Consider the following 72,089-nt stretch of genomic DNA (forward strand, 5'->3'; position numbering starts at 1 on the left):
GTTATACGTTTACCTATAGGGCTAGTGTTAGTGTTTGGTTTAGGGTTAGGGTCAGGCTTAGACCTAGGGTTAGTTTTAAGGTCAGAATAAGGGTCAGGGCTAGGCTTAGGGTTTGGCTTAGGGTTAGACATAGAATGAGGCCTAGGGATAGGACTAGTAATAGAGTTAGGGTTTGGGGTAGGCTAAGGATTAGGGTTAGGACTAGGGTAGCATTAGGGTGAGGGTTGGCATAGGGTACGGGATAGGGTTAGAGCTAGGGTTAAGGTTAGGGTTAGTGTTAGCATTAGGGTTAAAGCTAGGGTTAGGGTTCACATTAAGGCTAAAATTGGTGTTAGGTTTAGGACTATTGTTAATGTAAGACCTGGCATTATGATTAGGGCTAGTTTTAGGATTAGGGTAAGGGCTAGGTTTACTGTTCGGGTTAGGTTTAGCATTAGGTTGATGTTTAGATCTAAGGTTAGTTTTAGGATCAGAGTTAGGGTCATTATTAGTTGTACAGTGAGGTTTAGGACTTAAATTAGGGCTAGGGTAAGGGCTAGGCATAGTGTTAGGGTTTGGTTTAGGTTAAGGTTTAGGATTAGAGCTGTAGCTCAGTTTTGCTTGAATGCTATGTCTATGGTGAGGGATAGTTTTCAAATTAGCATTAGGATTAGGGCTAGTGTTAGGGTGAGGTTTAGGTTTTAGGTTAGGTTTAGGCTTAGAGTGAGGGTTAGATATAGGTTTATGGCTAGGGCTAAGTTTGGGACTAGGGTTAGGGCTAGGCTTTGGATCATGGTAAGGGGAAAATTTAGAACTAGGGCTAGACCTAGGGCAAGAGTTAGAGTTAGTCTTAGGGTTAGGGGTATGATTAGATTTAGGTTTAGGGCTAAATTAGGTCTAGGATTAGAGCTAGGTTTAGTATTAGGGCGAGGCCTTGGTTTAGGGCTAGGTTTAGAATTAGGTTTAAGGTTCGTTATAATATTATACCTAGGTTAAGGTCTAGGGTGAAGGTTCACTTTAGGGTTAGGCCTAGTGACAGGGTTAGGGTTCAGATTAAGGATAGTTTTAGGGCCAGGATAAGGGCTTTATTTTTTTAGCATAAGGGCTAACATAAGGCCTAGGGCTAATGTTAGGTCTAGGGTTATGGTTAGGGATAGTTTCAGGGTTAGTTTTATGGCTATGTATAGTGTAATGGTTATGTTGAGGGTTAGGTTCACTTTTGGAGATAGGGGTATTATTAGGGTCAGGGTAATGGTTAGGGTTTGTTTAGATTAAGTTTTAGGGTTAGGGCTCAAATTAGGTTAGGATTATGTTTATGGTTATGATAATGGATATGGTTAGGTTTAGGGTTCAGTTTAGGTTTATGGTAATGAATAGGGTTAGGGTTATGGATAGAGTTATGGTTATCCTAGGATTAGTATTAGGGTTAGGGTTAAGGTAATTGATAGGATTAGAGCTAGAGTTAGGGCTAGGGTTATGATTAGGATTAAGGCTAGGGTTAGGATTAGGTTTAGAGCTAGGTTAGGGTTAAATTTAGTGTTAGGGTTAGGGTTAGGTCTAGGTTTTAGATTAGGTTAGGGTTAGGGTAGGGCTATGGCTATTATAAGAACTAGGGTTACGATTAGGGCTTGTTTTAGGGTTAGGGTTAGGGCTAGGTCTAGTGTTAGGGTTAGGTTATGATTAGAGTGATGATTTGAAATAGGGTTAGTGTTAGGGTCAGAGTCAAGGTCAGTGTAAGTTTTAGGGTTAGGGATAAATAAGGCTAGAGTTATGGGTAGGTTTAGGGTTAGGTTTTGTGTAAGGGTTGCTGCAGTCAGGCTGCAGCAAAATAACCAGCTGGTGACAAGCAACTTGTGTAGATTGATACTGCAGGAGTGGGAGCCTTTTATTGTAGGACAGGAGGGGTATATATATATTCCACACAGCTTATCTTAATTAACATAAACTAGATACAGAAGTCAACCAATAAGGAATCTCCAAACTTAATGGCTCACTGGCGTTACTTCACAAACCACTCCCTCTGGCAAAATGCCAGGCACCATCTTGACTTTTTTACAGACCCTAACATTTCCCCCCTTTTGTTTAATTTAAATAACGACCATAGTGGTTTTTACACAAACACCAAAATAATCTGCTACAAGCAGAAGGGGAGGGTTTAATTTAAATTGGGTATACAGCTGTTGAGGATTGTTTTAATATGTGAACAAATAAGGAGGTTAACAGATCTGTTTGTTTACATTCACCTTTCCTTTTCATTATATTTAATAATTCTGTTCAGGATAATATAAATTGTTCAGAAAATTGTTTTCTTAGTACCTGTTGGAATGTTACATAATTTTTTTTGCATCATTGTCAGAATTCCTATCTTCATCCAAGTGCTGGTGAAGACAAAGATGAAACCAAACTACAGCTTCTTCAATAGCTATCACAGTACACTGTATAAACTGATGCATCAATGAATAATAACTCAACAAGTAATGCTCAATCAAGGAGTCAATTTACTTTGGGAGGAAATGGACATATTGATAGATTCCTCCACTTTGAACTGCTTGCAGAATTTGCCTGGACTATGTATCACTTGTATACATTGTGAACTTATCACTTGTATATGTTGTGAACTATCTGTTGGTACAGCGAATTGTGGTAGTGCTGGCGTATCTTTGCTAATGGTGTCACCGGTGGTACAATTTTTCCAAAGGAGCCATCAATTGGTTTGGTGTCGTGGCATTTCTGTATCCTCCTCCCTTCTGCTAGTGATGGTCTAAAATTTGAGGGCCAACAGAGGTGAGGCAAAGAACCTCACCCCCCCCCACTGGTTCAAAGGCCAAATTTGGGGGCCAACAGAGGTGAGGCAAAGAACCTCACCCCCCCCACTGGTGCATAGGCCTATCCACAAGTATGGCTGTATGCTGGACCGGTAGTCAGTGACGGGTATGATCCAATTGCAGTGGTACCAACCTAAGACAGGAGGCTGACGCCTAGAGGTCATCTCATCCGATGATGGGTAAGGACCATATGTTGTATTGGACAACCTAACAGGCACAGTCCCTAAGCCACATTGCTTGTTGCTTAATTAAACAAAAGGGGGGAGATGCTGAGAGCCATAGCCAAGTAGGAATGACGCATGGCATTTTTGGTTGAAAGGTGATGCCAGCAAGCCATTGAGATGATATGATTATGTTAAGATCTGCATTCAATTGGATATTAGACCCCTGATGTATGCCTCGGCCTGCTACTTTGGAGCTCTAGCGGGACTCCCTGAGAGTTCCCATTGGTTGGGGAAGTGCAGTAGGAGGGATTTCCAGAGGAGGGATTTGCCTGATGGAGTAGTGGGCCACGTGGCGTGGTTCAGCATTTTTACCCGAGAGCGTATGTGGAGTGTGCTGGTGGAGTTCAGATACAAAGTTTGTTCCTGCTTGAGTGGCTCGTGATTTTGTGCCCAGCCAGACTGCGGCAAGGGTTAGGGCAAGAATTAGGGCTAGGTCTAATGTCAGGTCTGAGATTACAGTTAGGTTAGTGTTAGGGTTAGGGCTAGGGCTCAGTTTTGTTTTAGAGCTACAGCTAGGTTTAGAACTAGTTTTAGGATTAGCAATAGTGTTAGGGCTAGTGGTAGGGTGAGGCTCAGGCTTAGGGTTAGGGTTATATTTAGAGTTATGATTAGATCTAGGGCTAGGACTTGGGCTAGGTTTAGGGTTTAGTTTAGGGCTAGTGTTAGGGTTATGGTAACACAGTTAGTACTAGAAATAGGTCTAGGGCGAGAGTTAGAGTTCGTCTTAGGGGTAGGGTTAGAGTTAGGGTTATGATTAGCATTAAATTAGGGCTAGGATTAGAGCTAGGGTTAGGGATAGGGTTAGCGTTAGTGTTAGTGTTGGATTAGGGTTAAGGTTAGTGTTAGGGGAAGGGATGTGGTTATACCTAGGTTCAGAACTAGGGCGCCGGTTGAAATTAGGGATTGGGCTAAGGTTAGGTTCAGGTTAGGATTAAGGCTAGGTTTAGGGCTCCAATGAGTGCTTGGGTTTGTGTTACGTTTAGGGCGAGAATTAGGTCTATGGATAATGTCAGTTAGGGTTCCGCTTAGGGATAGTGTTAAGGTTAGGTTTATGGCTAGGTCCATTGTAAGGGTTAGGTTTCGGGAAAGGGTCCAGGTTAAAGCTAGGTGTATTGTTAGGGTACTTGTCTTGTTTAGGGTTTGGTTTAGGTTATGGATTAGGTTTAGGGCTTGATTTAGCATTAGGGTTAGGGATTGGGTTAGAGTAATTAATAAGGTTAGGTTTAGTGTTCCGGTTAGTTTTAGGAAATGGATAGATTTAGTGTTAGAGATAGGTTTAGAGTTAGGCCTAGGGTTAGCATTTGGATTAGGCTTATGCTTAGGGTAATAGATAGGTTTAGGGCTAGGGTTATGGTTAGGATCAGGGCTAAGGTTAGGTTTAGGGTTAAGCCTAGGGTTAGTGTTAATGCTAGGTTTAGGGTAAGCATTAGGGTTTGAGCTATGTTTAGGGCTAGTGCAATGGTTAGGGTTAGTGTGACATCTAGTTTTAGGGTTAGGGTTAAGTTTAGAGCTAGGTTTAGCATTAGGGTTAGGGTTTTGTTTAGGGTAATGGATAGAGTTAGAACCAGGTTTGGCCTTGGTTATGGTTAGTATTAGGACTAGGATTAGGGTTGGGGTTAGGTCTAGATTAATTTTTTGGCAAAGGTTAGTGTTTGAGCTAGGGTTAAGTCAAGGGTTCGGGTTAGGGTTAGGTCTAGGGTTAGGGTTAGGGTTACACTTAGAGCTAGGTTTTGTGTGAGGTTCAGGGCTAACATTAGGGATATATGTAATGTAAGACCTAGAGTTAGGGTTATGGCTAGATTTTGGGTTAGTATAAAATTTAGAGCTTGGATTTGTGTTACAGAAAGGGACAGTGTTTGGGTTAGGGTTATGGCCAGAATTAGGACTAGGTTTAGATCCAGAGGTAGAAGTTGTGTTTGGGTTAGGTTAAGGGTTATTGTGAAGGCTAAGGCTAGGTTTTTCTTTAGGTCTAGAGCTAAAGTTAAGGCTAAATTTTGAATTAGGTTTAGATCTAGGGATAATGGTAGGGTTAGGTTTAGGTATAAGGTTACCAGTAGGGCTAGTGTTAGTGTTTGGTTTAGGGTTATGGTCAGGTTTAGACCTCTGGTTTGTGTGATGGTCAGAATAATGGTCATGGTTAGGTTTAGGGTTTTGGTAAGGGTTAGAGCTAGAATTAGATCTAGGGTTAGGACTATTTATAGGGTTAATATTTGTTTAGCCTAAGAATTAGGAATAGGTCTAGGGTTACCATTAAGTTTAGGGTTTTGCTTAGGGTAATGGATAGGGTTAGACATAGGTTTAGGGCTAGGGTTATGGTTTTGGTTAGGGTTAAAGCTAGTTTTAGCTACACTCAGATTAGGGCTAGTTTTTGTGTGAGGTTTAAGACTAGGGTTAGGGCAATGACAAATATAAGAACTAGGGTTACAATTAGGATTAGTTTTATGGTTAGGTTAGGGGTAGGTCAGTGTTAGGGTTAGGTTTAAAGTTAGATTGATATTTATAGCTAGAGATAGTGTTAGGATACGAGTCAGGTCAGTGTTAGTTTTATGGTTAGTTTTAGGACTCGAATTTAGGGCTAGGGTTACTGTTAGGGTTAGGTTTAATTTAGGGTGCTCTTTAGAGCTAGGATGAGTGTTAGGATATGAGTCAGGTTCCGGGTTATATTTAAGGTTAGGATTAGGACTTGAATTAGGGCTAGGGTTAGTTCTAGGTGTAGTGCTAGTGTTTGGTTTAAGTTAAGGTTTAGCGTTAGGCCTGTTGCTCAGTTTTGTTTTAGTGCTATTGTTAAGGTTAGGACTAGTTTTATGATTAGCTTTAGGGTCAGGGCTAGGATGATGGTTTGGGTTTTGATTAAGGCTGGGTTTAACACTAGGATTAGGGATAGGTTTTGTGTTAGGTTTAGTGCAAGAATTAGGGTTATGGCTAATGTCAGGTCTAGGTTTACAGTTAGGGAGAGTCTTAGGGTTAGGTTTATGGCTAGGTCAACTTTAAGTGTTGCATTTAGAGAAAAGGTCAGGTTTAGAGCTAGGCATATTATTAGGGTCATGGTCAGGCTTTGGGTTTGGGTTAGGATAAGGTTTAGGTTTAGGGCTCAAATTAGCATTAATGTTAGAGTTAGGGTTAGGGTAATGGATATGGTTAGGATTAGGATTCAGTTTAGGTTTAGAGTAATAGATATGGTTTTGGTTTGTGATAAGTTTAGGGTTAGGCCTAGAGTTAGCATTAGTGTTATGGTATCATTAGGGTAATTTATAGGGTTAGACCTAGGGTTAGGGCTAGGGTTATGGTTAGGATTAGGGCTTGAATTAGGTTTAGGGTCAGGGTTAGAGCGAGCGAGGGTTAGAGTTAGGATTAGGTTTTGGAAATGGTTCAGGGTTAGATCTAGGGTTAGTGCTAGGGTAAGGTTAGTGCTAGGGTTATGGTCATAGTTAGTGTTAGGGTTAGGGCTATGGTTATCATTAGGGTGTAGGTAATAGATTTCGATGTCAGGTTAGAGTTAAGGATAAGTTTAGGTTAGAAACCTAACCCTAATGCTAATTTGAGGCCTAACCCTAAACCTTATCCTAAACCAAACCCTAAACTGGAGTCTGACCTTAATAATACACTTAGCTCTAAACCTGACCTTTACTCTAAACCTAACCTTCCACTAGACCTAACAGTAAACCTAAAGTTTACACTATTCCTAACCATAACCTTAGACCTGACATTAGCCCTAGCCCTAATCCTAGCTCTAACCCCAACATAAACCCTAGCCCTCATCCTAGCCCTAATCCTAGCCTTAATCCTAACCTGAACACTCACCCTTTTCCTATACCTAATTTTAACCCTCTCCCTAGCCCTGAACCTAGCCATAACCTCACCCTTTCACTTAAAACTCACCATAACCCTAACACTAACATTAACCCTAATTCTAGCCCTAAAAATGTGTCTAACCCTAAACCTAAACCTAGTGCTAATCTAGCCCTAATTTAGCCTGAACCCTAAGCAAATCCCTAACTCTAGCCCTAAGAATACCTCTAACTCTCAACCTAGCCCTATTTTTATTTCTAAACCTGTCCATTACTGTAACCCTAACACTAGCCCTAACCTTAGCCCTAACCTTAAATCAAACCATAATTCTAAATTTAACCCTAACCTTAAGCCTAAACCTCACCCTACCACTAGCTGAACACTATCACTAATCATAAAACTAACCCTAACCCTAGCCCTAGCCTTAAAACAAAACCAAGCCATTACCCTAAACCTAAACCTAACCTAAATCAAACCCTAACCCTACAACTAGCCATAACCCTAGCTCAAATTTATGTCCTAGAACTAAAACTAACCCTTACAATGACTCATATCCAAACACTAACCTTAGATTATATATATATATATATATATATATATATATATATATATATATATATCCCCCTAACCATAAAGAAAATGCTAACACCATTCCTAGCCCAAAACCTAACCCTAAAACTAACCCTAATAATAACCCTAGCTCTTACATTAGCTATAGTCCTAACCCTAGCCCTAACCCAAAAACAAAAATAGCCCTAATCTGAGCCCTAAAACAAGATTTAACCCTAACCCTAAATCTAGCTCTAAACCTAGCTGTAACCCTATCCCTTATCCTAAGCCAAACCCTATCCATAATGCTAACCCTAGTCCTAATAGTAATCCTTAGCCTAAATCAAACACTAACCCTATTACTAGTCCAAACCCTAGCCCTCATTCTATCTCTAAACCTAACCCAAAACCTAACCCTAATCTTCACCCTTATTCTGACCATGACACTAATTATAGGTCTACACCAGACCCTAAACCTAAACTAAACCCAGAAACTAGCCCTGCCAGTAAATTTTACCTAAACCTAACCCTATCACTACCCCTAGACCTAAACCTAATCCTAAATCTACTGATAACTCTAGCCCTAGACCTAAACAAAAACTTAGTCCTAGCCCTAACAATAACACTTAACTTAAACCAAACAATAACACTACCTCTAGACCTAACACTACTCCTGATTCTGGTTTTCACCCTAACTCTAATCAGAACACTGACCCTGACACTAACACTAAACCTAGCTCTAAAACTGACTCTAAACCAAAATCTAAACCTAACACTAGACCTAGCCATAACCCTAACCCTAAAAATATCCCTAATTAGAACCCTAGATTTTATATTACCCATAGCACTAAAGCTAGACCTAAACCTAACACAAAACCTAGCCCTAATCCAAGGCCTAAACTTACCCTAAGCATAACCCTAACCCTAAACCTATCCCTAACCCTAAGCCTAACCCTCACCTTAGACCTAAGCATAGCTCAAAGCCTAACTTTTGGCCTAAACCTAACCCTAGGCTTATCCCTAATAATAACCCTAACCCTAGTTCTAACCCTAACCCTATACATTACCCTTATGATAACCCTAATCCTAATGCTAACCCTAGGCAGAACCCTAACCCTATAGAAAACCCTAAATCTCTCCATTACCCTAAACTTACCCTGAAACCGAAACCTAACCATATTCATTACCCTAAACCTAACTCTAACCCTAATGCTCATTTGAGCCTTATCCTTAAATCTTAACCTAATACAAACCGTTACCCTGACCCTGAACCTAAAAGTACACCTAGATCTAAAACTGACCCTTACCCTAAACTTAACACTTACAGTAGACTAAGACATAGACCTAATTACAAATCTACTCCTAAATGTAACACTATACCTGACATTATCCCTAGCCCTAATTCTAGTCCTAACCCTACAACAAACCCTAGCACTCATCCTAGCCCTAAAACCTAGCCTTAATCAAAACTGTAACCCTAAACCTAGTCCTAATCCTAATTATAACCCTCACACTACCTCTAAACCTAGCTATAATACATCCCTTACCCTAAACCCTAAACCTAGTCCTAGTGCTAGGAGTAAGCTGAACATTAACCCTAATTCTAAACCTTGCACTGATTTAGCTCTATCCCTAAAACTAACCATAACCCTAGGCCTAAGACTAACTCTAACTCTCGCCCTAGCCTTATCCCTAGTTCTATCCTTATCATTTACCATAACCCTAAACCTAGCCCTAACCCTTGCCCTATCATTAGATCTAGCCCTAACCCTAGATCGAACCCTAACTCCAAGTCTTAACATAACCCTCAGCCTAAACCTAACAAAAACACTAGCCCTGACCCCACCGCTAATCATATAACCTAGGACTAAAACAAAACTGAGCAATAGAGGATGAGGATATGACTCAAGTGGTTGCGCATTCACCTGGCATGTGTGGGGTGCTGGGTTTGATCCTCAGCAACAATAAAAATATAATTATAAAAAAGATGTTGTTTCCAGCAAAACTAAAAATATACAAATATTTAAAAATTCTCTCTCTCTCTCTCTCTCTCTCTCTCTCTCTCTCTCTAAAAAAAAAATGAGCAATATTCCTAACCTTAAACCTTAACATAATCCAAACCCTAACACTACACCTAGACCAAACCCAAGCCCTAATTCGAGTCCTCATAATAACTTTAATTTAACCCTGACCCTGAATCATATCCTAACACTCACCCTAGGTCTAAACACCATCCTAAACTTAAACCGAACCTTAACAGTAACCCTAGCCTTAAATTAAGTCATAACCCTAACCTTAAAACTAACCTTGATGCTGACTCATACCCTAACAGTCACACTAGCTCTAAAGAACACCCTAAACTTAAACTTAACCCTAACAGTAATCCTAGCCTTTATTTGAGACCTAACCCTAACCCTAAAACTAACACTGTCTCTGAATCATATCCTAATACTAACCTAGCTATAAATATCACCCTAACATTAAACCTAACCCTAATACTAGACTTACACCTACCCCTAACCCTAATTGTAACCCTAGTTCTTATATTATCCATTGCCATAATATTAGCCCTAACCCTAACCCCAAAATTAGCCCTAATCTGAGCTCTAAACCTAGATTTAACCCTCACCCTAACCTTAACTCTAGCCCTAACCCTAGCTCTTAGCCAACCCCTTACCCAAAGTGAAACCCTAACCCTAATGGTAACTCTAGACCTATCCCTAATCCTTAAGCTAACCAAAACCCTAACTATTAATAGTCATAACCCTATCCTCACTCTATCTCTAACACTATTCCAAACCCTAATGTTAACCCTGACCATTTTTTTCACCCTAACAGTAATCCTAGGTCTAAACCTGGCCCTAACCCTAGACCAAACCCTAACACTAACCCTAGACATAAACCAAATACTAAATCAAGCCTTAACTATAGCCCTAGACCTAAACAAAAGCTTATCCCTAGCCCTTAAAGTAACCCTTAACCTAACACAAACATTAACCCTACACCTAGACCTAAACCTAGTTCTAATTCTGGCTGTAACCTAATTCAAACTCTAACCCAAACACTGAACCTGCCTTTAAGAGTAAACCTACCTCTAAACCTGACCCTAACAAAAATCTCAACCTACCACTAGACCTAGCCAAAATCCCAACCCTAAAACTAGCCCTAATCATAACCCTAGCACTTACATTACCCACAGCCCTAACCCTAGGCCTAAACTAACACAAAACCTAGAGCTAATCCTAGGCCTAAGCATAACCCTAACCCTAACCTAACACTTGATTAGGCCTAACCATAGCTCAAAGCCTAACTCATCCTAAACATAAAACTACACCTATCCCTAAATATACCCCTAACACTAGCCCTAATCCTAAACTCAACTCTAGCCCTAAACTTAGCTCTAAACCTACCCATTACCCTAAAACTAACCCTAAATCTATTGATAAACCTAGGCCTAACCCTAACCCTAAACCTAACCAGAAAACTAACACTAGACCTAACCCTAAACCTCACACTCAACATAGACCTAACTCTAGCTCAAACCCTAACCCTTACCATAAACCTAAACATAACCATAGTCCTAAACCTAAACCTAAACCTCAATCTAACACTAACCATAAACCTGTGCCTACATCTAACCATATCCATTACTCTAACCCTAACCCTACCCATACTCTAATCTTATCCCTAGACCTAACTCTAAACCTAACCCTCGCCCTAGCCCTAACCCTAGGTCAAAACCTAACCCTTATGCTAAACATAACCCTAACACTAACCCTAGTTCTAACCCTAACCCTAACCCTACTCAAAACCAATTCCTAACCATAACCCTAGCCCTAAACTTAGCTCTAACCCTATCCATTTTCCTAACCATTACCCTTACCCTAATGCTAACCCTAGGCCTAACACAAACACTATCGCTAAACCTAACCCTATCAATTACCATAAACCTAAAGTGAAACATAAATACAAAACTATCATTACACTAACCCTGCCTAATGCTAATTGAATCCCTAACTTTAAGCCTGAACCTATTCCAAACCCTAAACTAGACCTTCACCTTAATAATACCCCTAGCCCTAATCCTGACCCAAACCCTAAACCTAAACCTTACACTAGACATACCCATAATCCTAACCCTAAAACTATCTTTAAACATAATCCTAGACTTGAAATTAGCCATACTCCCAATCCTAGCTCTAACCCTAAAACAAACCCCAGCCCTGATCCTAGCCCTAAACCTAGCCTTAATCATAACCCTAATCCTAACCCTTATTTTAAACATCACCCTATCTCTAAAACTAGCATAACACCATCCCTTACCCTAAACTAAATCCTAAATCTAACCCTAATTCTATGCTTAAACTGAACATTAACCATAGACCTCATCCAAGCCCTAATTCATCCCTCTCCCTAACCCTAACCCTAACCCTAACTCTATTCATAAAACTAGCCCTAACCCTACCACTAGCAGTAAAACAAAAATGAGCAATAATCCCAACCCTAAACCTAACATAAACCAAACCCTAACACTACACCTAGACCTAACCATAGACTTAATTTGAGTCCTAAACATAATCTTAAAAGTATACCTGACACTGACTCATATGCTAAACTCACCCTAGCTTGAAACACCATCCTAAACTTAAACCTAAACTTAACAGTGACCGTAGCCCTTATTTGAGTCCTAAACCTAACCCTGACCCTGACTCATATCCTAAAACTAACCCTACCTCTAAATATCACCCTAAACTTAAACTTAACCCTAACACTAAAACTACACCTACCCCTACCCCTAAACCTAAAACTAACCCTAATTGTAACCCTAGTTCTTATATTAGTGATTGCCCTAACCCTAGTCCTAACTCTAACACAAAACTAGCCCTAATATGAACCCTAAACCTAAATTTAACCCTAACTTTAGCCCTAAACCTAGTTATAAACCTGTCCCTTACCCTAAGTGAAACCTTAATACTAATGGTTAACCTAGACCTATGCCTAATCCTTAGGCTAATCAAAATCCTAACCTTATTAGTAGTCTTGACCCTAGCCCTTATTCTAGCTCTAATCCTATCCCAAATTTGAATGCTAACCCTGACACTTATACTGAACCTAACACAAACCCTAGTTCTAAACCTGACCCTAACACTAGACTAAAACCTAACACTAGACCTTGACTCAAACCTAATCCTAAATGTAGCCTTATATCTAGCTTTAGAACTAAACAAAAACCTAGTCCTAGGCCTAACAAATCACTACCCTACCTCTAGATATAAACCTACTTCTATTCTGGCTGTAACCCTAACTTGAACTCTAACCCAAACACTGACTCTTCCTTTAAACGTAGACCTACTTCTAAACCTGACCCTAACTGAAAATCTAAACCTAACACTAGATCTTGGCATAACCCTAACCCTAAAACTATCCCTAATCATAATCCTAGCTCTTACATTACCCACAGTTTTAACCCTAGGCCTAAACCTAACTCAAAACCTAGATCTAATCCTAGGCCTTAACCTAGCCCTAAGCATAACCCTAACCCTAACCATAGCCCTAACGCAAACCTAACCCTCGCCTTAGTCCTAACTGTAGCTCAAAACCTAGCCCTTACTATAAAAATAAACCTAGAATTATCCCTGAATCTAACCCTAAATCTAGTCCTAATTCTAACATAACCCTAACCATAACCCTAGCTCTAAACCTACCCATTACCCTAACTCTAACCTTAAATGTAACCCTAGCCTCAACCCTAACCATAATCCTAAACCCTAAACAGAAAACTAACCCTAGACCTAACTCTAAGCTAATACTTGCTATAGCCCTAACCATAGATCAAACCCTAAGCCTTACCATAAACGTAAACATAACCATAGACCTAACCCTAACCCTAAACTTAAATCTAGCCCTGTCCCTAAACCTAAACCTACATCTAACCATATTTATTACACTAACCCTAACCCTAAACTTAATTATAACCATTCCCCTAACCCTAACTCTAACACTAAACCTACCATAATCCTATCCCTAAACATAACCCTGAACCTAACACTTGCTCTAACACTAATCATAGCTCAGAACCTAACTCTTACACTAAACATAACACTAACTCTAACCGTAGTTCTAAGCCATACCCTAACCATAACTCAAGACCTAATCCTAACCATGAGTCTAGCTATAAAGTTAACTCTAACTGTACCCATTACCCTAATCATAACTCATACCCTAATGCTAATTCTAGGCCTAACCCTATCTCAAGACCTAATCCTAACCATAACCCTAGCCCTAAACTTAACTCTAACTGTATCCATTACCCTAAACATAACCCTTTCACTAATGCTAACCCTAGGCCTAACCCTAAACCTATCACTAACCCTACCCTATCAATTACCCTAAACCTAACCTTCACTCTAAATCTAACCCTATCATTACCCTAACCGTAACCCTAAGGCTAATTTGAGCCCTAACCATAAATCAAACCTAAAAGAAACCCTAACAATGACCCTGACCCTTATAATTCACCTAGCTCTAACCTGACCCTTACCCTAAACCTAATCCTTACATTAGACCTAGCCAAAACCTAACCCTAAAACTATCTATACCCATAACCCTAGACCTGACATTAGCTCTAGATATTATCCTAGCCCTAACCTGAACACAAACCATAGCCCATATTAGCACTAAGCATAGCCTTAATCATAACCCTAACCTTAAAACTAGGCCTAACTTAAAACCAAACCTATCCCTAATCTTAGACATAACTAAGCCCTATCCCTAACCCTAACCCTAACCCTAGCCCTAAAACTAAGTCTAACTCTCTCCCTAGCCCTAAAACTAGTTCTTACCATATCCCTTTTGGAATTATAAACCTAGCTCTAATCCTAGGCCTAACCCTAGACATTTCCTTAGCCCTAGCCCTAACCTTGGATCTAACCTTAACTCTAAATCTAACTCTAATGCAAAGCCTAAGCCTAAATCTAACACTAACCCTAACCCTAAACCTAAACCTAATGCTACTCCTAAAACTAGCCCTAACTCTAGGCCTAGCCCTAATACAAAACCAAGCCATATTCCTAACCCTAACCCGTAACCAAAACCAAACCCTAACTCTGCACCTAGCTCTAAATCTAGCCCTAATTCTACTTTTAAGCAGAACCCTAAAATTAGCCATAACCCTGATTCTGACACAAACACTAACCCTAGTTTTAAACATCACCCTAAACATAACCCTAAACATAACACTAGACCTAGCCCTAACCCTAACCCTAACCCTAAAGCTAGCCCTAATTGTAACCCTAGTACTTACATTAGCCATAACCCTAACCCTAGTCCTAACTTAACCCAAAACCTAGCATAATTTGAGCCCTAAACCGAGCTTTAACCCTAACCCTAACCGTAACCCTAAATCTAGCACTAAGAATAACCATAACCTTAGCTCTAACCCTAGTTCTAACCCTATCCATTACCCTAACCATAATCCTAATGCTAATGCTAACCCTAGGCCTAAACATTACCATATCCCTAATCCTAACCCTATCCATTACTCTAAACCTAACTTGAAACCTAAACCTAACTATATCCTTTCCCTAATCCTAAACCTATGCTAATTCAAGCCCTAAATTTAAACCTTAACCTATGCAAAACACTAATCACCACCCTGACCCAAACAATACCATTAGCTCTAAACCTGACCGAAACTCTAATCCTAACCCTTACACTACATCTAAACTAACCCTAAACTATTTTTAACTGTAAAGCTGGACCTGAAATTAGCCCTAGCTCTTAACCTAGCCTTAATCCTAACCCGAAACATAACTCGAGTTTTACCCTAATTTTAACACTCGCCCTATCCCTAAACCTAGCTATAACCCAATCCCTTACCCTAAACCTAACAATAACCCTAAAACTAACCATAATCTTAAACCTAACCATAACCCTTGCCCTAACCCTGGGCCTAACCCTAACACTAAGCCTAGCACTAACCCTAATTTAGTCCTATCCTAACCCTAAACTTAGCCTTAAGACTAACTCTAACTCTTGCCCTAGCCCTAGCCCTAGTTCTATCCTTAGACCTAGCCCAACCCTGGATCTAAACCTAATTCTAAATTTAAACCTAACTCTAAATTTAACCATAACCATAATCCTAAACCAAACCCTAACACTAGCCCAAACAATAATGCTAATCCTAAAACTTACCTTAACCCTAGCCCTAGCCTTAAAACCAAGCCATATCCATAACCCTAACCCCTAACCTAAACCAAACCATAAACCTACACCTAGCCCTATCCCTAACTCTAAAAATAACTCTGACCCTGACCTGATCCTAACACTAATCCTAGCTCTAAACATCACCCTAACCTTAAATTAACCCTAACACAAGAATTTCCTTAACCCTAACCCTAAAACTAGCCCTAATTTTAACCCCAGTTCATACATTAGACATTGCCATAACACTAGCCCTAACCCTAACACAAATTCTACCCCTAATTCTAAACCTAACACTAGCTTAAACCCTAATCTTAACCCGAACTAGACATAACCCTAACCCTAAAACGAGCCCTATCCCTAGCTCTAACCTTATCCCTTACCCTAAGACAAACTCTAAACCAAATGCTAACCCTAGTCCTAACCCTAATCCAAAGCCTAACTTAAACACTAACAGTATCACTAGTCCTAACCCTAGCCCTCATTCTAGTTCTAAACCTAACCTTGACCCTTATTCTGATCCTAACAGTAACCCTAGGTCTAAACCTGACTCTAACCCTAAACCAAACCCTAACAATAGCCCTACCAGTAAGCCTATTCCTATACTGGACCATAACACTAGATCTAGATCCAAAACTAATCCTAAATATAGCTATAATTCTAGCCCTAGACCTAAACAAAACCCTAGCTCTAGCCCTAACAATAACCCTTAACCTAAATTAAACACTTACCCTACTCCTAGACCTAACACTAGTCCTAATTTTGGCTCTAACCCTAACCCTTATCCTATCCGGAACACTGACCCTGTCCCTAACATTAACCTATCTCTAAACCTGAACCTAACCCAAAACCTAGTCCTAATACTACATGTAGCCATAACCCTAACCCTAATACTAGCCCTAAACATAACCCTAGGGCTAACACTATTTTAACCCTAATCTTAACCCTAACAGTAGCCCTAACCCTAAATATAATCCCAACCCAAGCCCTAAACCTAATACAAAACCTAGCCATAATCCTAGGCCTAAACTTAGCCCTAAGCATAACCGTAACCCTAACCCTAGCCCTAACACTAACACTTGCCTTAGACCTAACCCTAGCTCAAAGCCAAAACCTTACCCTAAACAAAACCCTAGCCCTATACTAAACCATAACCCTAACCCTAGCTCTTATCCTAACCTTAATCCTAGCTCAAACTTTAGTTCTAACCCTGTCAATTACCCTAACCCTAAACCTAACCCTAATTATAACCCTATTCCTAACACTAAATCTAACCCTAAACATAAACGTATCCCAAGACCTAACCATAAACCTAAACCTCACCATAGCCCTAGCCCTAGCAGAAACATTAAGCCTTACACTAAACCTAATCCTAAGACTAGCCCTAAATCATAACCTAACCCTAACCCTAACCCTAAATCTAACATTATCCATTACCCTAAAATTAACCCTAATTGTAATGAATACTCTAGCCATAACCCAAACCCTAAACCAAAATTAGCCATAAACATATTCCTAGACCTGAACGTAAACCTAACCCTCACACTAGCCATTACCCTAGTTCAAAAATTTACCCTTACCCTAACCTAACCATAACCCTAGCCCTAAACCTAACACTTACCGTAAACCAAACCCTAGCCCTATCCCTAAACCTAACTCTAATTTTAGACTTAATCCAAACTATCACCTAGCCCTAACCCTAGCTCTAAATCTATCCATTATACTAAACATAACCCTAACCTAATGCTAACCTTAATCCTATTGCTAAACCTAACCCATCCATGACCCTAAAGCTTTACTGAAACCTAAACCTAACCCTATCCATTACCCTAACCCTAAGCCTAAACCTAACATTAATTAAAGCCCTAAACCTAAACTTTGACCAAAACCAAATGCTAAACCTGACGCTAACCCTAATAATACCCCTAACTCTAAATCTGACCCTTACCCGAAACATCACTCTGACACTAGACCTAGCAATTACCTAACCCTAAAACTATCCTTAATCATAACTCTAGACTTGACATTAGCCCTAGCCTAGTTCTAGCCTTTAACCTAAAAGAAACCCTAGCCCTAAACCTCACCTTAATCCTAACCTAAACACTATCCCTAGCCCTAATCCTAATTCTAACCCTCACCCTAGCCCTAAAGCTAGCTATAAACCCACCCATTCCTTTAAACTTAATCCTAACTCTAATGCTAATCCTAAACCTAGCCCTACCCCTAGGCCTATCCCTAACACTAACCTTAGCACCCTCATTCTAGCACTAATTTAGCTTTAACCCTAACACTAAGCCTAAGCATAGTCCTAAATCTATATCTAACTCTCATCCTAGCCATTTCCCTCGTTATAACCTTTTCATTATCGTAACACTCACCCTAGCCCTAACCCTAACCCTGGATCTAACCCTAACTCTAAATCTAACCCTAACCCTAAGCCTACACCTCACCCTAACACTAGCCCTAACTCTAACACTAATTCAAAATCTAGCCCTAACCCTATCCCTAGCCGTAAAAGAAAACCGAGCCATAGGCCTAACCCTAACACTAACGCATAAAAGTCAAGATGAGTGAAACCAGAAAACATAAACTGTTCCTGACAGCAAACCTTGAACTGAGAATGCCCAACCTGGGAAACATGGTAATGCTAGGTAAAAGATGAATCCTGACCAGTATCAAAGAAATTTGAACAAAACTAACTCTAACCCGAACATTAGTTCTAACCCTAGCCCTAACCCTAATCTGAAAACTAAGCCTTTCCTGTTTAGAGAGCTTGATCATAAAAGTCCTAAACTTGGGGTGCCTACTAGGGCAAGGTAAGAGATGAATCCTGCCCAGCATCAAAAATTCTGACCAATATTTGGGGAAGGTGTTTCAGTACATGCCTATTTACCATGTTTTCTCCTAATGTGCTCTTGGATAAATTGTTTTTTCATGCTTCAGCTTAAGATACTTTCACAAGAATAAAACAGAGCCTGCCGACAGCAAAGTGATTGAGTGTGTGAAGTTTCAGGCAGCTAGCACCAACCCTGTTTGATTGCCAGCTCCATTTCCATTCACACCTATAGGCCATAATGTAGTGAAAACTAAATATCCAAACTTTCCTAACAATGAACCATTGAACCTTGATGGCCCAAACTTGGGGAGCCTACTAAGGTTGGTCAAAGATGAATCCTGTACAGTATCAAAGTAAACGGACCAAAATACATTCAAAGCTCTTTCAGTACATGTGTAATTTGCTTGCTCCTAAAGCACTCAGAGATAAAGCTGTTTCTTTCTACTTCAGCTTAGGGATACTTCACAGGAAACAAACCAGAGAATATTCACTGAGAACTGACTGAGTGTGTGAAGTTTCAAGTGTAAGGGACCTGCGAAACGTTGGAGGAAGAGACCACCAAGAGACTGTCTCATGCAACAGCAAAAAGGGTTTGTTTGGAGACCAGCATGCTGGGGCTCAGAGCTCTCTAGAGCAAAGAGAGATAGAGCACTGGGAACAGCTTAAGCAGAACTTATATACTTTTCTTGGAGAGGGCAGGGAGGGAAGTTCATTGACGGGTCAAGGCGAGTGGGCAGTTTGCCTGCAACCAAGTGAAAGAGTGCATTCTGCAGTTTGGCAGTTGGGGACAGCACATTCTGGGAACAAGATTAGCAAACAGTTCTCAGGATTTCAACAGTGTTTTGTTAAGCATACAGAAAAACGGAGTGACAAGTACCTATTTTATTAACCATTCATTCCCCACTTCTTCTTCTGGCTACTTTTAATCATAAAAGTGATCATTGGGGGGTGTCACATTCTGTGTCTGCTAGTGGGGTATATTGTTGTCTGATTACCATAAGTTTGACTTGTCCAATTTGGGCTTGGAGAAAGGAAACTACACGGTTGAGCAAACAGGGTGCTAGAGTTAGCAACAATATAAGAATTATTAAAGGACCGGCCAGGGCTGATAAAAGCGTAGTTAACCAGGGGAACTGTGTGAACCAAGACTCATACCACCCTTTTTGGGCCTCTCTCTCTCTCTCTCTCTGACTCTCTTCAAGGCGTCTTCTTAGTTTGCTCATAGATTCTTTTACAACTCCAGTATGGTCGGCATAAAAACAACATTCTTCCCTCAATGCAGCACAAAGTCCCTCTTCTCTCATGAAGAGGAGGCCCAACCCTCGCCTGTTCTGTAAAACAACTTCAGAGAGAGAGGTTAAAGATTCCTGCAAAGCTTTGATGGATGTTTCTAATATCTTTAAGTTTTGGTCCATTGCTCTTTCTAATTGGGTCATTTGTTGTGTCCCATGGACCAGGGCAGTGGTCCCTGTCCCCACCCCTGCAGCAATTCCCATTCCTAATAAGATGGCTAAAGTGAGGGATACAGGTTCCCGGCAAAACTGGATTGTATGCACCCCTATTTGATCTTCAAATGAACCTGCATCATGATAGAACACTCTGGGAAACATCTGCACCATTACACAATAATTTACAGAGCTGTTAAATATCTGGGCTGAAATGCAGGGAGTTAACCCGGTGTCACATGCCCACAAAGTTCCATTTTCAGGAGTAAGGAAACCCTGTGTGATGCCAATATTTTTTATCTGGGTACATAAGTGTTGTTTACTTTTAGGTGGAGACCCTATACATAAGCCTGCCCCGGTTACTTCTGGGAGGGTTAAATTAGGATTTTCACCCCAATTACAGGAGGAACTCTGCGCTTTTACTGCATCAGTCCCATCAATTGCTATCCCTTCATAGTAAGGAGGAGCAGAGGAGAGACAGAGCCAACAAGACTGAGTGAGGTCTGGTTGTGTGAAATTCAGCACCGCAAAGGCTCCTTCAATTAGCCCCCAGGGGAAAGGGTTGACTTCACTCTGGATTGGGGAAGTAAATGAAGGTGAAACTTGAGGAGTATGGGAAAGTGAAAGGGCCCTTGTAGATTTAGGTTTGTGTTGTCTATGAGGCCCAATTCCTGGCTTGAGGGGATTGGGCCCTATGGCCAAGGGAATTTCTTTTCTCTCAAACCTGATAGTGAACCAAAGGCTAAAATCATATCCTGTGGTGTAAAATTGCATTCCATAGGTTTTTCCTGAAAGTCATACCCAGATATTTTGGTTTCTTCCTTTGGAGGTGAAGGTTATATTTAGGGGGTTGCATAGGCTATTTGTGTCACATGGAGTAGGGTCAACTAGTCCAGAAGTCCCCGCTTGGGGGCTCCGTTTAAATGGGAGACATTGTTTGGGATTTAACTTAGTATTATTTCTTCTTACCCGAATCAGACTATCAGGGGAGTTTGGGTTCCACCAGACAGCCCCTGTATGCTCACATCCCCATGACTTACAGAAGAAGTCGGCTTTTCCCCCACACAGCCGTGACTGTTTGCAGCTTCGATAGTCTGCCGGGCAAACATAATAATCCAGGCTAGCCAACCTACATCTGGCTTGCATGTCCCTACATCCATAATGTTTGTTTCCATTATCTATGGTACGGAAGGGATTTAATGGAATTTTAGTGGGATCTTTTTCATCAGGGATGTCCCAATAGGAAAGGCCTATAGCCAGATGACAAATGTCTGGGTGGAGAGATGGCCACCAGGTCCCTAAGGGGGCTGTATGCGAGATCGACCATACTTCCTGTCCAGTAGGATTTGTGATCAGCCATCGCTGCTGAACGGGAGGATGAGGGTTAGGACTACTGGTGATCATGGGGAGAATCCATAGCCGTATCCACATGGTGAATACACAATTTGAGAGGGTTACCAGTCTTTTCCAATTTCCAGCCAGAGTCTGGACAGGGCGCAGGCTTGAGATGAGAGGCATGGATCCAGGAAGTGATTCTGTCTACCTTTACCGCTGTAGGTGTTATAAGAAGCACCTGGTATGGTCCTTTCCAGCGGGGTTCTAGGGATGACACCTGATGTCGTCTTACGTAGACGAAGTTCCCCACTTGATATTGATGTGGAGTCCCTTCGTCTCCAGGTTGATAGGCAGTGGCCAGCTGTTTTCACAGGTATCGCTGGGTTCTTTCAAGAGCTTTAAGTCTGTCAAGCAAGGGGGTGTGAAAGGAATTGTTAGGTCTTAGAGTTGGGGTCAGGTCCCTTACTGGAGGAGGGGCACCATAGAGAATTTCATAGGGGGTGAGGTTACACAAAGAAACAGAGGGAGAATTTCTTGCACGAAACAGTGCATAAGGCAGGAGCTAGTCCAATCTTTTATGCCGGTCTCCAAGCTTAATTTCGTCAAGGTCTCTTTAATGTTTCTATTCATTCTTTCTATTTGTCCTGAGCTCTGGGGTCTATAAGCGCAATGTAACCTCCAATTAATCCCCAGGGTCCTGGCTAACCCCTGACTTACCTGGGCCACGAACGCCGGTCCATAATCAGACCCTATTACCTTAGGCAGGCCGTATCTTGGAAAAATATCTTCCAGGATCTTCTTGACCACCATTTGCGCCATTTCTCTTGTTGTGGGGAAGGCTTCAATCCATCCTGAAAATGCATCTAAAACGATTAGGAGATATTTAAGTCCATACCTTGCTGGCTTAATTTCAGTAAAGTCCACTTCCCAAAATTGTCCTGGTCTGGTCCCTCGAAGGCGCCTTCCTACAGGAAGCTTGGTGGGGTAAGCATTAACCAATTGACGGGCCCGACAGGCTTTTGTTACTCGTTCAGCTATTTCCTTTCGCTGTGAGCCGGTTAGTGGAAAACTCTGTTCTTGATCCTTTAGGAATGCCTGCAGTTTCTTTAAACCAAGGTGAGTGAGTTGATGTACATTTTTAACGTAGTGTAGGGCTTTCTGAAATTGCAAGCTGGGCTCAGTGTAGTCAAGGAGTTCAGTGTCAGTGTCCTTAAGTTGTCGGGGTGCTCTGATGTAGTTAAATCTCCTGACTCATATACCCCCCATGTGGAAAGCGTTAACATGGTTACTCCGTTTAGGGCTGCCAATTTAGCCTCTTCATCCGCCCTCCTGTTCCCGACCGCTACAGGATCGTTTCCTTTCTGGTGTCCTGGACAGTGCACTATAGCTAGTTCTTTAGGGCTTTGCACTGCTGAGAGGAGGCGGAGGATCTCATCTCTGTTTTTTATTTCTTTTCCTGCAGAGGTTAATAGTCCCCTTTGCTGGTAGATAGCCCAGTGTATATGAGCGGTAGCGAAGGCATAACGGCTATCTGTGTATATGGTGGACTTTTTGCCTGCCACTAGTTCTAATGTCTTTGTGAGGGCGATCAGCTCTGCCTTTTGAGCCGATGTTCCCTCCGGGAGGCTAGAGGACCAGATGACTTTAGTTCTGCTAACTATTGCTGCCCCAGCCCACTGCTTACCATCCTGGAGAAAGCTGCTGCCATCAGTGAACCATATGACCTCAGGATGGGGCAGTGGCTGATCCTTTAAATCCCGTCGAATACTGGTTTCTTCTGCCAGTATATGTTGACAGTCATGAGTGACGGGTTCTGATGATTGTTCAGGTAGTAGTGTAGCCGGGTTAAGTGGGGTGGGGGGTCCCAGTATTAGTCTGTCCTTGTCAAGCAACAGGCTCTGATAGTGTGTTATTCTAGAGTTTGATAGCCATCTGTCTGGTGACTGGCGGATGATGATCTCTAGGGCATGGGGGGCTATAATGGTTAGCTTCTGCCCCAGCGTTAACTTATCAGCATCCTTGATTAGTAGGGCCACCGCTGCTATAGCTTTTAGGCAATGGAGCCATCCACTAGCCACTGGGTCCAGCTTTTTAGATAAGTAGGCTATAGGCCTTCTCCAGGGTCTTAGAGTCTGAGTGAGCACTCCTCGTGCTATTCCTTTCTTTTCCTCAATGTAGAGAGTAAAGGCTTTTTCTACATCCAGGAGTGCTAAGGCCAGAGCAGATAGCAGTGCCCTTTGGATGTTATCAAAAGCTTGTTGGTGCTCAGGGTTCCATTGGGATTGGGCATTTCCCTTTAACAATGGGTATAAAGGAGCAGCTAAGGATACAAACCCAGGTATCCATAACCTGCAAAAGCCAGCAGTCCCAAGAAACTCTCTGAGTTGCCTCCTATTAGATGGGGGTGGTATCTGCACAACGGTTTGTTTTCTGGGCTCAGTGAGCCATTGTTTACTGCCCCTAAGGGAATAGCCCAGGAAGATTACTTCTTGCTGGAAAATTTGGGCCTTTTTGACAGAAGCTCTATACCCAAGTTGAGCAAGCTCAGATAGTAGTGCTTGGGTCCCAGACTCACAGTTTTCCTTGGTGTCTGCTGCCAGTAGCAGGTCATCCACATATTGGAGTAGGGTGACTTCAGGGTGCATGGTTCTGAAGTTGTTGAGATCTCTGTGGAGGGCTTCATCAAAGAGAGTGGGGGAGTTTTTGAACCCCTGTGGGAGTCTGGTGCAAGTTAGTTGACCAGACATTCCGGTTTCTGGGTCTACCCACTCGAAAGCAAACAGCAGCTGACTATCTTTATGCAGAGGCAAGCAAAAGAAAGCATTTTTTAAGTCCAGGACAGTATACCATTTTCGCTCAGGGTTCAGGGTGCTAAGCAGATTGTACGGATTAGGTACTGTGGGGTGAATGTCCTGCACTTTGTTGTTGATCTCTCTTAGGTATTGAATGGGGCAATAGTCCCCGGTTCCTGGCTTTTTTACTGGTAGCAGGGGAGTGTTCCAGGCTGATTGACAGGGCCTTAGGACCCCTAAGGCCAGATATTTCTGAATATGGGGCCTTATCCCATCTTTAGCTTCTTTGCTCAGAGGATATTGTTTAATATTAATTGGGGAGGCTGAGGTTTTTAACTCCACCATTATTGGAGGTTGTTTTATGGCTAGGCCTAACCCAGCAGTTTCTACCCAGGCATTTGGGTAATCTGTTATCCATTTCTGGGATAGCTTGCCTGTTTGATCAGTCATGGGGGGTGTGAAGAGTTGATGATCATCTTCTACTGACATAGTTAAAGCCATGACTATAGGAGTTTTTACTGAAGGATTTAGAAATTCCATTTGGGGGCCTTCAGGGTTAAAAGTTATTCTGGCCCAGAGCTTGGTGAGCAGATCTCTGCCCATCAATGGGGCCGGGCATTCTGGGATCACTAGGAAGGAGTGATGGACTTTTCCTTTTCCCAGGTCCATGGTCCTCTTAGTTGTCCAAGCCCGATATTTACTGCCATTAGTCCCTTGAACTAGAGATCTTTTAGTTGATAGAGGGCCCAATGGGTCCTTAAGGGCTGGGTATACTGCCCCTGTATCCACTTCAAAGTTTACTGGGGTCCCCTCCACATCAAAAGTTACCCTGAGCTCAGGGAGGGGATCTGAGCCCCGACTTTCCTAGTCATCCTCCAGAGTTAGAATGGCTGGCTGGCGTGGCTGTTTCTTCCTAGGGCACTATTTGGTCCAGTGTCCTTTTTCTCTACAGTAGGCACATTGATCTGAGGCCAGAGGTGGTGGCTTCTGGCGTGGGCCCAGGTATCCCTTTCTGTCTCCCTGTCTCTTAACTACTGGCCTATTTGTTGTTGTGACCAGGACCTTAGTCAATGCCTCAGTCTGTCTTTTGCTTCTTTTATCCTCCCTTTGCTCCCTTTCTTTCTCCCTCCTTTGTTCCTTCTCTTCCTCAGTTTCTCTCTTATAGTATACCTTCTTGTCTTCTCTGACTAAATCTCTCAGAGTCATATCTTGTAATCCATCTAAGCATTGTAACATTCTTTTAATATCCAGGGCAGCTTGCCCAATAAAGGCCATCGTGACAGATGCCTTTTGATCCTCTGCCTGAGGATCAAAAGGAGTATATCTCCTATATGCCTCCATAATTCTCTCCAGAAACATAGATGGAGATTCATTAGGCCCTTGAATAATCTCTCTTACCTTGGCCAAATTAGTTGGCCGTCTAGTGGCTGCTCGGAGACGAACTATTAGAGCCCGGTGATAAGTGGACAGATGCTCCCTACCTTCAAAGGTGTTGGGGTCCCAGTTTGGTCGGTTCAAGGGGAAGTTGGCTTCGATTATGTTGGGAAGTTGTGTCGGTCGCTTATCTGGTCCGAGGATATTTTTCTCTAGCTTCCAGGAGGATTCTCTCTCATTCCTCTGTCATGAAGAGAGTGCCTAAGAGTTGTTGGCAGTCATCCCAAGTAGGCTGGTGTGAAAACATCAATGACTCAATCAGACATGTGAGCCGGGTGGGGTCCTCAGAAAAAGGGGGATTGTTATTTTTCCAGTTATATAGATCTGAAGAGGAGAAAGGCCAATACTGGTAGGCTTGCATTTCTCCACCATGGCCATCCTCTATCATTGGCCCATAAAGACGGAGGGGAAGTATCTCGGGGGCTTCAGGGTTTTTAATCATTCGCTGCCAGCGAGTTCCTTTAGCCGGGCCAGCTTCCTCCAGGGGAGGAGGGGCTATGTGTGCCTCGGGGAAGTCATCTGGAGGGTGCTGGGCCGGCTTAACTTCCTCCAATGGTGGAGAGGCTGAGTCAGCAGCAGGAGATTCACTTAGAGGGTGTTGGGGGTTGGGGAACAAAGGCAGGGGATAAGGAAAGGGAGGAGAGTCCAGTAGAGTCAAATCTTGAGACTCAGGGAGAACAGAGGGTGGAGGAGGAGCAGAGGGTTTGAGAGATAGAATCGTGGGGGGAGGAGTAGGAGCGGGGACAGGGACAAGAAAAGGCTTCACCCATGGAGGAGATTCACAGAGGTCCTGCCAAGTTAAGATATATGGCTGTTGATCTGGATGGCTATGTGGCCCTGGCTGAAAAACAATATCTTTGACTTTTTGAATTAGTGGGGAGTAGAAAGATTCTTCTGGAGGCCATCCAACTCCAAAGGTGTGCCATTCTAAGGCACAGAGAGTCTGCCAAGTCCGGCATTTTACTGAAAAAGAAAGATTCTGAGCCCTTAAGTGGACTTCAGTCCAGTGATCAAGGGTCAGTTACTTGAAAATGAAAATGAAAGTTACTTGAACAAAGACAGGGACAATACAAACGTGACACAAACACAGACACACACAGTAAACGTGTAACACAAGTTCAGAGGCAAAGATTAAAAACTGACAGTGAATTCAACCTGAGAGAAAGAATTGCCGACAAGAACAGACGGGTTGGAAGGAGAATATACCAGATGAGGGCACTTCCATCCCAGATGAGGGCACTTCCGTCCCTCCCAGATGAGGGCACTTCTGTCCCTCCCAGAGTCCTTCAAGGCGTCCCTTGAAGAATGTGGCCTGTGGCTTCAGGACACGTCTGTCCACCACCGCCAGGGGGAGCTCATGCTCTCCGCTGGCAAACACACTTTGCCAACCCAAACTGAAAAACCAGAAAGGCTCTGAGAGCTCACGCTCTCCACTGAGCCAAAAACCAAGCTCTGAGCGATCGCAAAGGAAAAACAAGGAGAAGAAGGAGGAGATGAAGAAGAAGAAGAAGAAGAGGCACCTTACTTACCCCCCAAAGGAGTCTGTTGGGGTCTCCCTGTCCGGCGATGCGCACTTCCCGGGCAATGCACCAAATGTAAGGGACCAGCGAAATGTCGGAGGAAGAGACCACCAAGAGACTGTCTCATGCAACAGCAAAAAGGGTTTATTTGGAGACCAGCATGCTGGGGATCAGGGCTCACTAGAGCAAAGAGAGATAGAGCACTGGGAACAGCTTAAGCAGAGCTTATATAGTTTTCTTGGAGAGGGCAGGGAGGGAAGTTCATTGACGGGTCAGGGCGAGTGGGCAGTTTGCCTGCAACCAAGTGAGGGAGTGCATTCTGCAGTTTGGCAGTTGGGGACAGCACATTCTTGGAACAAGATTAGCAAACAGTTCTCAGGATTTCAACAGTGTTTTGTTAAGCATACAGAAAAACGGAATGACAAGTACCTATTTTATTAACCTTTTACAAGTAGCTAGCACAAACCCTGTTTGATTTCCAGCTTCATTTCCATTCACCCCTATAGGGCAAAAAGAAGAGAAACGAAAATTGAAACTGTTCCTGAGAGAAAACCCTTTTACGTAGGAGGCCCAAACATTTGGAGTATAGTCAAAATAGGAAAAAAGGTGAATCCTGCCCAGTATCATAGAAATTTAAAAAAAAAAAAAAAAAAAACTAACTCTAACCCTAACACCTGGTCTAAACCTAGTCCTAACACTAAGTCTAACACTAAACCTAATCTGTTTAGAGAAACTTTGATCATAGAAGTTTCAAAATTGGGGAGTCTAGTGGGGTAAGCTTAGAGATGAATCATGGGTAGTTTCAAAGATATCTGACAAAATAATTGGGTTAGCTATTTCTGTACATGCATATTTCCCTGTTTTCTCCTAAAGTGTTCTCAGATAAATCCATATTGCATGCTTCAGCTTATTAATCATTACACAAGGAACAAACCAGAGAGTGCCCACAGAGAACTGATTGAGTGTATGAAGTTTTAAGCAGTTAGCACCAACCTTGTTTGATTTCCAGCTCTATGTCCATTTACCCATGTAGATCAAAATGAAGTGAATCCATAAAATACAAATTGTTCCTGTCAGCAAAGAATTGAACTGAGAAGGCCGAAATCTGGGGAACATAGTAAGGCTAGGTAAAAATATATCCTGCCCAGCATCAAAGAAATTTGAACAAGACAAACTCTAACCCTAACACTAGACCTAACTGTAACCTAACCTGTTCAGAGTACCTTTGATCATAGAAGGAGGAGCCTAGTGGGGCAAGCTAACAGATGAACCCTGCCCAGTATGAAAGAAATCTGACCAAATGATTGGGGGAAGTAGTTCAGTATATGCATGTTTTCCTGTTGTCTCCTAAAATGCCCTCACATAGTGTTATTTTTGCATGCCTCATCTTTGGGATACATTCACAAGGATAAAACCAGAGTGTCCTCACAGAGAACTGATTGAGAGTGTGAAGTTTCAAGCAGCTACCAAAAACCCTGTTTGATTTCCAGCTCCATTTCCATTTATCCATATAGGTCAAAATGAAGTGAAATCTTTAAAAAAAATCTGAAATACTGACAGCAAACCAGTGAACCTAGAAGGCCCAAACCAGGATAAGATAGTAAGGCTAGGTAAAAGATAAATCCTGCCTAGTATCAAAGAAATTTGAACAAAACTACTGTAAACCTAACACTAGATCTATCCTTAATCCTAACCCTACAGCTCACCCTAGCCTGTTTAGAGAACCTTTGATCATAGAAGTCCCAAACTAATGGAGCCTAGTGGGGCAAGCTAACAGATGAATCCTTCACAATATCAAAGAAATCTGAGCAAATAATTGGGGGAAGTGTTTCAGTATATGCATATTTCCTTTATTTCTCCAAAAGTGCTCTGAAATAAAGTTGCTTTGCATGTTTCAGCTGAGGGCAACAAGGAACAAACCAGAGAGTGCCCACAGAGAATTGATTGTGTGCAGTTTCAAGCAGCTAGCACCAACCCTGTTTGATTTCATGCTCCATTTCTTTTCAACAAAATAGTTCAAAATTAAGTGAAACCTTAAAACACAAACTGTTCCTGACAGAAAACCATTGAACCAAGAAGGCCCAAACCAGGGAACATTGTGAGGCTAGGTAAAATATGAATCCTGCCCAGTATCAAAGATACATGATCCTAACCCTAACACTAGGTTTAAACCTAGCCCTTACCCTAAACATAAAACAAACCCTAATCTGTTTAAAGACCCTTTTATCATAGAAGTCCCAAAATAAGTGAGCCTAGTGGGGCAAGCTAACAGATGAATCTTGTGCACTATCAAAGAAATCTGACCAAATAATTTGGGGAGGTAGTTCATTACATGTATATTTCCCTGTTGTCTCAAACAGTACTTTCGGATAAATATGTTTCTGAATGCTTCAGCTTTGGAATAGAATTACAGTAACTTTAGGGTTAGAGTTAGGGTTAGGGCTAGGATTATCATTAGGGTTAGGGTTAGGTTTAGTGTAATGGATACGGTTAGATTTAGGTTTAGGGTTAGGGTTAGATTTAAGTTTAGGGTTAAGGTTAGGGCTATGGTTATGTTTAGGTTTAAGGTAAGGGTTAGGTTTTGAGCTAGGGTTAGGGTTATAGCAAGTGTTAGGTTTAGGGTTAGGTCTATGTTTAGTTTTCTGGTTAGGGTTAGGGTTATGGTTAGGGTTAAGGCTAGGGTTACCAATAGGTTTAGGGTTAGGTTTAGTGTATTTTGTAGATTTAGAATCGGGGTTAGGGCTAGGGTTAAGATTAGGATTAGGGCTAGGGTTAGGGTTAGATTTATGGATATTTCTAGGTTTATATTTATGGTAAGTGTTAGGCTTTGAACTAGGGTTGGGACTAAGCCTAGGGTTAAGTTAGGATTAGGGCTAGGGTTAGGGTTAGGGTTATGCTTAGTGCTAGGTTAAGGCCTAGGATTAGCTCTAGGTTTTGTGTTGGGTTTAGGCCTAGGGTTAGGGCTGTGGGTAATGTAAGAACTAGGTATATGAGTAGGGCTAGTTTTAGGGTTAGGGTTAAGGCTAGGTCTAGTGTTAGGTTTATATTTTCAGTTAGGGTCAGGTTTAGAGGTAGGGTTAATGTTAAAGGCTGGTCAGTGTTCAGGTTAGAGTTAGAGTTAGAGTTAGGGTTATAGCCAGAATTAGGACTAGGTTTAGGTCTAGGGGTAGGGGTAGTGTTTGGGTTAGGGTAAGGGTTATTGTTAGGGCTAGGACTAGGTTTTTGTTTTGGTCTAGGGCTAAGGCTAGATTTAGGATTAGATTTAGGTCTAAGGCTAGTGGTAGAGTTAGGTTTAGGAATAAGTTTATCGGTAGTGCCAGTGTTAGAGTTTGGTCTAGGGTTAGGGTCAGGTTTAGACCTAAGTTTAATGTTAGGATCAGAATAATGGTCAGGGTTAGCATTAGAATTTGGGATAGGATTAGAGCTAAAATGAGGGCTAGATTTAGAACTATTAATGGGGTTAGGATTTTGGTTAGCCTAAGGATTAGGGATAGGTCTAAGGCTACCATGAGGGTTAGGGTTTTGCTTAGGGTAAGGGATAAGGTTAGATCTAGGGTTAGGGATAGAGTTAGGGTTAGGGTTAAAGCTAGGTTTACAGCTTGGATTAGGGCTTGATTTGTTATAGGGTTAGGGCTAGGGTTAGGGCATTGTCTAATGTTAGAACTAGGGTTACAATTAGAGTTAGTTTTAGGGTTAGGGGTAGGGGTAGGTATAGTGTTAGGGTTAGGTTTAAGGTTAGGGTGATATTTAGAACTAGGGTTAGTGTTAGGATATGAGTCATGGTCAGGGTTAGGCTTAGGACTCGAATTAGCGATAGGGTTACTGATAGGCTTTTGTTTAAAGTTAGGATGGGGTCTAGAGCTAGGGTAAGCATTAGGATACGAGTCTGTGTCAGGGTTACTTTTAAGGTTAGGGTTAGGAGTCGAATTTAGGGCTAGGGTTAGGTCTAGATGTAGTGTTACTGTGTGTTAAGTTAATGTTTAGGGTTAAGGCTATTGCTTGGTTTTGTATTACTGCTAGGGTTAGGGTTAGTGCTAATTTTATGATTAGTGTTATGGTTAGGGCTAGTGTTAGTGTTAGGCTTAAGCTTAGGTTCAGGGTTAGATTTAGATTTAGGGTTATATCTATGTTTAGGGTTAGGACTGAGGATAGGGCAAGGGTTAGGGCTAGGGTCAAATTATAGTATGTAATAGGATTAGAACTAGGGATAGAGCTAGTGTGAGTTAGAGTTAGTCTTAGGGCTTGGGTTAGGGAAATGGATAAATTAGGGCTAGGATTAGGTCTATGGTTACTGTTCAGCTTAAATATAGAGTAGGGTCTGAGTTAGTATTAAGCTTAAGTAAAGAGAGAATGTTATAGCTAGGTTTAGAGGTAGGGTGATATTAAGAATTAGGTTGGAGCGTGGGTTACAGTTACTGTTATGATTAAGGCTAGGTTTAGTGCTGGGATGAGGGCTAATGTTTGTTTTAGGGTTAGGGCTAGGTTTTGGGGTACGGCTAATTTCAGGTCTCGAATTAGGTTTAAAGGTAATTTTATGTTTAGGATTATGGCTACGTCTAGTGTAAGGGTTATATTTAGGGATAGGGTCAGGATTAGGGCTAGGTGTATTTTTATGGACAAGGTCTGGGTTAAGGTTTGGAATAGGTTAAGGTCTAAAGTTGGGGATTGAACTAGTGTTAGGGTTAGGGTTAGAGTAATGATAGGGTTAATATTTGGGCCCAGGTTAGGTTTAGGGTTATGGATAAAAATAAGGTTAGAGATAGCTTTAGGTTCAGACCTAGGGTTAGCATTAGGGTTAGGGTTATGTTTATGGTAATGGAGAGGGTTAAACTAGGGTTGGGGCTAGGGTTATGGTTATGATTAGGGCTAGGGTTATGATTAGGGATTTGTTTAGGTTTAAAGCTCAGGATAGGGCTCAGATTATGGCTAGGATTCAGGTTAATTTAGTGCTATGGTTAAGGTTATGGCTAATGTAAGTACTAGAGTTACATTGGGGGCTAATTTTAGGATTAAGGTTAGGGCTAGGTTGAGTGTTAGGGTTAGGTTTAAGGTCAGGGTGATGATTAGAGCTGGGGTTAATATTAGTGTCAGAGTCAGGGTCAGAGTTAGTTTTAGGGTTCGGCTTAAAACTCTAATTAGGTCTAGGGTTAGGGGTAGGTGTATGGTTAGGGTTTCGTTTAATTTAAGGATTAGTGTTAGAGGTATGGCTCAGTTTTGTTTTAGGCTATGGCCAGGGTTAGGGCTAGTTTTAGGATTAGTTTTAGGCTTAGGGCTAGTGTATGGGTTAGGCTTAGGCTTCAGATTAGGGTTAGATTTAGAAATAGGTGTTGATCTATGGTTAGTGCTAGGGCTAAAGATAGGGCAAGGGTTAGGACAATGGTTAGGGCTAGGGTTATGTTTATGGTAAGGAATAGGGTTAGAACTAGTGATAGGGCTAGTGTGAGAGAGTTCGTCTTATGGCTAGGTTTAGGGTTATAGTTAGGGATAGGGCTAAATTAGGTCTAGGGTTGGTGTTAGGTTTAGGCCTAGGTTTAGGGTTAGAGTTAAGGTTACATTTAGTTTAAAGGAATGGGTTATAGCAAGATTGAGGGCTTGGCGAGGGTTAGTATTAGGGTTAGGGCCAGGGTTAGGGTTAAGGTTATGATAAAGGCTAGGGTTTAGGGCTAGGTTGAGGGCTAGTGTTTGTATTAGGTTAAGGGCTAATATTAGGTCTAGGTCTAATGTCAGGTCTAGGGTTACAATTAGGGATACATTTAGTGTTAGGTTTATGGCTTGGTCCAGTGTAAAGGTTATATTTAGGGTAAGGGTCAGTTTTAAAGCTAAGGATATTATTAGGGTCAGAATCAAGGTTAGTGTTTGGGTTAGGTTAGGGTTTAAGTTTAGGGCTCAAATTAGCATTAGATTTAGGGTTAGGGTAATGACAGGGTTAGGTTTAAGGTTTAGTTGTGGTTTAGTGTAATGGGTAAGGTTAGGGTTAGGCCTATGGTTAGCACAAGGGTTAGGGTTATCATTAGGGTATTGGATAGAGTTAGACCTAAGTTTAGGGCTAGGGTTATGTATAGAATTAGGGATTTTGTTTGGGTTAGTGTTAGGTTTAAGTTAAGGGTTAAAGCTAGGATAAGGACTCTGATTAAGGCTAGGTTTTGGGTTAGGTTAGGGCTAGGGTTAAGACTATGGCTAATGCACAAAGTAAGGTTATGACTAGCGCTAGTTATGAAGTTAGGGTTAAGGCTAGGTCTAGTGTTAGGGTTAGATTTATGGTTACAATGATTTTAGAGCTAGGTTTAGTGTTAGGCTCAGAGTCAGGGTCAGGGTTAGTTTTCAGGTTAGGACTAGAATTAGGGATACGGTTATGGATAGGGTTAGGGCTAGGTGTAAGGTTAGGGTTTGGTTTAGGTTAAGGGTAAAGATTAGGGCTATAACTTGGTTTTGTTTTAGGGCTAGGGCTAGGGTTAGGGTTAAGATTAGGTCTAGGTTTAGGGTAATGGTAAGGAAAAAGTTTAGTACTACCCTATAGGTCTAAGTTAAGAGTTATAGTTAGTCTTAGGGCTAGGGTTATGTTTAGTGTTAGGGATAGGGCTAAGTTAAGTCTGAGATTAGGGCAAGTGTTAATGTTAGAGTTAGGCCTAGGGTTAGGGCTAGGTTTAGTGTTAGGGTTTGGATTAGGGTTAGGTTTAGGGTAAGGGGTGAGTTTATACCTAGTTTTAGGGATAGGGTGAGAGTTAGAATTAGGGTTAGGGTTAGGGTTATGTTGAAGGCGAGGATTATGTCTAAGATGTGGGTTAAGGTTTGTGTTAGGGTTAGGACTAGGATTAGAGCTAGGGCTAATGTCAGGATTATGGTTAGAGTTAGGGATAGCATTAGGGTTAGGTTTATATCTAGGTCTATTTTAAGGGTTAGGTTTATGGTTAGTGTCAGGTTTAGACCTAGGGGTATTATTAGGGTCAGGGTTAGGGTTAAGGTTAGGTTATGGTTTATGTTTAGGGCTTGAATTAACATTAGGTTTAGTGATAGCTTAACAATAGTTTTAGATTTAGGGTTCAAGTTATCTGTAGGGTAATGGATAGGGTTTGGGATGGGCATAGGATTAGGGTTTGGTCTAGGGTTAACATAAGGGTTAGGGTTATCCTTGGGGTAATGAAAAGGGTTAGAGTTAAGGTTAGGGCTAGTGTTATGCTTAGGATTGGATATAAGGTTAGGTTTAGGCTTAGGGTTAGGGCTATGCTTAGCGTTAGGGTTAGCTTTAGAGTTAAAAATAGGGTAGGGATTAGATTAGAGCTAGGTTTGTCAATAGGTTAGGGCTATGGCTAAATTAAGAACTTGTTATGATTGCAGCTAGTTTTAGGGTTAATGTTAGGGCTAGGTATAGTTTCAGGGTTAGGGTGATGTTTAGAGCTAGGATTAATGTCAGGGTCAGTGTTCAGATTAGGATTATGGTTAGAATTAAAGCCAGAATTAGGACTAGGATTAGGTCTAGGGGAAGAGTTAGTGTTTGGCTTAGGCTAAGTGTTATTATTAGGGCAAGGTCTAGGTTTTTTCTTTAGGTCTAGGGCTAGAGTTATGGCTAGATTTAGGATTAGGTTTAGGTCTAGGGCTAGTGTTAGAGTTTGGTTTAGGGTTAGGTTCAGGTTTAGACCCACGATTAGTGTTAGGGTCAGAATAAGGTTCAGGGTTAGGGTTAGGGTTTGGGTTATGGTTAGAGCTAGAATGAGGGCTAGAGTTAGGAGTAGTAATATGATTAAGATTTGGGTTAGGTTAAGGATTAGTGTTAGAATTAGGATTATATTTAGTGTTAGGGTTTGGCTTACGGTAAGGGATAGAGTTAGAGCTAGGGTTAGGGCTATGGTTAGGGTGAAAGCTAGGTTTAGAGCTAAGATTAGGGCTAATTTCTGTGTTAGGATTAGGGCTAGGGTTAGAGTAACAGCTAATGTAAGAACTAGGGTTACAATTAGGGTTAATTTTAGGGTTATGGTTAGGAGTTAGACCTCTAGTGTTAGAATTAGGTTTAAGGCTTGGGTGATATTTAGAGCTAGTTTTAGTGTTAGGTTAGTAGTCAGGGCCAGGGTTAGTTTTAAGGTTAAGGTTAGGACTCAAATTATGGCTAGGGTTACTGTAAGTGTTTGGTTTAAGGTTAGGATGGTGTTTAGAGCTAGGGTGAGTGTTAGGATATGAGTCAGAGTCAGGGTTAGTATTCAGGCTAAGGTTGGACTCAAATTAGGGCTACGGTTAGGTCTAGGTGTAGTATTAAAATTTGGTTTAAGTTAAGGTTTAGTATTAGGGCTATTGCTTGGTTTTGATTTACTGCTAGGGTCAGGGTTAGGGCTAGTTTGACGAGTATCTTTAGTGTTAGGGCTAGTGTTTATGTTAGGCTTAGGCTTAGGGTTAGTGTTAGATTTAGAGTTAGGGATAGATCTAGGGTTACGGCTAGGGCAAGGTTTATGGCTAGGGTTAGAGCTAGGGTTAGGGTTACAGTAATGGATAGGGTTAGAACTAGGGATAGGGCTAGTGTGAAAGTTAGAGTTAGTCTTAGGGCTAGGGGTAGGGTTAGGGATAGGGTTAAATTAGGACTAGAATTAGGGCTAGGGTTATTGTTCAGCCTAGGCCTAGCATTAGGTTTAGGGTTAGGGTTAAGTTTAGGGTAAGGATTGGCATTATAGCTAGGTTTAGAGGTTGGGTGAGGGTTAGAATTAGGGTTAGGCCTATGGTTAGGGTTAGGGTTATGATTAAGGCTGGTTTTAGGGCTAGGATGAGGGCTAGGATTTGTTTTAGGGTAGGGCTAGGATTAGGGCAAGGACTAATATAATGTCTAGAGTTATTGTTAAAGATAGAATTAGGGTTAGGTTTATGGATACAGGTAGTGTAAGGGTTATGTTTAATTTTAGGTCAGGTTTAGAGCCTGGGGTATTATTAGGGTCAGGGCCTTGGTTAGGGTTTGGGATAGGCTATGGTTTAAATTTAGGGCTTGAATTAGCATTAAGGTTAGGGTTAGGGTAATGATAGGTGAGGTTTAGGGTTTAGGTTTGGTTGAGGGTAATGGATAGGGTTAGGATTAGGGATAGGGTTAGGTTTAGGCCTAAGGTTAGCATTAGTGTTAGGGTTACAGTTATGGCGATCAATAGGGTTAGAGCTGGGGTTAGGGCTAGGGTTATGGTTCTGATTAGGACTAGAGTTAGGGTTAGTGTTAGGGTTAAAGCTTGGGTTAGGTCTTGAATTAGGGCTAGGTTTTGTGTTAAGTTAGTACTAGGGTTAGGGTTATGGCTATTGTAAGTACCAGGGTTACATTTAAAGCTAAATTTAGGTTTAAGGTTGGGGCTAGGTCTAGTGTTAGGTTTAGGGTTAGGCTTAGGGTGATCTTTAGAAGTAGGGTTAGTGTTGTGGTTGGATTCAGCGTCAGGGTTAGTTTGGGGTTCAGCTTAAAACTCGAATTAGGGCTAAGTTTAGGGTTAGGCTTAGGGTTCGGTTTAAGTTAAGGGTTAGGTTTAGTGCTATATCTGGGATTTGTTTTAGGGCTAGGGCTAAGATTAGGGCTAGTTTTAGGATTAGCATTAAGGTTAGGCTAGTTTTAGGTTTAGGTTTAGGCTTAGGGTTAAAGTTAGATTTAGAGTTAGAGTTAGATCTAGGTTAGGGCTAGGGCTAAGGATAGGGCTAGGGTTAGGGCTAGGATTATTGTTCCAGTAAATTATAGGTTTAGAACTAGGGATGGGGCAAGAGTGAGAGTTAGAGTTAGTCTTAGGGCTAGGGTTAGGGCTAAGGTTAGGGTTAGGGTTAGGATTAAGGCTAGGTTTAGGGCTAGGATAAGCCTTGGGATTTGTGTTAGGGTTAGAGCTAGGATTAGGGCTAGTGCTAATGTCAGGTCTAAGGTTACAGTTGGGGATAGATTTAGAATGTTTTATGGATAGGTCTAGTGTAATGGTTAGATTTAGGGTTATAGTTTGTTTGAGGTTAAGGTTTAGGGTTAGGGCTCTAATTAGCTTTAGGGTCAGGGTTAGGGTAATGATAGGTTTTTGTTAAGGGTTTAGTTTAGGTTTAGAGTAATTGATAAGGTTAGGGTTAGCAATAGGTCTAGAGTTAGCATTAGGGTCAGGGTTATGGTTAGGATAATGGATATGGTTAGAGCTAAGCTTAGGGCTAGGTTTATGGTTAGAAATAAGTCTTGAGTTAGGGTTAGGGTTAGGGTTAGATCCAGGGTTAGGGATAGGTTTATGTTTAGTGAAAGAGTTGGGTTTTGAGCTTCGTTTAGGGCTAGGGCGAGGGTTAGGTTTAGGGTTAGGTCTAGGGATAAGATTACAGTATGGTTAGGGTTAGGGTTAGGATTAGGGCTATGGTCATCTTTAGGGGTAGTGTTAGGGTTAGGGTAATGGATACGATTAGATGTAGGTTTAGGTTTATGGTTAGAGTTAGACTGAGGTTTAGGCTTATGGTTAGGGCTATGGTTATGGTTAGGTTTATGATAAGCGATAGAGTTTGAGCTAGGGTTAGGTCTATGTTGAGGGTGAGGTTTAGGGTTAGGTCTAGGATTAGTTTTTTGGTTAGGTTTAGGTTTAGGGTTATCAATAGAGTTAGGGTTATGTTTAGGGTAATGGGTATCTTTAGAGCTAGGTTTAGTGCTAGAGTTAAGGTTAGGATTAGGGGCTAGGTTTAGAGTTAGATTTAGGGATAGGTGTAGGTTTATATTTAGGGTAAGGGTTAGGTTTTGAGCCAGGGTTAACACTAAGGCGAGGTTAGGGTATGGATTTGACTACAGTTTGTGTTAGGTTTACGCCTAAGGCTAGGTTAAGGCCTAGGATAAGATATAGGTTTTGTGTTAGGTTTAGGCCTAGGGTTAAGGCTATGGGTAATATAAGAGCTAGGGTTATGATTAGGGCTAGTATTAGGGTTAGAGTTATGGCTAGGTCTAGTGTTAGGTTTAGATGATGATTAGGCTCAGGATTAGAGATAGTTTATTGTTAAAGGCAAGGTCAGTGTTCAGGTTAAAGTTAGGGTTAGGGTGAAAGCCAGAATTAGGACAAGGTTAGGTTTAGGGGTAGAGTTAGTGTTTGTTTTAGGTTAAGGGTTATTGTTAGGGGTAGGATTAAGTTTTGTTTAGGTCTAGAGCTAGAGTTACTGCTAGATTTAGGATATGGTTTAGGTTTAGATCTAGTGTTAGGGTAAGGTTTAGGTATAAGGTTACTATAAGGCTTGTTTCAGGGTTCTGTTTAGGGTTAGGTTCAGGTTTAGACCTATAATTAGTGTTAGTGTCAGAATAAGGGTGAAGGATAGGGTTAGGTTTGGGGTTAGAATTAGAGCTAGAATGAGTGCTTGTGTTAGGACTAGAAATAGGGTTAGTCTAAGGATTAGGATTAGGACTCGGGTTAGCATTATGGATAGGGTTTGGCTTAGGGTAAGAAATATGGTTAGGGCTAGAGTTAGGGTTAGGTTTAGGACTAGGATAAGGGTTAGTGTTAAATCTAATGTTAGGGCTCAGATGAGGGCTATTTTGTGTTAGGGTTAAGGCTAGAGTTAGGGCTAAGGCCAATGTAAGAACTATGTTTATGAGTAGGGTTAGTTTTAGAGATGGGATTTGGGCTGGTCTAGTGTCAGCATTAGCTTTAGGGTTAGGGTGATATTTAGAGCTATGATTAGTTTTAGGCCTAGGACTTGAATTAGAGCTAGGGTTATTGCTAGTTGTAGGATTAGGGTTTGGTTTAGGTTAAGGTTTTTGTTAGAGCAATGGCTCGGTTTTGTTTTAGGGCTAGGACTAGGGTTAGGGCTAGGTTTAGGATTAGCAATGGTATTAGGGCTAGTGGTAGGATGAGGTTTAGGCTTAAGTTTAGGGTTAGATTTAGACTTATGGTTAGATCTAGGGTGAGGGCTATGGCTATGATGAGGGCTACTTTTAGGGCTAAGGTAACAGGGTTAGAAATAAAAATAGGGCTAGGGTGAGAGTGAGTTAGTCTTAGGACTAGGGTTAGGGGAAGGGTTAGGGTTAGGGCTAAATTAGGGCTAGGATTAGCATTAGAGTTAGTGTTAGTGTTAGGCCTATGGTTAAGGCTAGGGTTAGGGTTTGTGTAATTGTTAGGGTTAGGGTTAGTTTTAAGGGATGTGATGGGCTTATAGTTAGGTTCAGGGCTCGGTCGAGTGTTAAAATTAGGGATAGAGCCAGGGTGAGGCTTTGGATTAGGATTAAGGCTAGGTTTAGGGCTAGGATGAGGGCTAGGTTTGTGTTAGGGTAAGGACTACAATTAGGGCTAGGACTAATGTCAGGTCTAGGTTCATGGTTAGGGTTAGGTTTATGGCTAGGTCTAGTGTAAGTGTTGGATTTAGGGTAAGGGTCAGGTTTAGAGCTGGGTGTATTTTTAGGGTCAAATTGCAGGTTAGGGTTTACTTTAGGTTAAGGATTTGTGTTAGGGCTCAAATTAGCATTAGGGTTAGGGTTAGAGTAATGAATAGGATTAGTTTTGGGGTTCAGATTAGGTATAGAGTAATGTATAGGGTTAGTTTTAGGTTTAGTGCTAGGTTTAGGCCTAGGGTTAGCATTTGGGATAGGCTTATGTGTAGGGTAATGGATAGAGTTAGTGCTAGTGTTAGGGATTGGATTAAAGTTAGGATTAGGACTAGGGTTAGGGTTAGGCCTAGGGTTAGTGTTAGGGTTAGGTTTACATTAAGTGTTTATGGCTAGGGCTAGGGTGAGTTTTAGGGTTACAGTCAGGGCTATAGTTAGAATTAGGGTTAGAGTTAGGGATAGGGTTAGCATTAGGGTTAGGTTTATATTTAAGGATATTGAGGTAGGATTTGTGCTATGGTTACAGTTAAGATTAGGGCAAGGGTTAGGGTTAGGGTTAGGGTTACATTTAGGGTAAGAGTTTGAGCTAAGTTTAGGGCTAGGCAAGTGTGAGGGTTAGGGGTAGGGCTAAGGTTAGGATTAGGCTTATAGCTAGTTTTAGTGCTACATTTAGGGCTAGGTTTTGGGAGGAGGTTTATGGCTAGTGTTAGGACTATGGGTAATGTAAGAACTAGGATTATGGTAATGGCTGGTTTTCAGGTTAGGGTTATGGATAGGTCTAGTGTTACGGTATGTTTTTGGTTAGGATAAGGTTTAGAGCTAGGGTTTGTGTTAGGGTAAGGGTCAGTGTTCAGGTTACATTGGAATTACGGTTAGGAGCACAATGTTACTCGGGTTAGTTCTGGGGTATTTTTAGTCATTGCATTAGACTAATGATTATTGTTAGTGCTGGAGCTAGGTTTATGTTTAGGGCTATGGCTTGATTTATGGCTATATTTAGGATTAAGTTTAGGTCTAGGGTTAATGTCACGGTTAGGTTTAGGTATAGGTTTACCCATCGGGCTAGTGATAGTGTTTTGTTTAAGGTTAGGGTCAGGCTTAGACCTAGGGTTAGTGTTAGGATCAGAATAAGGGTCAGGTATAGGCTTAGGGTTTGGGTTAGGGTTAGAGATAGAATGAGGCCTAGGGTTAGGACTAGTAATAGAGTTAGGGTTTGGATTAGGCTAAGGATTAGGGTTAGGACTAGGGTAGTTAGGATGAGGGTTGGAATAGGGTAAGGGATAGGGTTAGAGCTAGGGCTAGGTTTAGGGTTAAAACTAGGGTTAGGACTCAGATTAAGGCTAGGTTTCGTGTTAGGGTTGGGGCTATTGCTAATGTAAGACCTGGCATTATGATTAGGGCTAGTTTTAGGATTAAGGTTAGTGCTAGGTTTAGTGTTCGGGTTAGGTTTAGGGTAAAGGTGATGTTTAGAGCTAAGGTTAGTTTTAGGTTCAGAGTCAGGGTCATTCTTAGTTGTACGGTTAGGTTTAGGACTCAAATTAGGGCTAGGGTAATGGCTAGGCAAAGTGTTAGGTTTTGGTTTAGGTTAAAGTTTAGGATTAGATTAGAGCTGTAGCTCAGTTTTGCTTGAATGCTATGGCTATGGTGAGGGATAGTTTTCAAATTAGCATTAGGATTAGGGCTAGTGTTAGGGTGAGGTTTAGGTTTTAGGTTAGGGTTAGACTTAGAGTGAGGGTTACATCTCGGTATAGGGCTAGGGCTAATTTTGGGGCTAGGGTTAGGGCAAGGCTTTGGGTCATGGTAAGGGATAATCTTAGAACTAGGGCTAGGCCTAGGGCAAGAGTTAGAGTTAGTCTTAGGGCTAGGGATATGATTAGATTTAGGGTTAGGGATATATTAGGTCTAGGATTAGAGCTAGGTTTAGTATTAGGGATAGGCCTTGGTTTAGGGCTAGGGTTAGAATTCGGGTTAGGGTATGGTATAATATTATAGGTAGGTTAAGGGCTAGGGTGAGGCTTCACTTTAGGGTTAGGCCAAGTGATAGGGTTAGGGTTCGGATTAAGGCTAGGTTTTGGGCCATGATTAAGGTATTTTTTTTTTTTTTTTTTTTTTTTTTTTTAGCATAAGGGCTAACATTAGGGTTATTACTAATCTTAGGTCTAGGGTTACGTTTAGGGATAGTTTCAGGACTAGATTTATGGCTATGCATAGTGTAAAGTTTAGGTTGAAGGTTAGGGTCACTTTTGGAGATAGGGGTATTATTAGGGTCAGAATAACGGTTATGGTTTGTTTAGGTTAAGGTTTAGGGTTAGGGCTCAAATTAGGTTAGGATTATGTTTAGGGTTAGGTTAATGGATATGGTTAGGTTTAGGGTTAAGGTTAGGTTTATGGTAATGAATAGTGTTTGGGTTATGGATAGAGTTAGGGTTATCCTAGGATTAGTATTAGGGTTAGGGTTAGGGTTAAGGTAATTGAGAGGTTCAGAGCTAGAGTTAGGGCTAGGGTTATGGTTAGGATTAAGGCTAGGGTTAGGATTAGGTTTAGAGTTAGGTTAGGGTTAAAGCTGGTGTTGGGGTTAGGGTTAGGGCTAGGTTTTAGGTTATGTTAGGGTTAGGGTAGGGCTATGGCTAATATAAGAACTACAGTTATGATTAGGGCTAGTTTTAGGGTTAGAGTTAGGGCTAGGACTAGTGTTAGGGTTAGGTTATGATTAGAGTGATGATTTGAAATATGGCTAGTGTTAGGGTCAGAGTCAATGTCAGTTTAGTTTTAGGGTTAGGGATAACACTAGAAATAAGGCTAGAGTTATCGGTAGGTGTAGAGTTAGGTTTTCTGTTAGGGTTAGGGCAAGAATTAGGGCTAGGTCTAATGTCTGGTCTGAGGTTACAGTTAGGTTAGTGTTAGGGTTAGGGCTAGGGCTCAGTTTTGTTTTAGAGTTACAGCTAGATTTAGAACCAGTTTTAGGATTAGCGATAGTGTTAGGGCTAGTGGTAGGGTGAGTTTCAGGCTTAGGTTTATGGTTATATTTAGAGTTATGTTTAGATCTAGGGTTAGGACTTGGGCTAGGTTTAGGGGTTAGGTTAGGGCTAGTGTTAGGGTTATGGTAACAGATAGAGTTAGTACCAGAAATAGGTCTAGGGCAAGACCTAGAGTTAGTCTTAGGGGTAGGGTTAGAGTTAGGGTTACGATTAGCCCTAAATTAGGGCTAGGATTAGAGCTAGGGTTAGTGTTAGTGTTAGGGTTAGGGTTAGCATTAGTGTTATTGTTGGATTAGGATTAGCGTTAGGGTTAGGGGAAGGGATGTGGGTATACCTAGGTTCAGAACTAGGGCGAGGGTTGAAATTAGGAATTGGTGTAGGGTTAGGTTTCAGGTTAGGATGAAGGCTAGGTTTAGGGCTAGGCTGAGGGCTTGGGTTTGTGTTAGGTTTAGGGCGAGAATTAGGTCTATGGCTAATGTCAGTTCAGGTTACACTTAGGGATAGTGTTGAGGTTAGGTTGGTAGTTAGGTATATTGTAAGGGTTAGGTTTCGGGAAAGGGTCCGGTTTAAAGCTAGGTGTATTGTTATGGTAAGTGTCTTGTTTAGGGTTTGGTTTAGGTTTAGGGCTTGGGTTAGCATTAGGTTTAGGGATTGGGTTAGAGTAACTAATATGGTTAGGTTTAGTGTTCAGGTTAGTTTTAGGAAATAGATAGCGTTAGTGTTAAAGATAGGTTTAGAGTTAGGCCTAGGGTTAGAATTTGGATTAGGCTTATGTTTAGGTTAATGGATAGGTTTAAAGCTAGGGTTATGGTTAGGATTAGGGCTAGGGTTAGGGTTAGGGTTAAGCCTAGGTTTAGTGTTATGGTTAGGTTTAGGGTAAGTGTTAGGGTTTGAGCTATGTTTAGGGCTAGGGCAATGGTTAGGGTTAATGTGAAATCTAGGTTTAGGGCTAGGGTTAAGTTTAGAGCTAAGTTTATCATTAGGCTTAGATTATGTTTAGAGTAATGGATAGAGTTAGAACCAGGGTTTGGCCTTGGTTATGGTTAGGATAAAGACTAGGGTTAGGGTTAAGGTTAGGGTTAGGGTTAAGGTTAGGTCTAGATTATATTTGGGCAAGGGATAGGATTTTAGCTAGGATTAGCATCAAGACAGGGTTAGGGTTAGGGTTAGGTCTAGGGCTAGGGTTCAGGTTATGCTTAGAACTAGGTTTTGTGTGAGGTTTGGGGCTAACATTAGGGCTATATGTAATGTGAGGCCTAGAGTTAGGATTATGGCTAGGTTTATTGTTAGGGTTATGGCTAGATTTTGGGTTAGCATAAAATTTAGAGCTAGGATTTGTGTTATAGAAAGGGACAGTGTTTGGGTTAGGGTTATGGCCAGAATTAGACTAGGCTTAGGTCTAGAGTTAGAGGTACTGTTTTGGTTAGTTTAAGGGTTATTGTGAGGGCTAAGGCTAGGTTTTTGTTTAGGTCTAGAGCTAAACTTAAGGGTAGATTTTGAATTAGGTTTAGATCTAGGGATAATGGTAGGTTTAGGTTTAGTTATATGTTTACCAGTAGGGCTAGTGTTAGGGTTTGGTTTAGGGTTACGGTCAGGTTTAGACCTCTGGTTTGTGTTATGGTCAGAATAAGGGTCAGGGTTAGGTTCAGGGTTTTGGATAGGGTTAGAGCTAGAATTAGATCTAGGGTTCGGACTATTAATAGGGTTAATATTTGTTCAGGCTAAGAATTAGGAATAGGTCAAGGGTTACCATTAAGGTTAGGGTTTTGCTTAGGGTAATGGATAGGGTTAGACATAGGTTTAGGGCTAGGGTTATGGTTTTGGTTAGGGTTAAAGCTAGTTTTAGCTACACTCAGATTAGGGCTAGTTTTTGTGTGAGGTTTAAGGCTAGGGTTAGGGCAATGACAAATATAAGAACTAGGGTTACAATTAGGGTTAGTTTTAGGGTTAGGTTAGGGATAGGTCAGTGTTAGCTTTAGGTTTAAAGTTAGATTGATATTTATAGCTAGAGATAGTGTTAGGATATGAGTCAGGTCGGGGTTAGTTTTACAGTTAGGGTTAGGACTCGAATTAGGGATAGGTTTACTCTTAGGGTTTGGTGTAAGTTTAGGGTGCTGTTTAGAGCTAGGGTGAGTGTTAGGATATGAGTCCGGTTCTGGGTTATTTTTAAGGTTAGGATTATGTCTTGAATTAAGGCTAGGGTTAGTTCTAGGTGTAGTTCTAGTGTTTGGTTTAAGTTACGGTTTAGTGTTAGGCCTGTTGCTCAGTTTTGTTTTAGTGCTATGGTTAGGGTTAGGGCTAGTTTTATGATTAGCTTTAGTGTTAGGGCTAGGGTTATGGTTTGGGTTACGATTAAGGCTAGGTTTAACACTAGGATTAGGGATAGGTTTTGTGTTAGCTTTAGGGCAAGAATTAGGGTTATGGCTCATGTCAGGTCTAGGTTTACATTTAGGGAGAGTGTAGGGGTTAGGTTTATGGCTAGGTCTACTTTAAGTGTTGCATTTAGGGGAAGGGTCAGGTTGAGAGCTAGGTGTACTATTAGGGTCATGGTCAGGCTTCGGGTTTGGGTTAGGATAAGGTTTAGGTTTAGGGCTCAAATTAGCATTAATGTTAGAGTTAGGGTTAGGGTAATGGATAGGGTAAGGATTAGGGTAAGAGTAATGGGTAGGGTTAGAGCTAGAGTTACGGCTAGGGTTAAGGTTAGGATTAGGGCTAGGGTTAAGTTTAGGGTTAAGTTTAGGCCAAGGGTTAGTGTTAGCATTAGGTTATATTTAAGGATTTGGGATTGAGCTAAGATTTGCACTAGGACAAGGTTTAGGGTTAAAGTCAGAGTTAGGGTTAGGGCTAGGGTTAGCATTAAAATTATGGTTATGGTTAGGGTAATGTATAGAGTTAGAAGTAGGCTTTGGCTTATGGTTATGGCTAGTTTTAGCGTTAGTGATGTGGCTAGGCCTAGGTAAGGGTTAGGTTTTCTGTTAGAAAAAGGTTTCGAGCTAGGGTTTGTGTTAGGGTAAGGGTTAGTGTTTTGGTTAGGGTTAGGTTTATGATTAGATCCAGCATTAGGACTAGGGTTAGGTCTAGGGTTAGAGTTAGTGTTTGGGTTACGATAAGGGTTGTTGTTAGGGCTTTGGGCTAGGTTTTTGTTTAGGGCTATGGCTAGAGTTATCACTAGATGAAGGATTAGGTGTAGATCTTGGTCTAGTGTTAGGGTAAGGTATAGGTATAGGGTTACAGGTAGCACCAATGTTAGGGGTCAGTTGGGTTAGGATCAAGTTTAGACCTATGGTTTGTATTAGGGTCCGAATAAGGGTCAGGGTTAGATTTAGGGTTTTGGATAGGGATAGAGCTAGATTGAGAGCTAGTGTTTGGACTAGCAATCGAGTTAGGTTTTGGGTTAGGATAGGGATGAGGTTAAAACTAGGTAGCTTTAGGGTTAGAGTTTGGCTTAGGTTAAGGGACAGGGTTAGTGCTAGGGTTAGGGCTAAGGTTAGGGCTAGGCTTAGGGTCAGGGTTAGGGGTAGGGCTAGGGTTACAGTTAAGGGTATGTTAGGGCTCAGATTAGGGCTAGGTTTGGTGTTATCTTTAGGTCTATGGCTAATGTAAGAACTAGGGTTACAATTGGGGCTAGTTTTAGGGTTATTGTTACGTCTAGGTCTAGTATTAGGTTAGCTTTAGGGTTAGGGTTATGTTTAGGATAATGGATAGGTTAGGGTTAGGGAATGTGTTAGGGTGAGGCTGAGGGTTAGAATTGGGGTTAGGGTTCGGGTTAGAGTATTGGATAGGGTTAGATCTAGGGTTAGGTCTAGGGTTTTTATTAGGGTTAGTTTTAGGTTTAGCTTAAGGAATTAAGTTATGATTAGGTTTAGGGTAAGTGTTAGATCTACATTTAGGGTTAGAGATGGGGGTAAAGCTGGTGTTTCGGCTCAGATTAGGGCTAGGTTTGGTGTTATCTTTAGGTCTATGGCTAATGTAAGAACTAGGGTTACAATTGGGACTAGTTTTAGGGTTATTGTTACGTCTAGGTCTAGTATTAGGTTAGCTTTAGGGTTAGGGTTATGTTTAGGATAATGGATAGGTTAGGGTTAGGGAATGTGTTAGGGTGAGGCTGAGGGTTAGAATTGGGGTTAGGGTTCGGGTTAGAGTATTGGATAGCGTTAGATCTAGGGTTAGGTCTAGGGTTTTTGTTAGGGTTAGGTTTAGGTTTAGCGTAAGGAAATAAGTTATGATTAGGTTTAGGGTAAGTGTTAGATCTACATTTAGGGTTAGAGATGGGGGTAAAGCTAGTGTTTGGGCTCAGATTAGGGCTAGGTTTTGGGTTTTGATAGGGCTAGTGTTAGTGATATGGCTAATGTAAGAACTAGGGTTATGATTGGGGCTAATTTTAGGGTTACAATTAGGACTAAGTCTAGTTTTAGGATTAGGTTTAAGTTTAGGGTGATGTTTTGAGCTACAATTAGTGTTAGGTTAGGGTTAGTTTTAGGTTAGGGATAGGACTTGAATCAGGGGTAGGTTTAGGACTAGATGTAGGGTTAGGATTTGGTTTAAGTTAAGTATTAGGGTTAGTGCTATAGCTTGGTTATGTTTTAGGACTAAGGCTAAGGTTATGGTAAGGGATAGGGTTAGAACTAGAAATAGGGTCAGGCAAGAATTAGATTTAATCTTAAGGCTAGGGTTAGGATTAGGGTTAGGGCTAAACTAGGCCTAGGAATAGGTCTAGGATTAGTGTTACGGTTAGGCCTAATTTTAGGGCTATGTTTAAGGTTAGGTTTAGGGGAAGAGATGGGGTTATAGCTAGGTTTAGGGCTAGAGAGATGATTAGAATTAGGTTTAGGGATAGCGATAGGATTGGATTAGGATTAAGGATAGATTTGGTGTTAGGATGAGAGCTACAGTTTTTTTTGGTTTAGCACAATTTTTAGGGATAGGGATAAAGTGAGGTTTAGGGTTATGGCTAGGGGTAGTTATAGGGTTAGTTTCATGGCTAGGTCTTTTATAAGGGTTAGTTTTAGGGTACGGATCAAGTTTAGAATTAGGAGTTTTTTTTAAGATCAACTTCAGGTTTCAGTTATGGGTTAGGTTAAGTTTTAGGGTATGGCTCAAATTAGGGTTGGGTTAGAGTTAGGTTTAGGGTAATGGATAGGTTTAAATTTAGGATTCAGGTTAAGATTAAGATAATGGGTATGGTTAGGGTTCGTTATATGGTTAGGGTTAGGCCTAGGGTTAGCATTTGTGTTATGATTATTTTTAGGGTAATGGATAGCATTAGAGCTAGGGTGTGGGCTAGCGTTTTGGTTAGGATTAGGGCTAGAGTTAGGGTTAGGGTTAGGGCTAGGGCGAGGGTTAGTTTTTGGGTTAGGTTTAGGATATAGATTAGGTTTTGAACTAGGGTTAGTGCTAGGGTGAAATTTAGGTTTAGTGTTATGTCTAGGGTTAGATTTACAGTTAAGATTAGGGTTAGAGTTAGGGTTAGGGCTAAGGTTACCTTTAGAGTTAGGTTAATGGATAGGAATAGATGTCAAGTTAGGGTTAGGATTAGTTTTAGGTTTTTGGTTAGTGTTAGGGTTTGGGCTAGGGTTAGTTAGAGTATAGTTTAAGATTTGATCTATGGTTAGGGCTATGATGAGGGTTAGGTTTAGGGTTAGGTCTAGGATTAGGTTTACAGTTAGAGTTAGAGCTAGGGTTATCATTTGGATTAGGGTTAGGTTTATTGTAATGGATAATTATAGAGATAGTATTAGGGTTAGTGTTAACATTATGATTAGGGCTAGGGTTAGCGTTAGGTTTAGGGATAGGGCAAGGCTTATGTTTAGAGTTAGGGTTAGGGATTTAGCTAGGTTTAGGTCTAAGTGGAGGGTTAGGATTAGTGTGAGGGATATGATTAGTGTTAGGGTTATGCTTAGGGCTAGGTTTAGGTCAGGGATTAGGGCTAGATTTTGTGTTAGATTTAGAGCTAGGGTTAGGGCTATGGGTATATAAGAACTAGGGTTATGGTTAGAGTTATGGCTATGTCTAGTGTTAGGTTTCTGTTTTGGTTACGATCAGTTTTAAAGCTAATTGGTGTTAGTGTCAGGGTCTGTATTTGGATTAGGAATAGGGTTAGGGATAGAGCTTAAATTAGGATTGGCTAGGTCTAGATGTAGGGTTAGTGTTTGGGTTAGGTTAAGGGTTATCATTAGGACCAGGGCTAGGTTTTTGTATCAGTCGTGGGTGAGAGATGGCTAGATTTATGATTAAGTTTATGTCTAGGGCTAGTGTTAGCATTAGGTTTAGGTATAGGTTTACAGGTAGGGCTAATGTGAGAGTTTGGTTTATGGTTAGGATCAGGGCTAGGGTTAGTGTTATGGTAATGGTTATAACTAGAATGATGGCTAGTATTAGGACTAGTAATAAAGTTAGGATTTGTGTTAAGCTAAGGATTAGGGTTAGGACTAGAGTTAGCATTAAGTTTAGGGTTTGGCTTAGGGTAAGGGATAGGATTTGTAGTAGGGTTAAGGTTAGGGTTAGGGCTAGTGTTAGGGTTAGGTTCATGTATAGGTTTATTTCTAGTGCTAGTGTTAGGATTCGCTTTAAAGTTAGGTCAGGTTTAGACCTATGGTTACTGTTAGGGTCAGAATAAATGTCAGGTTTGGGTTATGGTTAGAGCTAGAATGAGGGCTAAGGTTAGGACTACTAATAGGTTTAGGCTTTGAGTTAAATTAAGGATTAAGGTTAAGACTAGTGTTAGCATTAGGTTAGGGTTAACTTAGGGTAAGGGATAGGGTTAGAGCTAGGGTTAGGGCTATGTATAGGGTTAGGGTTAGTGTTAGTGTTAGTGTAAGAATTAAAGCTAAGGTTAGCTCTCAGTTTAGAGCTAGGTTTAGGTTAGAGTTAGAGCTAGGGTTAAAGTTACAGCCAATGTATGGACTAGAGTTACGATTTGGGCTAGTTATAGGATTAGGGTTAGGACTAGGTCTAGTATTAGGATAAACTATTGGAAAATTTACCCTAGACACAATCCTAAATTTAACAGCATAGCCCTAACCCTAACTCAAACACTAAACCTAACCATAAACTTAAACATAAACATAGCCCTAATCCTAACCATAAACCTAAACATAAACATAGCCCTAATCCTAACCCTAAACCAAAATCTAACCCTAACCCTAACCCTATATCTAACTGTATCCATTACCCTAACCCTAAACCTAACCTTAATGATAACCCTAGCCCTAACCCTAACCCTAACACTAACTCTACCATAATCCTATCAATAGACCTAACCCTAAAACTAACCCTCTCCCTAGCCATAATTCTAGCTGAAAACCGAACACTTACACTAACCATAACCCTAAACCTAACCCTAGTTCTAAACCTAATCCTAACCATAACTCAAGATCTATTCCTAACATTAACCCTAGTTCTAACCTAAGCTCTAATTTGACCCACTACCATAACCATAACTCTTACCCTAATGCTAACCCTAAGCCTAACCCTAACCCTATTGCTAATGGTAACCCTATCAATTACCCTAAACCTAACCTGAGCCCTAAACTAAACCCTGTCATTACCCTACCTCTAACCCTAATGCTAATTTGAGCCCTAAACCTAAATCCTAACTTCAACAAAAACTTAACCTTGACCCTAACCTTAAAATTTCCCCTAGCTCTAAACCTGAACCTTAGCCTATGCCTAACCCTTACATTAGATGTAGACCTAAACTTAACCCTAAAATTATTTTTAACCATAACCCTAGACCTGATATTAGCCCTAGCCCTAATCCTAGCCTTAATCATAACCCTAACTCTACACCTATCCCTATGCCTACTCTAGCCCTCACCCTACCTCTAAACCTAGCTATAACATCATCCCTTATCCTAAACATAAACCTAACCATAACTCTATCACTAGGCCTAAACTGAACACTAACTCTAGCCCTAATCCTGGCCTTAACTTAACCCTTATCCAAATCCTAACCCTAATCCTAGCCCTAAGACAAACTCTAACTCTCACACTAGCCCTATTCCTAGTTCTAACACTATCCCTTACTGTAACTCTAAACCTAGCCCTAACCTTAGCCCTAAACCTTGCCCTATCCTTAGTCCTAGCCTAACCCTAGATCTAAGCCTAACTCTAAATATAACTGTAACCATAAGTCTAAGCCTAACACTAACAGTTGACCTAACCTGAATACTCATCATAAAACTAGTGCTAACCCTAACCCTGGAACTCAAACAAAACCGAGCAATAGACATAACCCTAAACCTTAACTTACAACAAACCCTAAATTACACCTAGAACAAATCCTAGCCCTAATTCGAGTCCTAACCCTAATATTAAAACTAACCCTGACCCTGAATTATACCCTAACACTCACCCTAGCTCTTAAACACCACTCTTACCTTAAACCAAACCCTAACAGTAATCCTAGCCCTAATTTGAGTCCTAATTCTAAAACTAACCCTGTCCCTGACTCCTACCTAACAATAACCCTAGCTCTAAATTCACCCTAACCTTAAACCTAACCATAACCTAACCATAACCAAACACTAATCGTAAACACTAACCCTAAATCTAACTAAATTGTAATCCTGATTCATACATTATTCATTGCCCTAACCCTAGCCCTAATGCTAACATAAATCTAGCCATAATCTGAGCCGTAAACCTAGCTTTAACACTAACCCTAATCCTAACCCTACCCCTAACACTAGCTCTAACTCTATCCCTAAACCTAAGCAAAACCCTAACCCTAATGGTAACCCTAGACCTATCCCTAATCCTTAGGCTAATCAAAACCCTAACCCTTTTAGTAGTCCAAAACCTAGCCCTCATTCGAGCTCTAACATATCCCAAACCCTAACGCTAACCCTGACCCTTATTATGACCATAACACTAACCCTAGCTATAAATCTGATTCTAACCCTAGACCAAACCTTAACACTAGCCTTACCAGTAAACTTATACTAAACCTGACTCTACCCCAAGTCCTAGACCTAAACTTAATCCTAAATGTAGCCTTAACTCTAGCCCTAGGCCTAAACAAAAACCTAAGTCTAGCCCTAAAAATAAGCCTTAACCTAATGCAAAGTCTAACCCTACCCCTAGACATAAACTTAGTCCTAATTCTGTCTTTAACCTTAACCCTAACATTAACCTGAACATGGACCCTGCATTTAACACTAAGCTAAGTCTAAACCTGACCCTAACTGAAAATCTAAACCTAACACTAGACCTAGCCATAACCCTAAAACTCCAAGTAGCCCTAATCATAATCCTAGCTCTTACATTACCATAGCCCTAACCCTACATCTTAACCTAATACAAAACCTAGAGTGAATCCTAGGCCTAAACCTAGCCCTATGTGTAACACTCACCCTAACAATAGCCCGAATCCTAACCCTAACTGTAGCCTTAGTCCTAAATTTACTCAATGCCTAAATCTTGCCATAAATATAAACTTAGACTTATCCCTAACTCTAACACTAACCCTATTCCTAACCCTAAACTTAACCCTATCCCTAAAACTAGCTCTGAACATAAACATTACCCTAACCCTAACCCTAACCCTATTGATAACCCTAGCCATAACACTAACCCTAACCCAAACCCTAACCAGAAAAATAACCCTAGACCTAACACTAAACCTAACACTTGTCATAGCCCTAACTCTAGCTTAAACCCTATCTTGTAATAGAAACCTAAACCTACCCATACCTTAACTTTAACCCTAAAACTAAATCTAACCATAAGCCTAAACTTAAACTTACATATAACCATATCCATTATCCTAACCCTTATCTTAACCCTAATGATAAACGTAGAGCTAACCCTAACCCTAAACCTAAACCTACCATAATCTTATCCCTAGACCTAATGCTGAACCTAACCCAAAACTTATCCTTTGCTCTAACTCTATCTCAAACCCTAATCCTTATGGTAAACAAACCCTAGCCCAAACCCTAACCCTAATCCTAGCCCTAATCCTAACCGCAACCATAGCCCAAACCCTAGTTCTGATTCTATCTATTACCCTAACCATAACCCTAAACCTAATACTAACCTGGCTCTAATAACCTTATATCAACCTTTATCCCTAGCTCTGATTCTAACCTGAACCCTCAACCTAGCCCTAACACTTACTAAATCCATGAGCCTTACCCTTAACCTACCGGTAGGAAAACACTAAGCCTAATACTAACCCTAACCGTAGCCCTAACCCTAATACTAACCCTAACCCTTGACCTAGACCTAAACCTAACTCTAGCCTTAGCACTAACCCTAGCTTAAACCTTAACCCATATCCTAATCTTAACCCTAACCCTAACCCTAGCCTTAACCATAACCCTAACCCTAACTCTAGCCCTAATCCTAAACATAATCCTAGCCCTAACCATAGCTCTAAATCAATCAATTACCCAAACAATAACCATAAACCTAATGCTAACCCTAGGCCTAACCCTAACCCTATCCATTAACCTAAACCTAATATGAACCCTAAACCTAACCTGAAGACAAAACCTAACCCTATCCCTTACACTAACCCTAACTCTAACCCTAATGCTAATTTGAGTGCTAACCCTAAATCTCATACTAATCCAAACCCAAAACCTTACCTGACCATTATAATACCTCTAGGTCTAAACCTGAACCTTACCCTAAACCTAACTGAATATAGACCTAGCCATAAACATTACCCTAATCCTATCCCTAACTGTAACTCTAGACCTGATATTATACCTAGCCCTAATTCTTGCCATAACCCTAACACAAATGCTAGCCCTCATTCTAGCCCTAAACCTAGTCTTGATCCTAACCCAAACCCTAACTCTAGCCCTATCCCTAATTTTATCCCTCACCCTATATCTGAACCTAGATATAACCTCAACCCTTCCCCTAAATCTAACCCTAACTCTAACCCTAGATTTAACCCTTACACTAATCCTAGACCTGATCCTAGCCCTAATTTAGCCCTAACCCTAATCCTAACACTAGCACTAATACTAAGTATAACTATCGCCCTAGCCCTATTCCTAGTTCTAACCCTATCCCTTAGCATAACCCCAACACTTGCTCTACCCTTAGCCCTAAACCTAGCCCTACCAGTAACCCTAGATCTAACCATAACTCTATAACTAACCCCAATCCTAAACCTAAACCTCACACTAAATCTAGCCCTAACAATAACTCTAATCCTAAAACTAGCTCTAACCTACTTCCAGCCTTAAAAAAATCGAGCTATAGCCCTAACTCTAACCCTTAACTTAAACCAAAACCCAACCTTGACCCTAATTCTGACCCTAACACTAACTATACCTCTCAGATCACCCTAAAATTATACCTAACTCTAAAACTAAACCTACCCCTACCCTAACCCTAAAAGTAGCCCTAATCACAACCCTAGTTCTTAGGTTAGTTGTAGCCCTAATCCTAGACCTAACCTAACCCAAAACCTAGCACTAATCTGAGACCTACACCTGTTTTAATCCTAAACATAACCAGAGCCCTAACCATTACCATAAACCTAAACCTAACACTAAAACTTGCCCTAACCCTAAACCTAACCCTAGTCTTAATCCTAACCATAATCCTAGCCCTAACCCTAGCTCTAACCCTAGCTCTAACCCTATCCATACCCTAACCATAACCCTAACCCTAATGCTAATTTTAGGATAACCCTAATCCTATCTCAAACCCTAACTTTTTCCATTACCCTAAACCTAACCTGAAATTAAAACTAAGTATAAACATTACCCTAACCTTAATAATTACCCTAATGCTAATGAAAGCCCTGATCCTAAACCTTAACCTTTCTCAAACCTTAATCATGACAGTGACCCTAATAATAACTCTGTCTCTCTACCTGACCCTAACCCTCAACCTAAACCTTACACTAGAACTAGCCATAAACTGAACCCTAAAACTAAACGTAACCATAAACCTAGACCTGACATTAGGCATAGCACTAATTCCAACCCTAACCCTAACACAAAACTAAACCCTAATCCTAGTCCTAAACCAAGCACTAATCCCAGCCCTAAACCTAGCCTTCATACTAACCCTAACACTAACCCTAGCCCTAACCCTATTTTGTACCTTGCCCTAAACCTAGCTATATCATCATATCTTACACTAATCCAAACCCTTACCCTAACCCTAAACATAGGCCTAGCCCTAACACTAACCCTAGTGCTAATCCTTGCACAAATTTAGTCCTAAACCTAACCCTAACTGTAAACCTAACCCTACCTCTCACCCTAGCATTAACCCTAGTTCTAAATCTATCCCTCACCATAACACAAACCCTAAACCTAAACCTAACCCAACCCCATTCCTACTTTTGCCCTAGCCCTAAACCTAGACCTAACTCTAACCTCAATCATATCCTAATGCTTAGTCTAAACCTCACCCTAACACTAGCCCTAACCCTAATGCTAATTGGAAAACTAGCCCTGACCCTAGAACTAGCACTCAAACAAATCCGTGTCATAGGCTTAATGCTAATTCTTAACCTAAACTAAAACCCTAAGATTATATCTACCTTAACCACAGCCATAATTTGAGTCCTAACCCTAACTCTAGAACTTACTCTGACCCTGACTCAGACCCTAAAAATAACCCTAGCTCTAAACATCACACTAACACTAAACTTAACCCGAACACTAGACCTAGCCCTACCTCTAACCCTAAAACTATCTCTAATCGTAACACCAGTTCTTACATTAGCCATAGCCCTGTACTAACAGAAAAGCAAGCTCTAATCTGAGACCTAAACCTAGCTTTAAACCTAACCCTAAACAAAACCTAGACCTAGACATAAACCTAGCTCTAAACCTATTCCTTACCCTAAGGGAAACCTTCACCCTAATGCTACCCTACTCCTAACCCAAATCCTTAGCCTACCCCAAGCCATAACACTATTACTAGCACTAACCCTAGCCCTAATTCTAACTCTAACATTAACCCAAATCCTAACCCTAATCCTGACCCTTAATCTGACCCTAACTCTAACCCTAGGATTAAACCTGACCCTAACCCTAAACTGAACCCTAACACTAGCCCTATGGGTAACCCTATACCTAAAACTAACCCTAACACTCTATCTAGGCAAAAACCTAATCCTAAATCTATACATAATTCTAGTTCTAGACCTAAACAAAAACCTAGTCTTAGCCCTCACAATAACCCTTAACCTAACCCAAAGACTACCTCTACTTCTAGACTTAAACCTAGTCCTCATTCTGGCCATAACCCTAACCCCAAAAGTGTCCCTTTCTGTAAAACAAATCCTAGCTCTAAAAATTATGCTAACCCAAAATCTATCCATAACACTAACAATAGAACTAGCCATAACCCTAACTCTAGGTCTTACATTACATATAGCCCTAATGTTAGCCCCAAACCTCACACAAAGCCTAGCTCTAAGTGTAACCCTAAACCTAACCCTAGACCTAACCCTAAACCTAACCGTTGCCTTAACCCTAACCCTAGCTCAAACACTAACCATGCCCAAATATTAATCTAGACCTAACTCTAAGCCTAGTCCTAATCCTAACTATAACCAAGGCAAAACCCTAGTTCTAACTCTATCCATTACGCTAAACATAATCCTAACCCTAAAGCTAAACCTATCTCTAAACTTAATCCTAACCCTAAACCTAGATGTCACACTAAACCTAACCATTGCCCTAGTCCTAAACATAGCTCAAACCCTAACACTTACCCTAAACCTAACCCTAACACTAACCCTAGGCTTAACTCTAACCCTAACCCTAGCCCTAATCCTAACCATAACCCTAGCCCTAAACCTGTCCATTACCCTAAGCATAAGCCTAATCCAAATGCTAACCCTATTCTGCTGCCTTTCCTATCCTCTACTATCCCCCCTCCCCTCCTCTCCCCTCCCATCTTCTCTCTAGTGTCTATTGCAGCAGAATACTATAGACACTAGTATGGCAAAATGTAAAACAGTGGACGTGTAACTGATGTGATTCTGCAATCTGTATAAGGGGTAAAAATGGGAGTTCATAACGCACCTGAATAAAACGTGTGAAATATGATATGTCAAGAACTATGTAATGTTTTGAACAACCAACAATAAAATCCAAATGCTAACCTTAGGCCTAACTCTAAACCTATCTCTAACACTAAATCTATCCATTTCCTAAAACTAACCTGAACACTAAAACTAACCTATTAATTACTCTAACCCAATCACTAACCCTAATGCTAAATCAAGCCCTAAACCTAAACCATAACCTAAACCAAACCCTAAACAAGACACTTACTCTAACAATACAACTAGGTTTAAACCAGACCCTTTCCCGAAACCTAACCCTTACAATAGACCCAGCCATAAACCTAACCTTAACATTGACCCTAAGAGTAACCCAAACTGACATTAGCCATAGACCTAATTCTCGCCCTAAATGTAACACAAACCCAAGCCCTCATCCGAGCCCTAAACCTAGCCTTAATCCTAACCTGAACCCTAACCCTAGCCCAATCCTTAATTTCAACCCTCGCCCTAGTTCTGAACCTAGTTATAACCACATCCCTTCCCCTAACACTAACCCTAACCCTAATCCAAAACTAACACTAATGCTAACCCTAACCCTAACACTAACACTAACCCTAGCTCTAATTCTAGCCCTAACTGAGGGCTAATCATAACCCTAACTCTAAACCAACCCCTTAGACTGACTCTAACTCTTGCCCTAGACCTATTTCTAGTACTAACTTTATCTGTTACCATAACCCTAACAAAAGCCCTAACCTAACCCCTAAACCTAGCCCAAGTCCTAACCCTAAATCTAACCGTAACTCTAAATATAACCCTAATCTTAAGCCTGAACCTCACCCTACCACTAGCCCTAACACTATCACTAATCCTAAAATTAGTTCTAAACCTAGCTGTAGCTCTAAAACAAAACTGAGCCATAGCCCTAACCCTAACAATAACCTAACTGTAACCTCAGACCTGACATTAGACCTAGCCCTAATTCTTGCCCTAACCCTAACACAAAACCTAACCTTACACCTACCCATAACTCTAGCCTTATTTCTAGTGTTATCCCTAACCCTAAAACTAACACTGACCTTGACTCTGACCCTAACACTAACCCTATTTCAAATCATCACTCTAATCATAACCTAACCCTAACACTAGACCTAGCCCTAACCCTAACCCTAAAACTAGCCCTAAAGGTAACCCTATTTCTTATATTAGCCATAGCCCTACCCTAACCCTAACCTAATTTAAAACCTAGCCCTAACCCTAACCCTAACACTAGCTTTAACCCTAACTTCATTCTAAACCTAATCCTAACCCTAGCCTTAATCCAAACCATAACCCTAGCCCTAACTCTAGCTCTAATCCCATCTATTACCTTAACCCTAACCCTAACATTAATCCTAGGATAACCCTAACTCTATCCATAACCCTAACTGTATTCATTACCATAAACCTAACCTGAACCCTAAATCTAACCATATCCATTATCGTAACCCTAAACATAATCTAACCTAATTTGAGACCTAACCCTAAACCTTAACCTAAAAAACCCTAAATCTAACCCTGAAACTATCCCTAACCATAACCCTAGACTTAACATTACCCCTAGGCCTAATATTACCCTTATGCTAATAAAAGCCCTAATCCTGGCCCTATACCTAGACTTAACCCGAACCCTAACCCTATCACTAGGTCTAACTCTAAAGTGAACCCTCACCCTAGCCCTTAACATACCTATAATATTATACCATACCCTAACCCGAATTCTAACCCTAGCCCTAAACCAAGGCCTAGCCCTAATACTAAACCTAGCTCTAATCCTAGACCTAATTTATCCCTAAACCTAAATCTAATCATATCCCTAGCCCTAAGACTAACTGTAACTCTTGCCCTAGGCCTAGCCTTAGTTCTAACATTATCCCTTACCATGACCCAAAGCCTAGCCCTAACCCTAGTCCCAAAATTAGCCCTAGCACTAAACGAAGATCTAACCCTCACTCTAAATCTAACCCTAACCTAAAACCTAAACCTCACCCTAACACTAGCCCTAATCCTAATGCTAATTTGAAAACTATTCCTCACCATTGACATAGCATTCAAGCAAAACTGAGCTACGGCTCTAATCCTAAACCTTAACCTAAACGAAACCCTAACACTATGCCTAGCCATTAACCTAGCCCTAATTTGAGTCCTAAACTTAACTGTACAACTAAGAATAACCCTGACTCTGATTGTAAAACAAACCTTAGCTCTAAACATTACCCTAACCCTAAACCTAACCCGAACACTAGACCTAGCTCTAACCCTAATCCTAAAACTAGCCCTAATCGTAATGCCAGGTCTTACATTAGCAATAGCCCTAACCCTAACACAAAACCTAGCCTTAATCTGAACCCTAAACCTAGCTTTAACCCTAACCCTAACACTAACCCTAACCCCCTAACCCTAGCTCTAACCCTATCTCATACCCTATGCCATCCCTCATCCTAACGCTATGCTAGTCCTAACCCTGATCCTTAGGTCTACCCCAAACCCTAACTCTATTACTAGTCCTAACCCTAGGCCTCATTCTATCTCTAACCCTAAGCCAAACCCTAAGCCTATACCTGACCCTTATTCTGACCTTAAAACTAACCCTAGGTCTAAGCCTGACCCTAACCCTAAACCAAACACTAACACTAGCCCTATGGGTAAACCTATAGCTAAAACTAATTGTAACATTAACACTAGACCTAAACTTAATCCTATATATAGCCATAACTCTAGCCATAGCCCTAAACAAAAACCTAGCTCCAGCACTAACAATAACCATTAGTCTAACACAATGACTAACAATACCCCTAGAACTAACCCTAGTAAAATTGTGCTCCTAACCGAAAATCCAATGCTAACCTCCACACCGACCCTTACCCTAACACAAACCCTAGCTCTAAACCTTATCCTAGCCAAACCTTCCCTAACACTAGACCTATCCATAACCCTAACCTTAAAACTAGCCATAACCATAATCCTAGTTATTACATTACCCATAGTCCTAACACTAACCATAAACCTCCTCCCCAAACCTAGCCCCAAATGTAGCACTAAAACTAGCTGTAAGCCTAATCCTAACCTTAGCCCTAGCCCTAACCCTCACACTTGCCTTGCCCAATATCATAGAAATTTGAAGAAAACTAGGGCCACACTGGAGCTCTCTGTGCAGATGGAAGGCTCGGCTGTGTGCTTGCTCTCGGCTCAGTGGGAACTCAAAGGTCTTGGCTGCACATGTTCTCTCAGCTCAGATGGAAATCTCAGCCTTGTGTGAGCTCTTGGCTGCAGGTTCGCTCTCAGCTCAGACAGAAGTCTGGGCTGTGCAGGCGCTCTCTGCACAGAGGACAGGTAGCACAGAACACAGAAGCTTTGCTTGTGGGTCACCAGGCCAAGCTCTGGACATGGCCAAAAGTCACCCCAGAACCACCCACCTCACAGAACACCCTACACAGGTAACAGATGGAATGCATCTTGGAAAACCTTACTCACCATCTATCAGTGACCACCATGGCTACCAGCTGAGTTCTGAGGCTGCTCAGGTAGCCGGTTTTCAACTCCCCTACCTCCAGCTATGAAAACTCAAGATTTTTCTCACGAGATTTTTTTTTGGGGGGGGCGTAGCTATCAATGCAGAACAGCAACTATACAGGTACCTGGTTTCCAACTCAGAGACTAAGAGTAGGGAGGCTCCAGGTAGAAGCTCAAGCCCTCTCAAACTGGCTACCTCCACCACCCTTACCACAGAGACTCAAGCTAGCAATACACAACTCCACCTACTGGAAGAAAACAGACTTCTGAGAGACTTTTCTATTCTCGCTCTTCTCATTTATTCCCCTCTACCCTTCCCCCTCTGGCCCTCACAATCTCAACATACGTGAAACCAAGAACTTTGCATGAAAATGGACTTTAAGAACGGAATCATACTCCTGCAAGGTAGGCGGGCCTGCGACCCACCAGCAGAAGAGGAGCAGCGGCCTGCTGAGAGGCAGAGCCGCCCCCTCACCCTACGATGGCAAGGTAGAGGGAAATGTAACCACCCACAGAGCAGGCCCAGCGGCCTGCTGAGGGGCAGAGACGCCCCCAAAACCCGCGCCTGCCAGGTAGGCAGAACTGTGACCACCGACAGAAAAGGCCCAGTGGCCCGAGGCGGGACAGAGCTTCCAATCACTCCTGCAAGGTAGGCGGGCCTGCCACCCACCGGCAGAAGAGGAGCAGCGGCCAGCTGAAAGGCAGAGCTGCCCCCTCCCCCTGCGCCGGCAAGGTAGACAGAACAGTGACCACCCACAGAGCAGGCCCAGCGGCCTGCTGAGGGGCAGAGCTGCCCCCCACCCCCCACGCCTGCCAGGTAGGCGGAACTGTGACCACCAATAGAAAAGGCCCAGTGGCCCGCGGAGGGGCAGAGCTTCCAATCACTCCTGCAAGGTAGGCGGGCCTGCGACCCACCTGCAGAAGAGGAGCAGCAGCCTGCTGAGAGGCAGAGCCACCCCGTCCCCCTGCGCCTGCAAGGTAGACAGAACTGTGACCACCATCAGAACAGGCCAGACCTGCAACCAACAGACAGAACAGGCCCAGTGGCCTGAGGAAGGGTAGAGCCGCCCACCCCCGTGCCTGCAAGGTAGGCGGACCTGCGACCCACAGGCAGAACAGCCCCAGAGGCCTGGAGAGGGGCAGTGCCACTGCCTGCGCCTGCAATGTAGGCAGAACTGCGGCCACCCTCAGAACAAGCCTAGCGGCCCGCAGAGGGACAGAGCCGCCGCCCGCGCCTGCAAGGTAGGTGGTCTTCCTACCGATCGGCAGAGCAGGCCCAGCCGCCTGCCAGCGTGGTACGCACATTGCCCCAATTGGAGGAGGAGCAGAGCCGCTGCCCGCGCCTGTGAGGGAGACTTTGCAACTATACAAGACCAATATAAATATATAGGGGGAAAATTCAATAGCACAACAGTTTCACCAAGTAGAAAGGAACGCGAACAGTATGAAGAGACAAGGAAAGAAAGGACCACAAGCAATGCAGGTCAACTCAACTTTAGAAGAGGTAATAGCTGCAGCAGATGGAATGTCAGATAAAGAATTCAGGATATACATGCTTCAGATGATCTGGAGTCTCAAGAAAGACATCAGACAGCAAAATCAGACAATGAAAGATCACTTCAATAATGAATTATATAAACAAATCCAAGAAGCAAAAGATCAACTATACAGGGAGATAGAGGTTATAAAAAACAAACAAACAGAAATCCTAGAAATGCAGGAAGCAATAAACCAACTTAAAACCTCAATTGAGAATACTACCAGAAGAGTAGAACACTTAGAAGATAGAACATCAGACAATGAAGATAAAGTATTTCAACATGAAAAGAACATAGACAGCTCGGCAAGACTGTTAAGAAACCATGAGCAGAACATCCAAGAAATATGGGATAACATCAAGAGACCAAATTTAAGAGTCATTGGGATACAGGAAGGGACAGAGTTTCAAACCAAAGGAATGAGCAATCTATTCAATGAAATAATACGAGAAAACTTCCCAGACTTGAAAAAATGAGACAGAATCCCAAATCCTAGAAGCCTACAGGACGGCGAATGTGCAAAATCATAAGAGACCCACACCTAGACACATTATAATGAAGATGCCCAACATACAGAATAAGTAGAGAATTTTAAAAGCTACAAGAGAAAGGAAGCAGATCATATTTAGGAGTAAGCCAATCAGGATAACAGCTGATCTTTCAACACAGACTCTGAAAGCTAGAAGATCCTGGACTAACATATTTCAAACACTGAAAGAAAATGGGTTCCAACCAAGTATTGTGTTTCCAGCGAAATTAAGCTTCAGGATGGAAGATGAAATTAAAACCTTCCATGATAAACAAAAGTTAAAAGAATTTGCAGCTAGAAAACCATCTCTTCGAAACATCCTTGGCAAAATATTACAGGAAGAGGAAATGGAAAATAACAATGAAAACCAACAGTGGGAGGTAGGACAGTAAAGGGGGGAAAAATAATCAAAGAGGAAAACAAACCATGTTTAGTAACATAAATAAACAAATATGGCTGGAAGAACAACCCATATCTCAATAATAACCCTAAATGTTAATGGCTTAAACTCACCAATCAAGAGACACAGGCTAGTAGAATGGATCACAAAACAAGACCCAACAATACGCTGCCTACAGAGATGCATTTGATAGGAAAAGACATATATAGGCTGAAGGTGAAAGGTTGGGAAAAATCATATCACTCATATGGACTTCGGAAACATGCAGGAGTGTCCATACTCATATCAAATAAAATAGATTTCAAGCCAAAGTTAATCAAAAGGGATAAAGAGGGACACTACATACTGCTTAAAGGAACCATACACCAACAAGACATAACAATCATAAATATATATGCCCCAAACAATGGTGCAGCTATGTTCATCAAACAAACTCTTCTCAAGTTCAAGAGTCTAATAGACCACCATACAATAATCATGGGAGACTTCAACACACCTCTCTCGCCACTGGACAGATCTTCCAAACAAAAGTTGAATAAGGAAACTATAGAACTCAATAACACAATTAATAACCTAGACTTAATTGACATATATAGAATATACCACCCAACATCAAGTAGTGACACTTTTTTCTCAGCAGCACATGGATCCTTCTCAAAAATAGATCATATATTATGTCACAGGGCAACTCTTAGACAATATAAAGAGTAGAGATAATACCATGCATCCTATCTGATCATAATGGAATGGAACTGAAAATCAACGATAAAAGAAGGAAGGAAAAAGAATACATCACTTGGAGAATGAATAATAGGTTACTGAATGATCAATGGGTTATAGAAGACATCAAGGAGGAAATTAAAAAATTCTTAGAGATTAATGAACACACAGACACAACATATCGGAATCTATGGGACACATTGAAAGCAGTTCTAAGAGGAAAATCCATTGCTTGTAGTTCATTCATTAAAAAAAAGAAAAAACCAACAAATAAATGATCTCATACTTCAACTCAAAATCCTAGAAAAAGAAGAGCAAACAACAGCAAAAGAAGTAGAAGGCAAGAAATAATTAAAATCAGAGCTGAAATTAATGAAATCGAAACAAAAGAAACAATTGAAAAAATTGACAAAACTAAAAGTTGGTTCTTTGAAAAAATAAACAAAATCGACAGACCCTTAGCAATGCTAGCGAAGAGAAGAAGAGAGAGAACTCAAATTAATAGCATACGGGATGAAAAAGGCAATATCACAACAGACACTTCAGCTATACAGAAGATAATCAAAAATTATTTTGAATCCTTATACTCCAATAAATTAGAAGATAGTGAAGGCATCGATAAATTTCTTAAGTCATATGATCTGCCCAGATTGAGTCAGGAGGATATAGACAACCTAAACAGACCAATATCAATTGAGGAAATAGAAGAAACCATCAAAAGACTACCAACTAACAAAAGCCCAGGACCGGATGGGTATACAGCAGAGTTTTACAAAACCTTTAAAGAGGAACTAATACCAGTACTTTTCAAGCTACTTCAGGAAATAGAAAAAGAGGGAGAACTTCCAAATTCATTCTATGAGGCCAACATCACCCTGATACCTAAACCAGACAACGACACTTCAAAGAAAGAAAACTACAGACCAATATCTCTAATGAACCTAGATGCAAAAATCCTCAATAAAATTCTGGCAAATCGGATACAAAAACATATCAAAAAAATTGTGCACCATGATCAAGTAGGATTCATCCCTGGGATGCAAGGCTGGTTCAATATACAGAAATCAATAAATGTTATTCACCACATCAATAGACTTAAAAATAAGAACCATATGATCATCTCGATAGATGCGGAAAAAGCATTCGACAAAGTACAGCATCCCTTTATGTTCAAAACTCTAGAAAAACTAGGGATAATAGGAACATACCTCAATATTGTAAAAGCAATCTATGCTAAGCCTCAGGCTAGCATCATTCTGAATGCAGAAAAATTGAAGGCATTCCCTCTAAAATCTGGAACAAGACAGGGATGCCCTCTATCTCCACTTCTGTTCAACATAGTTCTCAAAACACTGGCCAGAGCAATTAGACAGAGGAAAGAAATTAAAGGCATAAAAATAGGAAAAGAAGAACTTAAGTTATCACTATTTGCAGATGACATGATTCTATACCTAGCAGACCCAAAAGGGTCTACAAAGAAACTATTAGAGCTAATAAATGAATTCAGCAAAGTGGCAGGATATAAAATCAACACGCATAAATCAAAGGCATTCATGTATATCAGTGACAAATCCTCTGAAATGGAAATGAGGACAACCACTCCATTCACATTATCTTCAAAAAAATAAAATACTTGGGAATCAACCTAACAAAAGAGGTGAAAGACTTACACAATGAAAACTACAGAACCCTAAGAGAGAAATAGAAGAAGATCTTAGAAGATGGAAAAATATACCCTGTTCATGGATAGGCAGAACTAACATCATCAAAATGGCGATATTACCAAAAGTTCTCTCTAGGTTTCATGCAATGCCAATCAAAATCCCAACGGCATTTCTTGTAGAAATAGAGAAAGCAATCATGAAATTCATATGGAAAAATAAACGACCCAGAATAGCAAAAACAATGCTAAGCAGGAAGTGTGAATCAGGCGGTATAGTGATACCAGACTTCAAACTATACTACAGAGCAATAGTAACAAAAACAGCATGGTACTGGTACCAAAACAGGCGGGTGGACCAATGGTACAGAATAGAGGACACAGAAACCAATCCACAAAACTACAACTATCGTATATTTGATAAAGGGGCTAAAAGCATGCAATGGAGGAAGGATAGCATCTTCAACAAATGGTGCTGGGAAAACTGGAAATCCATATGCAACAAAATGGAACTGAATCCCTTTCTCTCGCCATGCACAAAAGTGAATTCAAAATGGATCAAGGAGCTTGATATCAAATCAGAGACACGCCGTCTGATAGAAGAAAAAGTTGGCTACGATCTACATACTGTGGGGTCGGGCTCCAAATTCCTCAATAGGACACCCATAGCACAAAAGTTAATAACTAGAATCAACAAATGGTACTTACTCAAACTAAAAAGTTTTTTTCTCAGCAAAAGAAACAATAAGAGAGGTAAATAGGGAGAGTACATCCTGGGAACAAATCTTTACTCCTCACACTTCAGATAGAGCCCTAATATCCAGAGTATACAAAGAACTCAAAAAATTAGACAATAAGAGAACAAACAGCCCAATCAACAAATGGGCCAAGGACCTGAACAGACACTTCTCAGAGGAGGACATACAATCAATCAACAAGTACATGAAAAAATGCTCACCATCTCTAGCTGTCAGAGAAATGCAAATCAAAACCACCCTAAGATACCATCTCACTCCAGTAAGATTGGCAGCCATTATGAAGTCAAACAACAACAAGTGCTGGCGAGGATGTGGGGAAAAGGGTACACTTGTACATTTCTGGTGGGACTGCAAATTGGTGCAGCCAATTTGGAAAGCAGTATGGAGATTTCTTGGAAAGCTGGGAATGGAACCACCATTTGACCCAGCTATTCCCCTTCTCGGTCTATTCCCTAAAGACATAAAAAGAGCATGCTACAGGGACATTGCTACATCGATGTTCATAGCAGCACAATTCACAATAGCAAGACTGTGGAACCAACCTAGATGCCCTTCAATAGATGAATGGATAAAAAAATGTGGCATTTATACACAATGGAGTATTACTCTGCATTAAAAATGACAAAATCATAGAATTTACAGGGAAATGGATGGCATTAGAGCAGATTATGCTTAGTGAAGCTAGCCAATCCCTAAAAAACAAATGCCAAATGTCTTCTTTGATATAAGGAGAGTAAGTAAGAACAGAGTAGGGTCGAAGAGCATGAGAAGAAGATTAACATTAAACAGGGATGAGAGGTGGGAGGGAAAGTGAGAGAGAAGGGAAATTGCATGGAAATGGAAGGAGACCCTCAGGGTTATACAAAAGTACATACAAGAGGAAGTGAGGGGAAAGGGAAAAATAATACAAGGGGGACAAATGAATGTCAGTAGAGGGGGCAGAGAGAGAAGAGGGGAGGGGAGGGGTGGGGAGGGGTGATAGTAGAGGATAGGAAAGGCAGCAGAACACAACAGACACTAGTATGGCAATATGTAAATCAATGGATGTGTAACTGATGTGATTCTGCAATCTGTATATGGGGTAAAAATGGGAGCTCATAACCCACTTGAATCAAAGTGTGAAATATGATATATCAAGAACTATGTAATGTTTTGAACAGCCAACAATAATAAATTTAAAAAAAATAAAAATGATTAAGCAGAAGAAGAATAAAATAAATAAATAATTAAATCTGATCCTAACCTAAAACCAGAGTATAAAACTAGCTCTACCAGTAAACTTATACCTAAGCCTAAGCCTAACACTAGTCCTAGACCTTAGCTTAATCCTCAATATAGCCATAATTATAGACCTAGACCTAAAAAACCCTGAGTCCTAGCCCTAACATTATCCTTAACCTAATGTGAACACTAACCCTATACCTAGATCTAAACCTAGTCCTAATTCTTGCTTTCACCCTAAACCTAACTCTAACCTGAACGCTTACCCTAACACTAACACTAAACCTCGCTCTAATCCTGATCCTAACCCAAAACCTAAAACTAACACTAGACATAGCCATAACCCTAACCCTAAAACTAGTTCTAAAATCAGAACCTTGCATCTTACATTACACATAGCCTTAACCCTGGGCCTAAACCTAACACAATACCTAGCACTATTCTGAGTCCCAATCCTACTCTAAAAATAAACATAATCCTAAATGTAGCCCTAACCCTAACCCTCACCTTAGACATAACCCAGCTCTAAGACTAACCCTTAGCCTAAACAAAACCCTAGGCCTATTTGTAAACATAAACCTAACCCTAGCCTTAATCCTGAATTTAATCCTTGTAATAACCCTAGCCCTAAACCTAATCCTATCCATAACCCTAATCTTAAAACTAACCCTTGTCTTAACCCTACACCTAACCCTTGCCATAAACTTAACCCTAAACCATACCAAAAATAAAAACTAAGCCTACCCCTGAACCTAAATTTAACCATAACCTAAATTTAACCCTAAACCTAATCTTACATCTAATCCAATACATTACTCTAAAACTAGCCCTAGCCTAATGAAAACCCTAGCCCTAACCCCAACACTAGCCATAATCATAACCATAACCCTATTCTAGACCTAAGACTAAACCTAACACTCCCCCTAGCCCTAACCGCAACTTAAACCCTAACCCTTACACTAACCCTAACCCTAGCCGTAGCCCTAATCATAACCCTAACTCTAGCCCTAAATCTAATATTAAACCTAGCCCTAATCCTAGCCCTAATATAGCCCTATTCCTAACCCTAACTCTTACCCTAGAATTAAGATTAACTATAATTCTCACAAGACCTATCCCTATTCTAACTCTATGCCTTACCGTAACCCTAACCCAAGCCCTAACCCTAGTCATAACCCTTGCCCTAGCACTAATTCTAGATCAAAACCTATCTCTAAAACTAACCCTATCCCTTACCATAACCCTAACTCAAGCCGTAACCCTAGTCATAATCCTTAGCAATAGCACTAACTTATCTCTAAAACTAACCCTAACCTGAGGCCTCAGCCTAACCCTGAAATTAGCTCTAACCCTAATGCTATTCCTAAAATTAGCCCCAACCCTAGCCCTATCCCTAAAACAAAACTGAGCCATACCCCTAACACTAACCCTTACCCTAGGCCAAACCCTAACCCTTCACCAGCCCTAACCCTAGCCCTAATTTGAAACCTAACCCTAACCCAAACCTAACCATGAACCTGACTCATATTCAAACACTAAACCTAGCTCTAAACATCACCCTAACCTTAAACCTAACCCTAACAATAGGCCTAGCCCTAAACTTAACCATAAAACTAAACTTAATCGTAACCCTATTTCTTACAATAGCCATAACCATAACACTAGCCCTATATTTAATACAAAATCAGCCCTAATCCAAGCCATAACATGAGCGTTAACCATAAACCTAACTCTAACCCTAGTCCTAACTTTACCTCTAACCCTATTGCTTACCCTAAGCCAAACCCTCACCCTAACGCTAACCATATTTTTAGCACTAATCCTCAGCTTAACAAAAACCTAACTCTATAACTAGTCCTAACCCTAGCCTTCATTCTATATCTAACCATAACCCAAACCCCAACCCTATCCCTGACCTATTATTCTGACCCTAACAATAATAGCTCTAAATCTAAACCTAACCCTAAACTGAACCTAACACTAGCACTACTTGTAAACTTACACCTAAACCTAACCCTAACACTAGCCCTAGACCTAAACCAAATCCTAAATCTAGCCATAACTATAGCTCTAGACCTAAAGACAAACTAGACCTAGCCTTAACAATAACCCTTAACCTAACCCAAACTCTAACCCTACCTCTAGACCTCACCCTAGTCTTAATTCTGCCTTTAACCGCAACCATTACACTACCTGAACACTGTCCCTGACACTAACACTAATGCTAGGTCTAAACTTCTCCCTAACCCTAAAACTAACCCTGAAACTACATGTATCCCTAACGTTAACCATAAAACTAGTCTTAATCATACACTAGTTCTTACATTAGCCATAGCTCTAACCTATCACAAAACCTAGCCCTAATTAAGCCCTACCTTAGCAATAAACCTAAAGTTAAACTTAACAATAACCCTAACCCTAAATATAAACCTAAGCCCAACCCTAGACTTAATCCTAACCATAATCCTAGCCCTAATCCTAGCTTTAACCCTATGCATTACCCTAAGAAAACTATAATCCTTATGCTAACCCTAGGCGGAACCCTAAACCTAGCACTAGCCTTAATCTTATCTATTAACCTAAACCTAACCTGATCTGTAAATCTAACTGTGTCATTACCCAATCCCTAAATATAAGACTAATTTGACCCCTAAACCTAAACCTTAACCTAACCGCAACCTAAACTTGACCCTGACTCTAATAATTCCCATAGCTCTAAACCTGATGTAACAAGAAACCTAAACTTTACAATAGACCTAGCAATAAACTTAACCCTAAAACTATCCCTAACCATATCCTAGACCTGACATTAGCCCTAGCTCTAATCTAGTCCTAATCCTAATACAAAACTTAGCCCACATCCTAGCAAGGAACCTCACCTTAATTATAACCCTAAACCTAATGTTAACCCTAATTTTAACCCTAATTTTAACCCAAGTTCTAAAACTAGCTATATTGCCATCCCTTACCCTAAACCTAACCTAACCCTAAACCTATCACTAAACCTAGACCTAACCCTAGGCCTAACCCTAACACTAACCCTAGTCCTAATCCAAGCCCTAATTTAGCCCTATCCCTAACTCTAACCCTAGCCCTAAGACTAACTCTAACTCTCACACTAACCCTATACCTAGTTGTAACCTTATCCCTTACCATCACCATATACCTAGCCCTAAACGTAGATTTACCATAGACCTATACTTAGCCCTTTCAGAAAACCTAGATCTAAACCTAACTCTAAATTTAACCCTAACCCTAAGTCTAAAACTATCCATAACTCTACTCTTATCCCTAATCCTTAACCTAAGCCTAAATCTCACACTTACACTAGCCCTAACCCTAAGACTAATCATAAAACTAGCCCCAACCCTACCCCTAGCCCTAAAACAAAACCAAGTCATAGCCCTAACCTTAACCCTTAACCTAAAACAAATCCGAAACCTACACCTAACCCTAACCCTATCCCTAATTATATTCTAACCCTAACCCGAAAACTAACCCTGACCCTGACACTGACCCGAACACTAACCCTGGCGCTAAACATCATCATCACCATAAACCTAACCTTAACACTAGACTTAGACCTAACTCTAAACCTGTAAGTAGCTGTAATCATAAACCTACTTCATAAATTAGCGGTAGTCTTAACCCTAGCCTTAACCTAACCCAAAACCTAGCCTTAATCTTAGTCCTAAATCTAACTTTAACCCTAAACTTAAAACTAACCCTAACCCAAACACTAGCCCTAATCTTATACATAACCATAGCCCTAACCTTAGGGATAACCCTATCCATTACTCTAACAATAACCCTAACCCTTCTGATAACCCTAGGCCTAACCCTAACCCTATACATTACACTAAACCAAACCTAAACCCTAAACCTAACCCTGTCATTACCCTTACCCTAAATCTAACACTAATTTGAGCCCTGCACCTAAACACTATCTTAACCCAAACCCTAATCCTGACCCTGATTCTAAAAATAACCCTAGATCTAAACCTGACCCTAACCAAAAACCTAACCCTTACACTGGACCAAGCCATAAACCTAACACTAAATCTATCCCTAAGTGTAACCCAAGACCTGACATTAGCCATAGCCCTAATACTATCCCTAACCCTAAAACAAATCCTAATCCTCATAGTAGCCCTAAACATAGCCTTAAACATAACCCTAAATCTAACCCTAGTTTTAACCCTAATACTAACCATCGCCCTTGCCCTAAGCCTAGCTATAACCACATCCCTTACCATAAAGTAAACCCTAACTCTAACCCTAACCCTTGCCTTATCATTAGCCCTAGCATTAACCCTAGATCAAAATCTAACTCTAAATCTAACCCTAAATTGATGCCTAAGCCTAATCCTAAAACTAGCCCTAACCCTACCCCTAACATAACACTAGCTGTAATTTAGCCCTATCCGTAAACCTAAACCTAACATTAGCCCTAAGATTAACTCTCTCATTCTAGCCCTGTCACTCATTCTAACCATATCCCTTACCATAATTCTAACCCTAGCCCTAACACTAGTGATAAACCTTTCCCAATACTTATCCCTAGCACTAACCTTAGGCAAAATGTAACTCTAAAACTAGCCTTAACCCAAAGCCTAAGCCTAAACCTAACAATAGCCCAAACCATAACACTAATCCTAAAATGAGCCCTAACATTAGCCCTAGCCCTAACACAAAACTGAGCCATAGTTCTAACCCTAAACATTAACCGATTCCAAACCCTAACCTTACACCTAGACCTAAACCTAGACTTATTTGAGTTGGAAGCCGAACCCTAAAACTAACCCTGAACCTGACACTGACCCTAACACTTGTAGCTCTAAACATCACCGTATAAGTAAACCTAATCCAAACACTAAACCTAGCACTTAACCCTAAAACTAGCCCTAAACTTAAACCTAGTACTTACATTAGCTATAACCCTAACCCTAGCCCTAACATAACACAAAACCTAGCCCTAATCAGAGCCCTAACCCTAGCTTTAAACCTAACCTAACCCTAACACTAGTCCTAATTGTAACCATAACTTTAGCCTGAAACTGATCTCTAACTCTATCCATGAACATAACCATAACCCAATCTTTAATGATAACCCTAAGCATAAATCTAACCCTATCTCGAATCCTAACTCTTCCATTACCCTAAACCTAACCAGAATCCTATACCTAACCCTATCATTACCCTAACACTAATCCTAAAACTAATTCAAGACAAAAATTGAAACCTTAACCTATCTCAAACCCTAACTCAGAACTTGACCCTAATAATACCCCTAGCTCTAAACTTGACCATAACTTAACACCTAACCCTTAGCCTAGACTTAGCCACAAGCCTAAACCTAAAACTATATTTAACCATAATTCTGGACCTGAAATTAGCCCTAGCCCTAATCCTAGACCTAACCCTATAAACACATCTAGCCCTCATTCTTGTGCGAAACTTAGCCTTAATCATAACCCTATCTCCAGCTCTACACCTAACCCTAATTCCAACCCTCACCCTACCTCTAAACCTACCTATAATGTAA

General features: G+C 41.1%; 1 protein-coding gene across 1 annotated transcript; it reads right to left on the minus strand.

The window, feature by feature from the left end:
- Positions 1 to 19,066: 19,066 nt before the first annotated feature.
- Positions 19,067 to 59,699, minus strand: LOC139704465 (uncharacterized). Its single transcript, XM_071607291.1, is given in 8 exon segments — positions 19,067 to 19,201; positions 20,890 to 21,027; positions 21,399 to 21,545; positions 21,902 to 22,427; positions 22,466 to 25,560; positions 25,562 to 26,200; positions 26,940 to 27,048; positions 59,680 to 59,699. Coding segments are annotated over 8 exon segments (4,809 nt in total).
- Positions 59,700 to 72,089: the final 12,390 nt, after the last annotated feature.

Source organism: Marmota flaviventris, unplaced genomic scaffold, assembly GCF_047511675.1.
Source record: "Marmota flaviventris isolate mMarFla1 unplaced genomic scaffold, mMarFla1.hap1 Scaffold_65, whole genome shotgun sequence".
NCBI classification, from domain to species: domain Eukaryota; kingdom Metazoa; phylum Chordata; class Mammalia; order Rodentia; family Sciuridae; genus Marmota; species Marmota flaviventris.